Source organism: Kryptolebias marmoratus, linkage group LG10 (genome assembly GCF_001649575.2).
Source record: "Kryptolebias marmoratus isolate JLee-2015 linkage group LG10, ASM164957v2, whole genome shotgun sequence".
Lineage (NCBI taxonomy): Eukaryota > Metazoa > Chordata > Actinopteri > Cyprinodontiformes > Rivulidae > Kryptolebias > Kryptolebias marmoratus.
This window is the reverse complement of record NC_051439.1, coordinates 16,244,455-16,316,543: the sequence shown is the minus strand read 5'-3', so window position 1 is coordinate 16,316,543 and position 72,089 is coordinate 16,244,455. Positions and strand designations below refer to the sequence as shown.

Sequence of the window (72,089 nt, the reverse complement as noted above, 5' to 3'; positions counted from 1 at the left end):
CATTTAAAAGAATAAGGAAATGTCTGTTGTGATAATCCCAGGTGTGTGTCATAACACACACTCTTCATGTATGAGTGTCTTTGTGTTAAAGTGAACTAGCAGGTTCCGCTTCAGTGTTCTGAATCACATCTGAGGGAGAGAAAAGACGAGAGGTCTTTGAAGTTTGGCTTTTGCCATCCATCTCCAGCTTTCTTTTCATGCCAACCTCTGCAGGGCCTGTTTCAGAGGCTCCTCCATGCCTCGTCGCCCGGGTAAAAATGACTGCAGCCTGCAAACATATGTCTTATACTGACAGTGGAGCTCCTTTTTGTCTTGATGCGCAGGACAAGCTGCTAAACAACTGAGCAGGAAGTCTGGAGTGAGAGCTAATTAATTTGCAGCCATTGTTAAAAGGGGAAATTTGATCTGCAGGTGTCTTCTTCTGTCTCCTTTACTCTGCTGCAGCCATTGAGGATTCTGTGACGACCAGTTTTAACGCTGGAGGTAAAAAGTTGGAGCAGGAAGAGGAAGATGAAGGAAGATGTATTGATTGCCCTTAGCTGCTCTTTTCATAGCCTGTGTGCCTGGTTTGTGTTGGCTAAGCCCTCTAGCCTAATGGCTTTTAGCCTTCCATTAGGTCGTTGTGACCAGTGTGGTTTAAGTAAGTAACAAAATGCTCTGTCAGAATGCTTTAAGCATTAATAGGATAGTCTGTGATACTTCTGCACTTTGCCTGCTCATCAGTAACGCACAAGTTAAGATCATGAAGCCAAGAAAACTGGTTTGCTGCTGTTATCTTTAGACTTTTTTTGTATTTTGTTGCTCTTAAACCCTGGGGTTGAGAAATGAAAACCGGATCTTACTTATTCTAAAATGCATATATCCTACTGAAAACTGTGACGGATTGTCAGGATATCTAAACATTTATGTTTGAAAGTTTTATACTTTTCAAAATATTTAATCATATTTAATTTTTTTTCTGTAGGAATACATTAACATCTCTTAATTTCCTTCAAAATCATTGTTCTCTTTGGAATCTGCTTCAACACTTACCTTATTTATGCTACTTTTAGCTAGCGTCCTGATGCTCAGAAATTTTAGCTAGCCTTTAGCTATTGTTCTGCTACTTTCAGTTACCATTTTGCTATTTTTAGCTAAAATTCTGCTACCATAAGCTTTTCACTAGCCTTCTGGTACCTTCAGCTTTCAACTAGTATTCTGCTTTTTTTTAGCATTTAGTTAGTGTTTTGCTTCTTTTAATTTTGACAGCTCAGTTTCAGCCCCTTAGCAAATATCAGCAAAGTCACTCAGCACTCTACATTCACTGTGCATTTTCACAGAAAATGCTGTTTTTCTTGCCTTTAAAAAATAATGTTTTTCTTTCTTTTTAAAGAGATTTTTTTCCAGAGAAAGGGGCTGCAGCTTCAACTGTTCGCAGTCAGTTTAATTACTGGGGAGTTTTGGGTCTGATGCTACACACACTGGGTTTGTGACATTCCCAGATACAAAAATAATAGTAATAATAAAATATATGCAGATCCCATATTATTTTGTTTCTTTTTCCACAGTTAGGAACATGTGCAGCTTCTCTGACCCAACAAACTTCTTTTCCTTCTCTGGATATTACATGGTGTGTTCTCCTTGGTCTGTGTGTCTTTAATGCCACTGCATCCCTGCAATCCCTCAAAGTCCTGCGCTTTAATGCATCCATTACCGTCTTTTTCCACAAAGATGACTGTCGCTTGCCGGGAAAGCTGCTCGTTGTGTCTACGTGTGTGCTTCCACTTGTGCCATTTTTGGACCAGGCCCTGTGTTCTCTCCGCACTGGTGCTCAGGCTACGGAAGCCTCCTGGGTCCATTTCTTCTGCGGCTGCACCACATATCCCAGAATCCTGCTTTGGTTGGACGTGTGTCTGTTATTTTTTCCAGCCATCATAAAGAAGACAAACTCAGCCACTGTCTCCCCAAACTCTATTAACAGACTGTGTTTGGCGCTGAATTCGCCATCACAGGTCCTCCTGTCGGCGTTGCTACTGGTTACAGTAAAAATCAGCACCTCCATTAACGCAGACTGAGACTTTTCAACATGCAGATCTAGTTTCACCTCTGTGCACTTCATCAGAAGGTGTTGGAGAGTGTATCATACCGATAAGAGCCTTTAACTGGGGCCTGCAGTGGTTGTGGGGCAGCTTGAAATTTTTAGGTTTCAGTCCCAGTCTGTAGTTGGTTTAATGAGGGGTAAGCTGATATCCCACTCCTAATGTGAATGTCATCATGCTGTGCTACTTGCTAAGTTTCCCCACATTCTCCACTTATCATACGGCACTGTGCAGAAGTTTTAAATTACTCCTAATTTCTTTATTTTTTTCCCTTCAAGAAGCTAGACTTTCTTGTAAGTTTAAAAGAACTGGTCCTGATCAGTAGTTCTCCGTGTTTTCTGAGGGTCTTTCAAAGTTTTTTCTTTAAGAACCTCAGTATTACTCAACACCACCCTAAAAGATTACTAGGAAGTCTGGCTTCTAGGAAGCAAAGTATGAATACATGAAGTATGACTCAAGACTGTTGCACAGTCCTGTATATATTTCCATTTGATACTGACAGATGTTAATGAAACACTCAGAAAGTAATCACTGAAGGTCCATGCATTTATCACATCTAGGTTGGACTATTGTAATTCTTTATTATGCGGGTGTCCAAAAAAACTTTTTTAAAAGTCTTCAGTTCATCCCAAATGCTGCTGTCAGAGTTCTGATGAGAGCTGGGAGGAGAGATCATATTTCTCCGGTTTTGGCTTCTCTCCATTGGCTTCTTGTCAAATTCAGAATAGAATTTAAAATCTTACTTCTAACATACAAAGCTCTTAACAACCAAGCTCCATCTTGTATTAAAGATGGATTAAAATCTTATTGTTCCATATTTTCCTAACAGAGCACTTCGCTCTCAGACTGCAGGTTTACATGTGGTTCCTAGAGTTTCTAAAATGGGAGGCAGAGCTTTCAGTTCTCAGGCTCCTCTTGTATGGAATCAACTTCCAGTTTCTGTCCATGAGGCTGACACTTGTATACTTTTAAGACTGGGCCTAACTTTACTTTTTGATAAATCCTATAGCTACGTTTGGCTTTGGTTTCCTGAGCTATCCCTTAGTTATGTTGCTATAGGCTTAGACTGCTGGAGGACAAATTGACCACATTTCATCACTCTGCTGGTGTCTTTACTTGCTCTCCTGTAATTATTTCTATCATTCGATCATCACCATGTGTTTTTCTTTGTCTTTCTTCCAATAGAAGCTTCATCTAGACCAATCATTCTGTTTGTCCGAGACTCTTTCCTGTCCTCTAACCCCTGCCTGTCAAAGCAGATTGCCACTTGTCCTGAGCTTGGTCAACCCCATTTAAGTTGGCCTTGTCAAATACAAAAATGGCTTTAGCTCAGATAGTTTTACAGGTTTTGAGCTGAAATTTGGTGTGTTAGTAGCTAAGAGTTACTTCCACCACATACTCTGAGCATGACATCTCACAATATTGCATGAGTCTGCGCATGACCTCTTTCAAAAGGTTTGTCCAAAATGGCTACAGCACGAAATGTTCTCAATTGAAAACTCTGGCATAAAAAGGAACGGGTGATATGCATTCCTTCAAGGAATGCTATGCCTTTAGTATTGGGGTTACAATATATGTATATCTGCCTGCTCTCTGCTCTGTCAACCAAGCAAGGAATCAATAAAAGGTTGGAACAATGAGCTGGCTGCAGATCAGTAGGGTCCCACTTGGCTTCATCCAGACACGACGTCCTATTTCCTCTTTGATTACTCACGCCTACATGATGAGTGCCACACTCCTCTGTCTGCCTGCCCAGGAAAGAGAGGCTTTTTGTGAGACTGGTTTTAATTTGGGGGCTGGAATGCTTTTGTGATATTTCTGCTCGAGTTGTGGGCAAAGCCGTGATGGATGTGTGAGACTAAAAGGTAGACACCTTCAGGTATTGGACATTTCTGTGTGTTTTGATGACAGTTTCCCCTAATGCTCTTCCAGGATCTGCTCATAAACACCCATTAAGAGAGGGAAAAGCAATGTTGGTTAACCTAGAGCCACCCAGGCATTCAAATTGCCTGCTGGGTCCCCTTTATTTTGGCTGCCGCCACTCCTTGTTCCCCTCCCCTCTCACAACCAGGCCGGAGGTAGGAAATCAAACCAATTATGTCCGTATTTAAAGAAAATTGGAGCAGGGCCGGAAAAGTGGGGGCATTTTCACAAACCACAAAAAGAAAACTGCAGGACCACTCTTTGGCTAAACCCATTTGACTGGAGCTAAAGTAAAAATCAAGAACTAGATTGTTTTAAGATTTATTATCGTCCACCATTGAGGGAAAAGATGAAGCAACAGTGTTTTTGCTTGTGTCTGTCTTTGTGTGCACATGTTTGTCTGCCTGTACCGTGAGCAAAATATCACATAAATTACTGAACAGATTTTATTTAGATGTTCACAAAGTAATCCTTGGATTGACATCTACAACAATTATCTTTTGGAGTTAACCCAATTCAATATGGCTGTCATAGAAAAGCAAACTTAGCCAACACAAAAATGGCCATAACTCAGTTTTACAGATATTAATCTAAAATTTGGTGTGGTAGTAGCTGAACATTGTTGAGTAGCTGAGCAACTAATTTCTTCAAGGAATGGCCTTTTTTGATTAAGATCTGATCTTAATAAAACACATAGACTAAGTCATCTACTTTACCAGCCAAACATGTGTTTAAATTATCTCCATATTCTGGTCTTTGTCTGTAATAATCTGTTTTTGTGTCCATCTCAGTGAGAGAGATTGATGGAGTTTGCTCTCTGGCGCACTGGTTTGATGGATGGTTTTTTAAGGGCCGATTATGCTTATGTTCAGATCTGCCGTGCCCTGCTGCGAGTTGCCTGCCAGAAGGCCTCAAGTCGTAATGTGGATGAATCTGCCAAGACGTCCCAAAGCCCCAAACCTCCTTGGCTCACTCTCCTCCTGGAGCTCCTGCCGAGGTGAAGCACAGAGTCTCTCATAAAGCACAAACACCTGTAGGCTTCAATCTCTTCAGCTGTTCTGGAGGCATCTTTACAGCCAAAACCACTTGTCTAGGATCAGTTGTGTAATTGCCACCTCCTGATCTGACGTACTCTCACCCATTTTACCTCGCCCTCCCTCACTGTCTCCCTCTAATCCTCCTCCTTGCTGTCATCTCTCAGGAAACCCCCCTCATTACCAGCTCTCAAATGTAAATTCTTCATTTTTCCATCACCCTACAATCCTTCTTTGTTCCTCAGCCCATTTGGCTGTTATTTCTCCGCAATTATTCCTGAATCTGAACTTTCTATCAGACTTGTCCAGATACATGAAAGATATTTTCCTCCTTCATCTTCCTCTCTGCCTCCGGGGCAACAAAAAAATGGAGCAGAAGTCTTGGTGTCTCATTTCTGCAGCCTACTGCACCGGCATCAATTTGTTGCATCATTTTGTGTAAACGCAAACACACCCTCACAACAAACAATAAGCTTTATATCGCAGGTGCACATGTAGAAAACAAGGGGAAAAAATACATGTAAAGTGTTTACTTCACATGCACGCACTGTGAAGAAGTAAGTAAGATGATCCCACCATTAAAGATGAAAACAAACCAGCATGTGGGAGGTGTCCCCTGGGGAAGTCTAAAGTCGCTAAAGTGGAACTGTGGAACCATGGGAACTGAGTAGCAAAAGGCCTACAGGGCAGCCGGGGACAGACATGGGGGTGTCTAACGCTGCCACACACACACTCCAAAGCACTGGTTTCAAGTCATTGTGTCTTGGAGTAACAATAGCTCAAACCGCACTCCTCCGATTTATTCGAACCTGAATACGATGGTGTCTATGAGGACAGCTGGAGTCTTAATATAGCAACAGTAATAACACTGATTCTTGGGGCGAAATTATATATATACAAGAAATCTGAGTTGTTTTTGGTAAGCAGAGGGAAAAGATGAGGGAAAAAAAAGAGTTTTAATGTTGTCACTTTGACTGATCACTTAAAAAAAGCTGCTGGATTGTGGCGCTTTTAGTGGTTTCTACTGTTCTCCTCACATCCACATGAGCCTTTACTGAAGAGAGAATATTAGCCACATGTTTCAGCAGCCAGTCCCACATATACCATACATTTGTAACCCCAAATCTGAAAAAAATTAGATGTTATATAAAATATTGTATATTAAAAAACAGAATGTATTGATTTGCAAATCTAATAAATCCATATTTTATTCATAATGGAACACAGTACATGTCAAATGTTGAAACTAAGAAACTGTATCTTTAAAAGAAAAGAAAGGAGGAGACCAGCTGCTGGAGGTTTTAGAGTTGAATATACCATTTTTATCTGATGAAGGATTCTAGATGAATTCTTTGCTTGATGGGAACATATGTTGTTCTAAAACCTGTAGGCATTGTTGGTGCCTTTTCATGCCAGAGGCAAAAATGTACCCCCATACCATCAGAAAGGCAGGTCTACTTCATACTCAAACTAGTTACTGCACCGCTGACAACTTACTGACACAAACAGGCCCACCAACACCCTTCACTATCTGATCTTTTCTTGTAGCGCATTTATCTCTTCGGTTTTAGGTTTTGGATTTTAAAATTCAGGCAGCTGAACACTTCCAAACCTGCCGGTGAGGGATGTTGTCAGGCTGAAAGAGTTCTATCAGGTCTTTTTGGCCTGTGGGACCCCAGAAGCAGATTTGCATTACTATCTTAGCTAATATCAATATTATCCTAATCAAGTATATCCATCTATTGCTTATGTCCCTCGTGTAATCTGGGGCTATCATGGATCTGCAGGATAATCAAGAATAAATCCTTAGGGGATATATTAGGTCACTTATTGGCCACTTACTACTCATACTACTTGTAATAGTAGTACTACTCGTACTACTGACATTGAGTATTTTAAAGCAGACAGTGGGGAGAAATAAAGGAACTGTATTGTTTTTAAAGACCATCCACATTCCCACGTGATCCAAACCAGAGTAGACCAATCATCCTCATTTAACTCTGCTTGGATGAAAAAAGTGAGGGAGATGGAAAGATAGAAAGTGTGTGTGTGTGTGCGTGAACAGTTCCCCTGTTAACAGAGACCTAGTCCACAGGGATCCCCGTTTCCCCTTCTAGCCTTTTTGCTTCCCCCTCCACCCACCCAGTACCCCACCATGATGGGGGGAGTGTGTGGTAGAGAGCTACAGTGTGTGTGTGTGTGTATGTTAATTTCCTGTTTTATTGAGGAAACTAAGTTTGTGTGTGCAGATTGCAGTTCTGATTTTCTCTGTGAGAAAATAGGATTTAAAAAAAAGAGATTTGTCAATTCTCATGAATCTTTATGGGAAACAACTAAACTTTTATTTTTTGTAATCTGGGAAGCTGCTCTGGTTCTTAGTGAAAACATACTGGATTTTGATGCAAACTCACTGCCTAAATCAGGCTTTTAAAAGCATGATATTTCATTATTTCTGTCAAAGAAAACCTCTTCAGTGCTACAAGCTATTAGCCCTTTCATATGAAACTTTTTCCTCCTAACAAACTAATCAAATTAGGGTCAGATTGGTTACACACAGATAACTGTGGTCTTCATGCAATGGGAGGAATCTAAATAGAAGTCATTAGCACATTTAAATGAAAAGTTAGCAGCTGTGGTCCCAGCCAGAATACCCTCCAACCATGGTCTGGGCCACAGGTCTACCATGCAGTGGTCTGCTGGCTTTCTACAAAGCCTAAAGGTTTGCAATAATGTAATGTCCTGTATCTATTCTTGTGTGTGTGCCTGTTTGTCTGTTAACAAAATATCTCTTGAACCAGTGGATGGATGTTACTTAAGTTCTCATAAGTAATAAATCAATGTAACTATTTGAGTTGACCCTGTTTGTCTGTTTGCAAAAAAAATGTCACGAGTCATTTAACCGATTTTGATGAAACTCTCAGAAAGTAATCATTGCATGTATATCTACAACTGATTTAACTTTTTGAGTCAATCTAATTTAAGCTGGCCACGGCAGCAAATTGATTTTAACAAACACAAAATTGGTTTCGACTCAGTCAGTTTTATAGATATTGAGGTACTCCTTATATATGGTAGTAGCTAAAAGTCATCCTAAACCCATCTTCTGAACACTAACTAAACCCATCTTCTGAACACTAACATGTGGGACTTTCTAATGCTTTAGGTATGACTGAGAGTGGGAAGTAAACTCAGCTAGAGCTTAGTCATGAGATCACTTAGAGAATTGTTCTCTAAATAATCAGGACATTTTTGTTGTGTGAGCGTTAACTTGTAAAGGACATTTCATAAGACTTCTGCATCAACAAGAGAGAGAGAGAGAAACACACATTATTGGTTTATTAAATTAAAAAATTCGAAGTGGGTATAAATCACTTCATGTCAAAGTATTTAGGCATAAAAAATAATCAAATACTAAATGATCCTGCATGTGAAAAAATAAATGTGTATATATAAAAACTGTCCAGATCTGAGAGATTTAGCTCCTGCTTTATAAAAGAAACATTTAATACTCATATCTGTGGTGATTGGATATTAATAACTGAAGCCTGTAACTTTTGACACACATACACGGCTTATTTTGTGTTGCTAAACCACACAAGCCATATATACATGAACTTTATCATCTGTTCAGGTATTTACAGTAGAGTGGGAGTTTTGGTTTCCTTCCAAAACAGACTGTCTGGTCTACTTTGATTCATATAATCACATGAAAAATTTACTTTTTAGTTGAAATGTATTCAGTCATGTTAAATTTTATGGCTTGCATAATCGTGGAAGAGTCATTAAATCCTAAATATGCAGACAAATATGAAAACCTCTTATCTGACAGCCAGACATCACCTTATCCAACTCAGAATATCTGTAAAATGATTTATTCCAGACAACTTACAAGTCCAAACCTGTTGTTTGTTAAAATGTAAACTCAGTATTTGGTAAAGCTGTTCTTTCGCATTTGGGGACATGTCGGGTAAAGCCTGAGACACCTCTGCAACAGATGGGACAAAACAAGAAAATTTGAAAAAAACAAAGCTGTGAACAGTTTTTTGACCAGATCCATTAAGATTCCAGTTTAATTTCTGTAATTAAAAATGATGTGGCTTGACAGTTGTCCTGATAACGTCGCCATTTGGCATTCCAGAGACATTTAGAGAGCTAAAAAACAAATGTCTTCCTTCACACCTTCATTCCTCCTGCTGGTGTGGCTGCATCTGTACGTCAGGCGTAGTTTTTGGTCGTAAATAATGATACAATCTGCAGAACTGTGCTAGTGCCACAAAGGTTAGTATGTGAAGTAAAACAATAGATCTGTTGAATACTTGACTAATTAAGTTGAAAAAATGACCATCTTAGTCAAAACTTGAAAAATAACATTATGTGCAATCTTATACTCCAAGCATATCACAATATTGCATGTGTTGAGGATGAATGTCAGCTACTACCACACCAAATTTTAGCTCAGTATCTGTAAAACTGACTGCGTTATAGCCTTTCTTATGTTGGCTAAGGGTTTTAGCTGTAGAGGCCATCTTGAATTTTGTTTTCCTCAAATGAGTTGAAGATGAAATATTCAGTGATTACCTTCTGAGAGTTGCACAGATACGCACAAATGCTCTCACACATGAAGGCCCTGGCAAAGGCATTATCGCCACTTTGCCTACAGAGGCAGGCGATAATAAGTTCTTGTGCAAGATGAGCCATGGTATAATATCCGTGTGTGCACAACCTTCTGGTGCTCAGCTAGTGCTGTAATTGGATAATAAATACACAGTTTGGCAAATGTATACAATGCTGCCTCTTAGATTATAAAGCTGTCTTTTTTTATTTTATTGTCAGTTGTTTTGTTATATCTAAGGGTCAATAGATCACAGCACAGCTGATCAACAACAAATCCCACACGAGTGACCTTTATTTTGGCTGCTCTTTGGATCTTCATAACTGATCCAGCTCCTCTGGCCGATTGAGCCCCAAGGAGAGGTGCACCACTGTGGGAACACTGCAGTCTCTGTAGACCCAGTATGGATGAGAAACTACCTTCACTGGGATCCCTCTAAACTGGGAGAGTCCACTTTTTTTTTCCTACAGCTCTCCCTCCAAAACAACACTGGTCATCTTGTGTGAAAACGGTTGCATCACAGCTCTCGTGGTTTCTTAGCCCCTGGCCCCTGTGTTTCTCGGTCCATCTGTGGGAACAATGGTTTTTGGCGGTAGCCTCAGTTCCCACCACCAGTCTGGTTAGAAAATAGACTTCTGTCCGTGGACCAGTTGCCGGTTCTGGCCTGCTCCTTCTCACGGGGTCCGAGGGAGGAGAGGTCAGTGGATGCAGAGAAGAGCCCTAATGGGTTTCTCATGCAGGTACCACAACAGTGACACAGGATCATGTGTTCATGAGAAATGAGAGGGTTTTAATGAAGCTCTGCCTTTTCCAAAACACTCCCCCATTTTCTCTTCTTTCTGTTTCTTTTTCTGCTTTGGTCTCCAAAAACTGATTTATTTTTTCCTGTACTTCTTTTTCTTGCTTGCTGTCGAAGGCAAAGGCAGAGCGATTATATTTTTGCTTGTGTTTGTTTGTCTGCACCATTAGTAAAATATCTCAGGAAACACCAAATGGATTTTAAAGAACCTTTCAGAAAGTATTCAGTGGATATACCTTTACAATTGATTAACTTTTAGTGTTAACCTCAGTTCAAGGTGGCTGTGACAACTAAGCAAGTTTAGCACAATAACAGCTAAAACTGAGTTGATTTTACAAATGCTGAGCTAAAACCTGCCGTGGTAGCTGACAGTCATTGACTCAGCATTCCTTCACCTAATGCTTGGCGTTAATTAACTAAAGTATTGTTAAAGACAAAGGGTACTTTTCCAACTAGTTCAAACATTTGATGACATCCAGTCAATTAACCTCATGCAGGTCAACATTTCTCTCTTTTCTGGAGAGGTACAATTTTCAGCAGAAGAATGAGATAAGAGAGGATGACAAAAGCAGCTCTGCTTTTGTAAATCAAAGACAAAAAAAAAAAAAAAACAAGCGAGAGAGTTCCTCTGCTCCCCACATGTTGAGTCTCAAAGAGTGTGTGAAGACAGCTGGAAAATTCCCCTGAGCCTGGCCTAATTGAAAGCTTATCATCTTCTCTTTATGCTTCGTGAGCGGAGGGGTTGATGCAGAGCGACGCCGTGATCAGACCTGGAGGGAATGCTGTCATATGCTCACCGTGTAAAGAGGAGCTCAGACTGTCTGTGCGGAGGGTGGTGTGAGATCTGTCAGCATGGGATTTTCTATGTGTGTGTGTGTGTGTGTCTGTGTGTGGAAGTGCTTTGAGTTTACAGTTAGTTGAATACCGTGTGTATCAGGACTGCGTGTGTGTGCGTCCTGAAGCTTTGTTGTTGTGCCAATGCTGCCCCCATAGAAGCCCTGTTGCAGACACACACACCCAGCAGAGAAAGAACAGAAAAAGCCGAGTGAGAAGAAAGGATAAAAAGACAAAACAGATACAAGAGAGTATAAACAGGCAATGAAAGAGTGAAAATCTGATGACAATCAAAGCACCCAGAGGGCTTTTTATGGCACGCCAACAGGTGGCATTAGACTTTTGGAGTGAGGAACTGTGGGTATTGTGTTTCAGATTAACCACATCTGAAATCAGACCACCCCACAAGGTAGCATCTCAAGTGTTTAATCTTGTGGCTTCAAATGGTCCAAACAGATGCCATAATCTTGGCATGATTTGACAACCACATCTCTGGTTTAAAAAAGCCAGCCGACATTCCAAACTTCTCCATCATTGTTTTTAACGAGTGACAACTTGCCAACGTGTGCGAACACGGACACTGCCAGGGCGGTGTTGGATTCCTGAGCTGCGTTTTATGTATGTTGTGGGTGCCATCTTGTTGACAGCTGAGGCCTTTTCGATCTTCTGAGGAGTGTGGGTAATTGCCAGTGAGGTTCTCGCTAATAGCAGAGAAGAGGGTCATTATTAGGAACAATAAACTGCTTAAGTTATGAGTTAGAGACATAGCATTTGTGGTATTTTCTCTGTGAGGTGAAGACAGAAAAAGCTACATAAGAATATCCTAAAATACAGTTAGGACCTATTGATGTTTTTTTCCCCCTCTTGTTCATTTCTTTGTTGCGATTAGCGGCTCCATTCTTTCACTCTCATTGAACTAAAAAAGACGTACAAGACAGGGTTTTGATAATAAGAAAACATCCAAATTCCATTTTATTAGTAATGCTAAAGCACATCATATTTTTTTAAGTGTGAGTATAAATATTCAATTAAATTTAACTCAGAATCAAATCAGTTTAACTTTATTTATAAGGCACCTTTCATAAATATTTTTAAAATAAGCAGAAAAAAACCCTTTTATATATCCACCAAAAATAATTTAATATTTAATACAAACAATTACCAGCGGGGGCACCTTCTGTGATGGATTAAATTCTGATTATTGTAATAAATATTTTTTCTATTTGTAATTGATTGTTAAAAGTTTAATGTTGTGTACTGGTGGGGGAGAGATCCGAATAAAAAGCAGGCATGAGACAGAGGTCAGACACATTTTTTTTTTAATTAAAATGATTAAAAACTACAATATCTGCAAACTTTACAAGCACTCTTATTGAAGCAGTTACGGTATCATCACATAGATAGATGAGATTTTTAAATTAACATATCAGTATCAGATGTACATGCTTTGAGCATAAAGAGAGCTGAAGAGAGAAACAAACCACTTTGGAATACAAAAAAATGAAAAAGAGCTTCTTTTGAAAAGAAACAAAATAATTGTAACATTGTGCTTTTTAATGAAATACACAAAGTACAATTTACTTGTACATTTTGGCTTCCTAGTTTTGCATAAAAAAAGGCATTAAAGAACATTCAAGACATGACTAATTTGCCACACACCTCATTATTAACATTTAAACAGGCAGTTGGGTACATCTTTGGTTTTTTTGGAAGTAACCACAGAAATATCATGTGGTTTCTCTAGCTGCATGATTCTTACCCATAATAAAGTCAGGTCATCAGCCGTTTACAGGCTTCGGAGGACGGAGCAGGGAAATTAAACATGCTTTTCCTCTAAAAGAAAGAGCAGGAATGAGACACTGACGGCTTTTCTTTAAAGACAGGAATAAGGCAGACAACATCTTGCATAATCTTTTATCTGAGCTGGAAACGCTAGCTTCTTTGGATCACTCTTCACTTTGAAATAAAACCTAAACTGTGTAGCAACTAAAACATCCATCTTTCAGGGATATTAATGCAATCTTCCTTCTTAAGAGAGACTTTTCAAGACAGCTGATATCTTTTGTAAAAACCATAGCACAACACGGAGCGTGATCATTAAATTAGACCAAGAACGAGACAGAATTGTGGCCACAAAAGCTTCAAAGCACTCGGTGATTACTCAGGACAAAGAGCTCTGAGCAGAACAAGACTTTTTTTTTTCTTCTTTTTTTTTTTGCACAGCTGCCCTCAGTGTTGGTATAAAGATACCACTCTGGACCCCGCCTCTTCTTTTTGTCACTTCATCCTTACAGCTGCAGGGGAAAGGCCCCGAGGACAGCGGGAATGTGCAGACACACCTGTGGTGCAGGAATATGTGTGTAATCATTCATTTTCTTTGCAAAAAAAAAACCTTGTTAGGTTTGAAAGTATGCGCAGAAATATTTCATATTTTGTTCTGCACACTTTCAGACATTAACAACTGAGCAGTGAAGTGAAATAAAAGTCAAAAAATAGTGCAAAAAAAATTAGCTAATGCGTTTTTTCTTTTTTCTTGGAGAAGGACGGCAATTTGAAAATTGCTTTAAAGATTTTGGCTCTACATATCCCACCAACAGAATCGTTTGGGCTTGTGGAATAAAGGTTTTAGTGCATTGAAGCTACATTAGAAGGCAAAATAATTACATTAAAAGGTTTTGTTTTTCATAATTTATCGCAATATATTACACAAATTCCAAATTCATACTTAACAACAAAACATGGCGTATATACTGATTATATATTTATGTAAAAAAAAAGTAAAGAGAAATGCTTAAGGATTTGGGGTATATGTATACATTTTCCCCAAAAATTTGGCTCAAATAAATATCAAAAGTAAACCATTTTATCCAGTTGAAAATATTAGATCAGGACGTTTTTTTTTTTTGAAGAAAGAAGCTTTACTAAAAAGGGAAAAAATAGGAAGTTGAGACAAAAGAAGTTAAAGATTTCTGCAGAAAATAAAACAATAAACCCTCCTCTGTTTTTGTTTTAAACATTCCTAAGATATTGGCTATTGTCCTGTTGATACACTGAAACAGCAGAGTTAATTTGGTGAACCAGCAAAAATGCTTTTCTTTCTGTAATGCAGCAACTTTACTGAGACATCCACTGCAGAACCAAATACTAATGTCTCTGTTTGGATAATAAATAGACAGTTAGGTCCTGTATAGGTACTTTAAGCACACGAAACAGCCCTGGATGCAGCTGATGGATCTTTGCAATATTCAAATTTGACAAAAGTGAAAGCTTAAAGGGGCCGAGTTGCTACAGCAGTGCAGCCATGCCTTTGCGAGGAATAACGCATGGCGCAAACAACCAGTTTGGCTTCTCCACCTGCCAAGTTCAGCTGGATCAGTCTAAACAGTCTGTTTGTTTAATGTCTGCTGTGGTTTCTCAGTTCATCAGCTGTACTGATTGTTTGGGCCTCCTCTCTGTTGTTCGTTTGTCTTTTGATGAGTATCTGTCGACACCAGGCAGATCCTGAAACGCTGCGATGGCCTTTTGCCCCTATTTACAGTCTCCGCTGAACATTGCCTTAACTCTTTTCGTGGCTTTCAAAGAACAGGTTCCAGCGCAGTGCAGGAGTTCACTCAAAAACGAGAAAATACAGAAAACTCTTGAGAGAGTTCCTAAAAGCAAAAGTCTTTAAAACGATTGTCGGAGGGGGAAAAAAGACAGACATGCAACATCTTTTTTTCTTTTTCTATTTTTTTCAGTGTTCAGCTTCTTTGTTCATCATTCTCTTCACGTTTCCACCCTCTCCTCTCCCACTCTTTTAATTGTCTAGCCGAGTTAGTCAGTATGGCCTCCAGACAGACTCATCCAAGCGACCCGAGGCACTCATGGCTGTGGGGGAGTTGCTGTGGCTGCCGTCGGCATCCACGCCCTCGCTCTGGGCATTCAGGCCGTGGTTCATCAGGCTGTTGGTCCCGCCGGTCCCCGTGGCCCCCGAGCAGGACAGCAGGCGGGTCGGGGAACGTTCACCCCCGGCGTTCCCCGGCGCCACCATGGAGAACTGGTAGGATCCAGAGCCTGTGCCGTAATACAGGTAGGAGTTGGACTGGAAGTTTTGAGACTGGTTGTTTGAGTAGGGTGGGGGCAGGTAGGTGTGGTATCTAGAAGAGGCTGACATGCTAAGGCCGCTAATGCCAGTGCTGGAGGTGTTGGTAGGGTAAGGGAAGGCCCCCGGGTAGTGCATGCGGGGGTCTGAGAAGCGAGGGTCGGTCAGCGGTGACAGAGACGGGAAGGAGGTCCTCTGTTGAAAGAGATCTGTAGTTCCTGTTGGAGACACACACACACAAAAATGGTTAGAAATGATTGAAAACTGCTGTTCCAGCTATGAAAAACTGAGCTCCCATTTTATAAAATGAGAAATCTATTATTCTGAAAAATGTACCCAAATTTTCTCAAGCGGCAGATCTTCCCAAACGCCCCCAATTCTGTTCTCAGATTTCTCGCGATATGCCGCTCTATGGAAACACTTGCTCCAAAGTAATGAACTGAGACATTTTTTTGGCTCGGTAACAGTCATCAAGCACTGACAGCACATCATCCCACAGCCCCATGCACAAGACTGAAGTTATGAAAAGGCCCCACTGCCACAGCCCTCCTGCCAGTCCTTCAAAAGGAGATCAACATGCAGCTTTTCTGTTTTCCTCAGTTCAATGAAAAGAGGCATTGTCAGCTCTGAGGGGTGCTTTGTATAAACAGTGACGGCGTGTTGCACTGTTGTGCAACATGTCATACATCATACTTAGGTGACATAAGCAGACGGCCACAATTAGAGACAGTCAGAGAGACAGGGATGAAAAAAGAAGGGGGGGCTAAAAGATAACATGCTTCTAAATAAATCCAGGATTTGTTAGAGTTAATGTTGAAGTTTAAGCTAAAGTTAGCTGGGACTTTATAATTTATCTTGCTGCTGTCAGCTACTGTCACCAAGCTTCTTAACTCAAACACCAGATGTTCCTTCTCATTTACCAGAGGAATATTAATAGCTAATCTTATGAACTGAACCTTTATGCCAGAAAACGTAAAATTCAAAGTTTTATAACAACTTAAAGGTTTGCCTTAAAAAAAAAATCAATTCTCCCTTTTTGATTTAGCTTGTGCAATAGCTCATCTAATGTGTGAAAATTTGAGCCATACTTGACAAATCATGCTTATTAACTCTTTGAGTTTGTGACTTTTAAAAGACTTTAGAGGAAATTCAGATGACCAAGTGCCAGACCAAGACAGTCAGTAAAAGCCCTGAAAAAGTTCCTCATACCTGATGACATTAGTATAGTATTCACCTGCCACTTGTACACTCATTCATACCCTCACACACCTCCGTCTATGCTTATTTGTTTGTCTACACGCAGCTTTTTTGGGTCCAATGTACCCGCATGACTGCAAGTGTAAAATAGGAATTTAGATGGCAGAGAAAAGAGTGCTTGTATTTGTGAAATAGCAAGCCTCGAGGGAGGGAGAATGCCAAACTTGCGTGCCACAATGTAGTTGAAATCTCTTTTCCCTATGTCTGGAAGAACTGGCAACAAAAAAAAGAGAAACTGTTCCTTTGCAATTTCCATGGCCCCTGCTATGCTTTTTTTTTCCTTTTCTTTCTTTCTTTCTTTCTTTCTTCACAGCACATTTCTGCAGTTGGATTTCCTCCCTTTTTTTGAGAGGAGGGAGTTTGTTGGTGGCGGGGGGGCTTGTTTCTTTTTCCAGAGTCTACCAGGAACGGCAGTCGGCTCCATATCTGATTTCATGCAAGGAAAATCCAAGCCATCAGCTGCTGTTGATTCGGGTGAAGTGGAGTCAGCCTACTATTTCCTACTGGACTCCTAAAAGATCTTTGCTCCCTCTGTTTGTGTTTGTCCCCTCATCTCTCCCTGCCTGTTCTAAATTCAGGCTTCAGGGTGGGGGGACATGTGGCCTGGGGGACATGATGGCTCTGACTGCTGCAGCCCACCCTGCTCACGGTCTCCTGTTGATTGGAGTTGGTGGAAACGTGTTGGCTAAACTGTGGTGGGGATTGACTCCTGCGCTCTGTCAGGGGAAACTGGACTGGACACTTATCACAACACCTTAATGGGCTTGTTCAGGCTCAGGCTCTTGGCCGTGAGCCAGAAGGTGTCTGCTCCCACCTTTTAACCCTCCACAGTACAGTAGCTCCCTCTGGAGGAGAAAGCTGAACAAACTGTAGTGTAATTGAGAAGAGGTCTGCTTTTTCTCCCCCCTTAACTATGTTGCATACCTTACTGCATCCCCACCCACTGTAAGTACAGACTTTACTGTTGTGGCTGTGGTAACAGCGGTGTATCTTTGGCCGAGAGGGTCTTCCTAACTGAGCCTAGCAGTAGTTGGCTGTAACAGCGGCACAAAACCACACATGATCTCCATTAGACTCATCTGAAACGTGTTGACTAAATTGCAGGGACAGGAGAAGAGATGAAACCCAGAGGGCTCGCTGGCACAGTCTGCCGTCTGTGATGTTCCCAGTCTATGAAGTGGGTAGGTGGGAACCGGGGCTTTTATTGAGAACATTGTGTTTGAGCGCTCCTTCTTTCCTCTTCTGGCACAGAAGCATATAACGCCATGCACTTAAAAAAAAAAAGAAAGCTTTTCAGGGTTGAGTCTTTGTCCTTTTTGTTGAGCTTAAAGAGTCCACTAGTCCACAGTCAAGCGTGTAACCCAGATATGGAAGGAGGTTTGTCTCATTTGCTTATGGAAGAAACTGATTTTGGTTGTTAACATAAGGGCAGGTTTGAGGCGATCCTGTCTGTGTGTGTAATTGTGCACTGGGGTATGTATGTGTATGTGTCTATGTACATGTGTGTCCAAATGTGGTGGCTGGCAATGGGAAGATGCAAATCCAGGCGTTCACCTGTGAAATGTTTACTCAAGCTTGATGCAAACTGTGACGGCCTGGACCTGGGGAATGGTGTCTCAGGCAAATAAGTGGAGGGAAGGAAGAGGGGAAAGAGAAAACCCCAGCTACGTGGAAAGACTCACTGTGTATGGTTTCACCGCTGTAAAGATTATAAAAAAAATACTACGTTTTGAAGAAGAGACAAACAGCAATTCTCAAAGAGAAAGTAGGACTTTCTGTTTTAAATTGCCGACTGGTTTGGGTGGTTTGAACGGTGGATGCCAAAGTGATGAGCAGTCACTCCTGATAACAGAGCAACAACATGAAGCCAACACAACACTAAGGCAAAGCTGCCGCTGTACATGGCGAAGAATAGGAGACCCAAATGAACACAAACGATTTCCAGGTGTTTATTTAAGCACCGAGCCTTTGGAGCCAGAGCATCAAGTCCAATGCAAATAATAATCACCTCCACACTGTGGAAGCTTGGACAACAGCCCAAAAGCCCCATCCATGTTTGTGCTCAATCAGAAGATTTTTGCATGTTCTCAACTTGTGACATGCAATACAAGCAATGGTAGAGGAAATTTGTGATTATAGAAAAAACACAAAATTTTCCTAATGCATCAACAAGCAAGGTGACAAGATTACTTAGTTTATTTGTTAAGTAAATCTTTTTCCCTGAGAGACATGATGCGTCGCCGTAAATCCATTGCTGTGATGTGTTTACTGACCCGTCTGCTGTAATGGAAATTATAAAGCTCTGTTCATTTGTTGCTTGTATTTTTGGGTCAGGTTTTCCAACTGTCAACATTTTCACACCTTTATGCTTAGCAGTGAATGCTATTTTTTAATAGTTAAATTGTTTTTTTTTCCTGTCTTATTCAATTTGCACTGATAAATTACAGAAAAAGGAATAAGGTCAATAAGCCAAAAAAAAAAAAAAAAATTCTTTGTGTCTGAATATGGCTCCTCTTTATACCATAAGTGGATGACTCAGCACGTCTGGTGTGGTGGGATGAATTAAACACAGAGGGGGGCTGTAGAGACAGCAACAAAGATCCAAATCGCCAAGAGACAAACGAAAGAAAGATGGAGTGGGAGGAAAGAATGAAGAAAAGGGCAGCCAGGCAGGGTGGTGGTGTTATAAGTATGTAATAGGATGTAGTAGAGGCCTTGTGGAGAAAATTAAAACAGACTGTCACAACGGATGGCACACCCTACGCTGTGCTGGCCTTTCCATCCTTTTCACTTCAAGATCACCTGTTTTAACTTAAGAGTCTGTCAGAGTTTTGTGTGAATACAAATAAACAAGACCCTAGCTTTATATGTTATTAAAGAGCCTTTCTGAAAGATTCACTCAGTCAATCAAAGGTTCAAGACACTAACAGAAGAGTCACAGAGATGAGTTTTGTGCTGATGTTACAACACAAAAAGCAAGAAAGCGGCTCTTCACCTGTCCATGGTCTCAGATCTTCCTCCACCTTGCATGTCTTCAGAGCAGGGGTTTCCATCTGTTCCTGCCACAGAGCTGGAGAAACACACAACAGAAACAGTAGATCAATAACAAGATAATATTAATTAACGTCTCTTTGCAGAAATATACATGTGTGGGTGGTAGAATTTTGCTGTACATTCTCCTTGGGAATCTAAAACACAATCCAAATAAGTTCTTTATGACAGACTGTTTAGAACTGTCTTGACATCTGGTGGTTTTGAAATGTTTGTTCCTGTCACAGGTTGGCCTCTGCTGACTGAGCAGTGAAGACTGGGAAGAGAAGGGGTGGGTTTCTCACCACAGTGAGACCAGGCTTGGAAAAACATGCTTGACGGGTGCATATGAGGTATTTTTGGGTCTTTCAGGCGAGACTCCAGAGTAGGCGAGATCTGTGAAGCGTATAGGGACACTCGGTAGCCTGTCCAGCAGAGCTGTCAGGAAGTGAAGGAAGGTCAAGGACCTGCTGGCCCAACGCGTGGGACCCTGCTTCACACTCTACGGTCACACCGCAGCAAGCTTGACACAAACAGTTGGATGTTTGTTCAAGGTCTGAGACGGTGCATTTGCTACAAGACAACCAGCACGGAGCTCTGTGGACATGGGCAGTTTAAGCACATGTGTTCGACAGTAACCTTTTGTCAAATGTATGAGAATATTTTATCCTCAAAACAAAAACTTGTTTTTTACTAAAGAGATTTATTTTGGGGCTGTATCACTTCTACCTCTTTCGTATCTTCCTTTGTTGGGATACCACAATATACAGTACAATAAACCCCAAACCACTCACTGTGGCTATTAGAAAGATGCCAAAGACAGTGAAGAGGGAGGTGTTGAGTTTTTCATGTATAGCCACACTGGGTTCAGCTTGTGTAAGATCTTTGCTTCCCCTAGAGCTCCTCCACTTCCTTTGCAAATGTCCAAATCAGCACTCAGTCACCGAGAGGTCCTGCACTACACCTCACAATGGCAAATTCTTACACATAAATGGCCTTATTCAGAAAAGCTTGCAAGCAGCTGGTGCGATTCGCTCAAAAAAATAAACATTTCCTTCAAATATTTTGATTGGCAAGCTGACAACATCAATACCAGAGGCACAGATTACCCCTGTTAATAAGAGGACCAGCCTCCTGGGCGGAGCTGAGGAGCCTGCAAGGCATGGACTGGAAATGGGAAGAAGTGGCGACTGCGTCACCATTAGTTTGGGTCCAGCGTAGTTTTTTTGGGGGGAGGGAAGACACAAACAAAACACATGCTCTGCTTTTGAAGTGCACATGTAGATGAAAGGGAAGGTTGAGATGATGTCTAAGCCAAAATGGCATCCATCCTTGTGACTCCAGATCTAGCAACGCCTCTGAGACATGTAATGCGCCTGCCGTAATGAAGCGTGTCATTGAGACACAGTGAATGCCGGTCCTTGTGCTGGCTTCCTGTTTCGCTTAGGCCTTAGGCGTCACAAAGGGGAGAGAATGTGAGAGAAGGCGAGAAAGACAAGAAAGAAAGACGCCAGAGAGGAAAGGAGAGAGAAGAAGGAGCGTGTTAGAGAGGGGAGGAACACGGCCTTGGCTCAGCTATGTGGGACATTTGATATGTCTTTTGAGCCCTCACTTATAACGTGAGCAAAAACAAACACGTGGGCTGAAAAATCCTATGTTCTCTTTAAGAGCTCGCCGTCCACCCGCCCTTCCTCTCTCCCCAGACTCAAAAGAGACCGTTCATGGCACACATGTAGTTTCTATAATTGCTGAAATGTAAAACTCAGCCTTACTCTGATGTGAAATTATAACTTACACAAACAGTTGAGTCTGTTTAAAAAAAAAAAAAAAAAAAGATCTTGCTCTCACTTCTCTTTTTTTGCTTTCCACCAAGGAGGGGGGTTTCAAAAGATTAAAAATTTTTTTTTTTAGTTAAAGATCAGAAACATGTTCAGATTAAATGATTCATCTCAACATCACAAAAAGAGACTAACCACAAGTGAAGCTTTCAGGAACCATGACAAATAAACTTTGTGGTGGCCGCTGGCATATTATGTAAATTGTACAGTGCAGAAGTAAAACAGAGTGTCTTAAAAACTGCTCCAGATTCCTCCTCCTTTTGGATGAAATGCTTCAGAGCTTCATTCTTGAGTTTGGCAGAAATCAACATAAAATTTCACTCGCATGACAGCATCACTCAAATGTCCACATCGCTGCTACCTGACGGTGCTAATTTCCTGTCTCGCTCTTGCTTCTAATTGGCTGATCATGTCACTCTAGATGTGCGAATTAGTCCACTCCTCTCAGCCGAGGCACCAGCCGAGTGCCGCCTCGGAGCTGGGGGTCCGGCCAGCTTGTTTATGTGGAGTAAACAGTGTGGTCACTGTGAACAAGGCGGGAGGGGCACAGCTGCGTTAAGACCTTCTCAAGTCAAGTCCAGGCCAAGAAGCCACGACGTGAAGATACTGAACAAGATTGCCAAGGCACAGCTGCAGCAGATGTGTGCCAGCTGAGTAAGATGAAGCCAGAGGTAACAACATTTGTATTAAGTGTCATACGTAGAAAAGATTTTCTCCTTTCATGTGGAATTTGCAGGATAAACAATGAACACAATTTGAAAAATGAAAAGCAGAATATATCAATTTTGTGAGATTTTACAATCACTGCATTTGTCACACAGATATTCAAAGGAACAGCCCTCATCAAAGCACCAATGGTGGAACATTACACTATAGTGTCTGATATTCATCTTCAGAGGGGGAACACACACAGGTGTTGGAACAAATAACATGTTAAATGAGACCACCTCAAAAGTGCCAGGACTCTCTATTCAGATGATTAAATTGGTGCTGCATTTCCTTTTTTGTTCCCCCTCCTTAACGCTTAAAACACATTAAAGTTGAAAGAGCGTCTTTCTTCTCGGCTGTCTCTTAGAGGTTCTGCCAGGAGCTTGTTGAGTTTTGTTTGCGTTCAGATGGATTAAGGCAAAAAACTGAAACCTGTTTTCCACTTTTCCCCTTTGAGGCAATTCAAATCTTCAGTCGCTCTTTTGCTTGCCTTTCGACTGAAAAACCTGTGCATACACAACTAAAACGCTGTCAGAGTCAGATGTTCAAGGATGAACTAACACTGTATCAGAGGAAGAAAAATGATGCCACCCACAGCTACACGCAGTATACACATGTATCTCGCTTGAGGTTTTGAAAACCAGAATAACAATTTAATGCTTGATTGTCTGAGTGTCAGATTTGCTTGACTGAACTAGGTGAACCACACATTTTCAAACACACACACACTCACACACTCCGCCCTGGCTGAGAATCATTCCACATGTCTAGCAGGCTTACCTGTGGCCACCGACGAACAAAAACAAGCAGCGAATGTAGCGTCTGCCAGCGTGCAGGAATCTTGTCACTGCATGCACTGTAATGAGCTCTTAATTACCCCGTCTGTCTCGCAGAAAACTTGCAACACTAGTGTGTAGGTGTCTGTGTGAGAAAGAGTGTGTTTTCTCTTTTATTTTCAGCGTGTCTATGGTGCAATTTTGTGTGTGTACGTGTTAGGATTTCAGTGTTGTTGAGCAGATGTCTGAAGACATGTTCTGTTGACAACAAAACACACACTATTTCATGGCTCAGACAACAAAATGAAGCAATAAGGCATTAGGAAGAGGTGACATGGCTTTTTTCCTCAATCTCAGGGGGGAAAATGTGGGATAATGGAAAACATCTTTTGATCCATTTAATTATAACGTGTTGATGGGGCGATCTATCACCAAGCAAAGCTCAAACAAACAGGCCTCACGATTTAAAGTATCTGCAAAAGTACAACGGTCTCTGGCAAGGCTTTAAAAAGCAGAGACGTGTGTGCTCTTGATATGTAAACACCTCCCTGTGTCTCTGAATGGGATTTATTACAACAAGTCTATTTTCGTTTTAGCTTTGCTTCTAATTCTGCCGTCTTGTCGCCTGCACAGACTGGATACTGCTCAGCCACAGCAGCACACAGACAAACTGCTTAGTTATTTAATTATTTTACCACTCCTGCCCTGCGGTATGCCGTCACAATGCTAATACCACAGATTAAGGTGTGCGGTTTTCATAGTCCTTCCCCTCCTCTGCCTCAAACACACACACTTCTTATAGACAGCCTGCAGTCACTAGCAGCTGTAACATGAAGCTCAAGGCCCCTAACGTCTCTGACACTTCCAGCTGATGTTAACATGTTATGTCGTCTCTCCTTTGTGCACGGTGCATGTGTGTGTTGCAGCACTGCTGCCCTTTGAAGCCTCAAAAGCCTATGATGCTCTAATTCCTGCCCTAATCCTGTGCAAGGCAGACAAGAGCAGAGCTCCTCGTCTGCTGTCTGGACGGTGACTGTACACCTCTCCCTGACGATCGGAGTGCGCCCCACACATTCGAGGCTGGCCTCAGACACTCAAAGCTTCCAGTTAAAGCTTAGCTGCAGGGGGCTTTTTTTTTATTGGCAGACAACCTATGGGGCTGATGCCAAACTCTGAGCCATCAGAAAATTATCATCATAGTGGTGGCATTGTGTTGAATCTCGGCACTGTTTATTTTCAGTTTATCGGGCGCTGGTGTTTTTAAAATGGCGGACGTGTTTTTAGTTTGGTACGAGCTGTGCAAAGGAACAAAATCAGTATCAACAGAAAGTAAGGACATGGGGGAGCAGACTAAAAGACCCTGTGTTCCCAGCAGTCAGCTGTTAGATAGGCCTATAGTGGTGACTCAGCGCTGGCTACGCGAAGCACAAGGCCAAACAGTGTAAGGCTGTGACAGAACTGCACCCACGCATGGTTCAGCGCTCCCAAACAAGCCCTCCTGTACGTAGCAACATGCTCTTACAAAGCTAATGAGATTTATTAGCAAGCATGAGAACTAAAAAATGGCTGAGTAGGGAGTGGATGTGTACATGTTTCCAGATATTCTGTTAAATCTGCTCTGACACATGATGATGGGGAGTGAAGACTCATCCTCACCCCGGCCATCACCCATGCAGCTGTTCACAGCATGAACACATGAGAAAATAAGGCCTTTCCCTTCTATCACACCACCTCTGTCTAAGTCACAGCCTTCCCGGCCCTCTTCAACCGCCCGCCCCCGCACATTCGGCCAGTCTGAGAGTGACGTGATTGCCAAGGTAGCAGGCGGCTGTGACATTCCTGAGGCTCTAATGTGAGGTGTGCAAAAGCCAAACTCAGCTGGCAGTGCTCGCCGTGCCACCTGGCAGGGGATTCTGCCCCTCACTCTGTGGGGCCCAGAGCCGCCAACGCAAGGTATCCAGGGGCAAAGCTGACATGAGTTTCCCCTCGTATGGCTTAGAACAGCTCTCAGATTAGTGGAGCAAAACTCATCATAAAGAAAACATAAATGAGAGACATCTGGTTTAACTGAAAGTATTACATAGAAATATGTGTTACAGATTACTTTCCTCTGGTCAACCCCCCCCCCCAATACGTTAATTTTAATCAAAGCCAATCACCTTTAAAGTAAGGCTGATGATTTTAAAGTGTTGCTGTGGATTGATTTTAAAGAGGTAAGCTGTGATCCTCACCTTGTGTGGTGCTGAGGTGTGTTTGGTGAAGTGGGCGAGGATTATTGTTTACTGGGCCTATCCGCATTGTTCGCTGGTGGTAGCGCTCAATTTCTGACAGCCTGTCGGAGAACTGCATCTTCTGGGGGTCTTCTAGCTTCACTCTGTGCCCTGAAAGATCAAAACATGAAGTTGAGAAGTAAAGGACATGCTAATATAACTTTTAAGACAATAAAACTCACAATAAATATGAGATTTCTATGTCTTAACTGCAAGTTATTTTTTTCAGTATCTCTAATCTTAGCTCACACACTGACAACAGCACACGAGTAAAGAGGAAGCCATCATCACCATGTTTTCAGCTTCCAAACACAAAAATATTATTAGAACGTCAGCAGACCTTGAAATACATTGGCTAGACACTAAATGTTGCTCAAGCTGCACCTGCTGCCACGTCACCCGCAGATAACGATAGCATAAGTGGCTGAAAATAATTGCTTGAGGAATGTTGTTTTCCCTGAAACTGAAGTTTAATAAAGTGTGAATTACTGCATTAGGCATATCTGTGAAGTGATGAGGTTAGGTGATCTTTATCTTGTCGTTTTGCCTTTCAGTGACTATATCTGCCCCCAACTACAACCTCTCTCCCTCTCATGCACGCAGACCCACACAAACACAAACTCAGGCCCGACTGACACAGCACTTAGTCAAAAAGGAAACACCCAGACAACAAGGCTACCAGACCTTTATAGTCATCAGTTTTAAACATAACAGGGAGAAAATAGAGAAAGAGAGTTGTCTGTGTGTGAAAACTAACTCTGAGAAAGCAACACACTTAGTGCCCTTATCACTCTGCGGTCCCATTCAGGGAAATGGTCAGAAAAAAAAAACAAAACTGATTGTGCCTTTCATGTAGACAGACACACGTGTAATAGTACATGCACATACTTTACATGTGAACACACCTTAAACGTCAGACGTGAGTCCGGATGCCTCTAATGGGAGGAAGAGATTTTAATGTAACTATCAATGCACCAAAACCGTGTGTCAACCAACATGTATACATTCTGTGGTTTTCTCCCTGGCATCTCTACAGAGTAGCCTAATGTGAAGTAATGGCTGGATTTGAATATTTTATCACTATATAAAGGGGGCAAGGCAGACGGACCAATATGGATTTTGCCCGTCCTTTCTCTCCACTGACCCATGGGCAATATATCTTCCCTCGGAGGCTGACCCATGGGTAAAGTTTCCTCCCGTTTACCGCTCTGTCCATTTGTTTGTGCCCACCACCCCTCTTCCATCTTCCCCTTATAAACCATATAGAAATATTACGCTTTGACCCCCCCAATCCCCCCAGCACATCAGACACACTCTTAAATCAGAACGTTTTCTGCTGAGAGGCACAAAAAAACCTTCTGTCCATTCACAGTTACTGATCAGTTACCTTGAACTATACATGTGTGAAAGAGACTCCATTATGACTAATCTGCTTCAGCAGAAACAGCACTTCTGTTACCGCTCTCGGGCTGTTTGTTTTCCTGAACATTATGACACCAAAAGAAGAGACAGTGAGTGTTTTTGTGCGTTTCGGTTAGTGCAATTACTCAGGAATATGTCCTGGACAGTTTTAACGCCCTCTCTGCACGCCCTGTGATATATCTTTATTCGTCTTCTCTTTAAACTGCGATGGAAGGAATGGAGGCCAGCGTTTTTCTGCTTCTCACACACACACTCAAACAGCGCCCACGCAGACACTGCGGCTACTGTCTGTTCCAGGCCAGGAGCAGGGCTGGCCAAGGGTAGCAGCCCTCCAAATATAGCCCCTATATGTGTCCTTGTGTAGTTATTAAGAGATTTACACCACCTCAAAAGGCTGAGGTCAGGGAAACGATACATCCCACTGCTCACTGGTTGGGGGGGAAAAAAAAGCAGACACCACAGAGAGGAAAAAAATGATAATTGGTCAGTTTTTCTGTAACCAGTGGTGGTCTAAGATGAATTGGCTCTTTAGAGATGAAAGTGATCATTCAGCTGCCCACAAACACACTCGAGCTGCAGATCCTGTGGCCCAGTTCCAGCTGGCAGGGGCACACACACACACACACACAAACACACACACTGCAAGTAGCGACACACTGTTCACAGCTTCCAGCAGGGGGTTTAGTGGGATGTGAGAGGTTGATGGTTTTGTTGTTTTTTTTTTTTTTTTTTAGGAGTGAGGTATTGTAGAACCATCGAACAAGACCTGGAGCTTATTAACCCGGGACCCACAGTTGCTGTTAACACCACTAATCAGCTGGGAGGAAACTTTTCCTCTTCTCTTTTTCTGTTTTTCCTCATCGTTCTTTCATTCATTGTTATTTAAAATTTGCATTTAAAAACACCCTACTTCAAATCTTTATAAATATAGTTATTTGAACATGCTTTTTTTATTACTATAACTTTTATTGGCTTTTTGATTTTGCTCTTTAAAATAAGTGATTTTTTTTTTCTTGTACCAGCTGTTTATTTTTCTTACAAAAGAGTGTTCATATTAACATAGTTAAACTCTGTCTTTTATATGAACACTCTTTATCCACTTGACCCTGGCTGCAGCCGCGGTACGTCGGGTCCGACCACCATTATTTGGCTTTGACTCCTCAGAGCTGAGGGCCAGAGGGGTGCCGGAGCTCCACACCAGCCCCATTTCAGAGGGGTTTTCGTGGTCAGATGAATATTTAATGTGTCAGGGTGCACTTAGAAGAGAATGTCCTTGTTTTTTTTTCTCTCTATGATATCATAACCACAAAATAGAGCTGGGAGATGGGAGCCAATGCACATATGAGGTCTAAACAGCAGTGCTCAATATGCATTCAGAGTTGAAAATGGATGATAAAGGGTTGTAGATTTACTAGCCTCCTCTCAGGGTAGTGGTCGCATCAACTGAAAGCATTATGGAAGTGTATGAAGAATAAATAAAATGCTTGATATAAAATGTCTGGTAATAACGATGTACTGAGAGGCGATGGCTGTGTTTTCAAGAAATGGGTGTGCCGTTCCCAGCCCTGCTTTGTTTTCTGTGTGTAAATGTGTTTTAATTTCCTCATAGCGTCTTATGATTGTTGCAGAGTAACTTGCCAAGTTGCTTTGCTCTTTTTCTCCTGCGCTTTGAAGCAGCAGAGAGGAGGCAGGTAAAATGAAAGTGAAGTTGTTTTTCACGTGCTCGTACTCTGAGGGAAGGCCTGACCACATGAACAGCAAAAATCCACCCAGCCTTTCCTCCACAAAGCCCATATCAGCTCAACACAGAGACAGTGTTTGCTTAATGAGGTGACTGCCAGGACTTCAACACGATGCCACATCTGATCACCCATGAAGACCCATTTCCTTTTCTTCATCTCCAACCTTTTCAGCTTCTTCTCTTTGTTTCTCTGACTCAGTTTAAAAAAAAAGAAGAAATGTAAGTTCTTCTCTATCAGAAGACACAATAAACACAAGCTCTTGTTGTGCGACACTATCTGAACAGCAAAGAGCAAGACGTGCTTTGGCTCCAAACTAAACCTGTGCTGAATGTATTTGAAGTGTAAATATTTGTATTCACCATATAAATGGACTTGATAGGGCCTCTGATAAAACTAAAATTCATGTGGATTGCACTTAGCACTGAAAACTATGTCTGGATTGTGAAGTCTAGCTATGTGTGGTATAGGATTACATACAATAATGTTCAGGCTGTGTAGAGAACATGCCAAGTTTAATATGAAAGCTAACAAATGGCAGCTGACTGTGATCTTTTTTCTCCATAAATCAGTTTAAAAAAATAGTTGTATGAGCTTTTATTTTGTATTAATAAGTCATTTCAATTACACTGCAACTTTAAAAAAAGGGTGTTACTGTACTGAAAGTTAAGTGTTGAAATCTTGAGAAAACAAGAGCTCTGCATCCTTATCTAGCTTTTCAAACCCGACAGAGCGATGTGGGGCGACAGTTGAACACATGCTGCTTTGGGGCCTACTTGCCTGCGTGCAAACTTCCGTTTGCCCTCAACAGACAGTGAAGACGTTTCAACATCTGTTGAGCAAAGTAGTGTACACCTGTCTTCCTCTTCCTCCTCTCTAGCGGACCTGAACCCCCCCCCATCCCCACCCCCTCCCTTTACGTTTTAGTTCCTACCTCGCTTCTTTTCGCCACCCTTTCACATACTTCCCTTTTTGTTCTATTACAGGCACGAGCTTGAAAAACATCTCTGCAGCAGCAGTCTGTTTGGGACAATGCTTTCCAAGGCCACCAATCACACCATTGAGTATTTACAGCGGGGCAAATCAAAGTTCTTGTTTTGAGGCTGACCCTGAGGGATGTGGGTTTTACCCTTGGTTGGTGATTGTGGCTGTCTCGTCTGGGCCTAAATGAGTCGATGCTAGCCACACACAGACATCACACTGCTGTAAATTCATTTACATAACTTTCTTGTAACACTTTCAGTGTGAATCCATAAAGTCCTGCCAACATATAATTATCATAGATGGAATGTACATAGTATTTATGTGAGTGGAAGTCTCTATCATAAACACAGCAGCCTGAAAGTGCCGGCAAGGAGGGGTTTTGAGGGAACTTTATTTGGTCTTTCCGAAAGAGGTCAACAAAAGTTTTGGTATGCTTTTATCTGGAGGTCACCCTCTATGGCCAGCCACAGCTGGGGGATCGTCTGGTCCCTCAGGCAGATGCATCAGCCTGTCTCTGGGGACATCAGCAGTGTGAAAATTCCCCTCGCAGGCCTGAAAACAAGCTGCTGACAGCGGAAGTTGCTTCATGAGACTGTTTAAGCAAAGAGCGCAGCCTTCCTTTTCTGATAAGAGGGATAAAGTGCTTTGTGTATGTGTGCACGTGTGTGTGACAGAAGCAGCGCCACACAAGGACAGGCCTACAACGTGGCAGGTTTAGGCAGGCTGGTGTTGGAGGGGGGGAAATGTTTTGCAGGGGAGCTAAAATAGGGCCCAATGCACCCGTATTCTTCAACAACACAGAAAGGCCCGTAGCAAGTTGAGAGCAATCATCCCTCCTTTATGTAGCAAATCTCTAATGTCTGCATGTGTGTGTGTGTGTAACTGTCTTCTACTAGAACCGATGCATGTTGGGGGGTGATATAAGCGAAGCTGTTTTTCAGGCCTTTTGGCTGCTTGCCTGCAGACTTTGTAGATTTCCCAGTGCTGCTGCTGCTGCCGCTGTTTTGGCCTCGTCGAGCACAGAAGGCCCATTTGGCTCCGGTGACAGCTCAAATTAAAGCAATAAGCTGCTGTTACTGTGTTATTTTGGCTCTAATGGTGAATAGGCTTGTTGTACGTGTCTATATGTGTGTGCGTGTGTGTTTGAGTTTGCATGTTTTCAGGTTGCTCTAAGCAGCAGCGAGGTGCTGGGGGAAAGGTGGGGGCCTTGCAGAGCTGTGAGAAAGGAAAGCAAGCTGTTGCTGTCACATACATCAATGCGACGCCAGCAGATGTGTCAAACGGCTCCGCGTTCACACCTCTTTGCACTCTAGATCACACACAATAATGTGCAAAACAAGTGCGTTTGCCCCTAAACACTCACTCGCTCTCATAGGGCGCCACAGAATGACAATTGACATCCCAGGTGAGTCAAAGGAAATGTGAGAAATGCAAAATGTGTGAATTTTCCATTGAGTTCCACGCATTTCACTTTCTGTACTTTCTCTGAAATTATCATGCTGTTAGTGGGCTACAGCGGCAGTGTTGAGGCTGACCTCTCCTGTTTTTGCGATGACTCCAGTTTGTTTTGAAGAGCCAAGGCTTCACTTTGTGTTTACCATTAGGATTACAACCTTCTCCACGTTTGGACTCAAAAGAAAGACCTTGCTGCACCTATTATTTAAGGCCTGGAGAAATAAATATCCAGACCACAGTGTGGTGGTACACATCGTCTTTTCCAGTAACCAGCAGGTGCCACAAACCGCCCATGTAACCACTGTTCCAACACAGAAAACGATTTATTGTCATAACGCTACAGCGTTGAAAAATATTCCTCCACTCATGGGCCATTTATTTTTCTAAATGCAGATCAGGACTTTTATTGAATTACAGCTGAAAGGTCGTAATGGCTCTCTCCTGTATGGGTCAGTGTAAATAAGGAAGAGTGAGCACACACAGAGTGGGCATTTTACTTCCCTTCATAGGTAGGTAAACAGGAAAGATGCTTGGCTGGTGAGGTGGGGGCGGGGGGAAAGGGCTGAGCGGAGGCTGACTGAGCTTCTCATCCAATTCTCAGAAACTATCCTCTGCTTGCATCACCAGAGTGAAAAAAATAATAAATTGCTGTCTGAGGTTTTTCTGTAAATAATTTGGTAATTTTTAATGTGTCCTGCTAGTCTTACTGGTGTCAGCAGATATAGGGTGGAAATTTTTTTTTATCTGAGTGGAAAAAAAGAGAGCATTTATTTCACCCCCAAAGCTATTGTGCGTGTGTCTCTGACAGTCATCAGCTAGCCTGGAGGCATTGAGCTGCTTTAAAACATTAGACAATGATCTTCTTTTTTCCTGTTTTTAGCAGAAACTTGTGCAGTGACTTTGTGGTAAATGCACTCAGCGACACAGAAAAGAGAAGTCTAACAGCTTTATTTTTTTAACATTTTCTTTTGCATGTAGGTGTTTATACCAATTACATCTGCTTTCATAAAAAAACCTAAGCGCAAAAGCTTAAGTGGGATTAGAAACAGCTGTGTGTGAATATGTGTGTGTCGCCCGCAAAGGGAGTTGGCCTCAAAGCTTCTAGATGTGGTTAAGGTGGCAACAGTGGTCAAAGAGCCTCCATCTCAATGCTTTATTTACCCCTACACACACATCCACACACTCAAAACTGGATCATACTGCTTTGATATGTCTGACAGCAACAATCCTACGGCTGCTCACAAAAAAGATACATCCCAAAATTAATGACAGGAGGGTCCCCAATGACCACCCATCACAAGCCTTAAACCTCAGAAGTGTGGTGAATGTTTCATCTCGACACACAGGCCCAGCTGTGCTCGACACACACCACTGCATTCCAGTGGATTTATCATCTGGCCAATATTTGCTCTATTTCTAATCGCTGAGGATGTATATGATTTGTCAGAAGTGACCCCAGGGAAGAAAGATGCTGCAGCTGACAACTTCCAGTCGTTATCCTGTCATTTTCTTTAGCAGGACATTAAATTTGCCCTTTTTGTTTATTATCATCTGTCAGTAAACGGCATCGGAGCAGACCATCTTCTCAACCAAATCATAAACTAAGTGGTCATGAGTTTGGCTGTTGAGAATATGTGCGATTGTGTGCACGCTCGAGCCACTATTTCTCCAGGTTATGGATGGAGCATTAATAGAGAGCCTTTAGTAGTCAGGAAAGCACCCAGAGTCACACATGCCACTGTGTTTTCCCCTCCCCTGGCACTAATACACCTGTAGGCCTTTCTTTCAAAGACACCCGTCTCCTCTTTCAGACATCAAAGTTGCCTTTGAGAGAGCAATTCGCACCGAGGGGCAGCCTTTCATGTGATTTGTGGAGCATGGGCGTGGCTCGGCTGGGGCCGATTTTTAAAGAGATGCACCTGGCAGGTGCATGAGCTTGGGCACTCACACACGCAAATGCATCCACACGCATGCTATCTTTTTGTTTATTTTGCAGAGAGACTGCAATATCACAGGAAAAATAACACAGCAAATGTCATTGTTTGTCTATTTGCATACTTTGTACAGTCTGTGTGCCAAATGCAAATAAAATCAACCCGCCAGCTCGAATATGCCCCCCTCGTCCGACTCTGTCCCCACGCCCATCATTCTCCTCCTAGAGCTGTGCGAACACACCCAACCGAGCAAATAGAGCAACAAAACATGGCAGTGCTTGTGTGATTTGGGTAAATGTGTAGGCCTTTGGGTGGTGAAGTGTATCCTCTTTATCTTGATGTATGCAGGTATTACATACACTGTATAATGATGTTAGCATGTTAGCGGTTAGGACCCATTCATGAGTGTCATTTTCGAGTATCATGAGACAATCTGCCGTATTAAAGCAAGCGTTTCACTCTTCAAAATAATTGTTTAGGTTTGTTCTTAAACTGATAAAAGAAGCACAAACATGCTTGAACTTCAAGTAATAATTAGAGAACATAACTACAAATGTTATTTTATATTCTTTTGCATGTTTTTAAAATGAAATGTTTACATTCTCTACTTTCCGTGAGAGTATTTTATTCAAAATGGTGACCTTCGCCCATCCCATCAAGCTGCGAAACACTACTTCTAAATATCATTTCACAAGCTCAAAATAATTCTGACTCTTATTTGGTCTCTCTGCCTGACCTACAGTGAGACGTTCTCAGAGACTGACTCATTTAATGTTAGCAGATACAGAAATACAAACGTTCCTTCCTCTATCGGTAAATAGGTGACAGTTGATGTCATGTTAAAGTTTAGGTGTTAGAAGAAAAACAAAAAGGGAAAAGGGTTGTTTCGTGAGAATATTTTCTGTGTGGTGTCTATAATTCCACAAGAAGTGAGTCATCTTTTTAGTCATCTATTTTTTATTTCATTTTATGAATTTCTCTTGTTTTTTTTAAAATTGTGCTTTACAGTTATTACCGGTAAAGCTGCTCCTCAGATAGAGCTGTCATCGGCAGTTATGAGCGTTGAGTTTCCAGTTTGAGCTCAGCAGAAGTTTGATAATAAAATATGACTGATAGATCTGGGGTGGTAGTGTGTGTGTGGCTGCGTGTGTGTGTCTGCATGTGTGGGAGGGGTTATGACGAATGCCGGATGTGCGATGAGGAAATCGGCAGCAGAGAATGCAAAAATACTTAGCAGAACATGTTTTCTACTAAGGGGCAGAACTCCTGTGAATGTGTTTATATCAAGTTTACATGTCTGTGTGAGTCTGGGCATGTGAAGATACATTCGCATACCCAACTATGTGTGTCTAACTTACTGTTCAGGTGTTTTCAGAAGGCATGGCGCTCTTTGTTACACCGCCCCAGGCGAGCCACCGTTGCAGTCCTGTCCATCAGGTTCTCTCAACTGGATCAGCAAACATTAATAAAAACCTCCTCCTCCTCCCACCCCCCCACCAGTGCCAGCTTCACTGCTGTGGCTCAGCTTGCAGCTATGCAAATGCCGAGGCCCCTACACAAACAGGCTGCAAAGCCCCGAGCAGGAGGGCCCTGCAGTCTGTCAGTCTGTGGACAGGTGAGCAGAACACCATCCAAGTGGAGCTTCAGGCTGTTTGCATCCAGATTCACAGTCACACTGTAAACAATCAAAGTCATTTGGGTTTATATATATATATATATATATATATATATATATATATATCCCTATATATCCCTCCCTGAAAGGATGAGATTAATTATGAAAAAATGCTGGTAGTTTTATGTGTTGACAACACCGCATGTCTACTTTAGCTCAACAGCTGATATAATACAGTGCCTTGTGGTTAAGGAAGAATCTGATTATTTTATGGTCTTCATAATGTCTGAATAGTAGCGTGTGTTCCTCTTTTTTTTTTTTTTTTGTGCTGCGCTGGAACATGACTTTTAAAATGTGCCCCTTGTTTTAATATGAGTGCTCTTTTATTCCACCTCAGTGTGATTTCTATTTTGGAGGCTGTGAATTCTTCAACACAACATGAGTGGGTCAAAATGTCATCTCGGCTTCAGATCCGATCACTTGTTTAAACACATACGACAAACAGTATAAATATGCTGCTTTTCAAAATGCCTGTTTGGAATCCTTGGATTAATTTTCCCTGCAGAGTTGGCTGGATGTGTTATTGTTGCACACGTTTTAATGTTTCCACAAATGCAACGCCTCACTTCACGTCTGTTATTAGAGAGTTAAACTAGTCAGGTCGTGCATACAGAAATCATACTCAGATGCATTTTTAAATTAGCTTTTGCAGAAGTTTATTTTCTCCCTTGACTCAGTGCAATAGTTTTTTTTTTTTTGAGGGGGGGCTTAAATTCCTTTTGACCTATATTAAACAGTGTCACTTTATAGCACAAGTGTAAAAGCATCATAGCCACTGTGACGCCTCAGCCGGAGTTGTAACGTGTTGACAGACAGACAGGAGACAACTCTGATATGCACGGTTATTTCAAACTGAGATACACATGTATTCACATACACACGTGTTCTTTCAGGAACCTTTTTTTTTAATGTTAAACAAAAGACTATCAAATTGAAACCATACACACATGCTGTGTTTATTATTAAGTCCTTTCTGCTTTTGCGGTCACTGTTCTCTTTTATACCTCTGCAAATAGCATCCAGCTCTAACGGGGGGACGTGATGCCCCTCCGCTCCCTGTGCCATCCATGTCCCTTCTCATGTGACACTTGCTCCCACTCTCTCTGTTCCTTCTGAGCTCTGTTTTGACTGGGTTAAATCCAGCCTGTCCCAGTATCCACCTCCACACAAGCCGCAGCTTTATCCGCCGTGTTCCGAAGACCTTTTAGTACCTCAATAAACATGGCCCCTTTGTGGGGACGGTCACAAAATGTTACACATCTTTTCTATCTTTGAGCCTTACAATAAATTTGTGCACACACAGTTCTAACCTCGAGCAACTGTCTTGATTCTGAGCCTTGAACCACATAAAAAAAGCAGCGAACAGCTTCAGAGACATGACTAACGCTATTAAATCATCGAGGCACTTATGTGGTCAGGCAGGTGAGACCCCTTTGACCAGCTCTAAGGAAGTTTTTAAGAAGGAACAGGAGGAGGGTTTCACTGAGCCTGAGCCACCTGCGGCTTGGAGACTCTCGCAGGTCCTCTTAGCGGTCTTCAGTTGGGCCTTAATATGCTTCAGTTTGCTCTGACTGAAACATTCAAACCTGTACAGCTGAGGACAATGAGCTGCTTCAGCACACCTCCAATTCAAACAGAACTTCTTTTATCGTCACCTAAAAACCTAAGTAGTAAACCCAAAAGGGATGGATTTTGGCACATCTGATCGTGTGAACTGATGGGTTTGTGATAAATGCAGCACACCCACACATGCACACATTTCCGACCTGCCCTGGCTTTTTCGGTCTCAGATGTGTGTTTTGACTTCACATGTCAGCACAGCGCGCTTTACAGAAATGACGCGCGCGGTGTGCGCGCGGTGTGTGCGCGCCTGCGCGGACTCACTGCGCGGTTCGCGGGGTCCATCCACGGTGACTTTGATGGCGCGGTGGTAGGTGGCCACTTGTGGGGGTCCGGTGAACACAGTGATGGTCAGAGTGAAGCTCTTTCCTGCAGCAAGACACCATGCTTATGTGAGACATTTTATTTTATGACTTAAAATGTTAAACCAAAGTTTCATCTCTTGTTTACAATAATTTCTTGCTTTTGAAATTTTAATTTCCCGGGTTTTATGCCATTACGTTAAAATGAAGAAAAAAAGGACCCGGCTCTTTGACGGTTTGTCCGCGGGTATGATTTAGTATTTTTGAGATAATATCTTCCAGATTAAAAAAAAACTGGCCTACAGCAAATGTTCAACAAGGCAGAATCTTTCTCTCATCTGCAGAAAGAGGAAGGCGGCAGCATGGCGAGGCGCCGATGATTGTGAGCAAAAAGTCATAATAAAAGCATCTCTGCGACCAGCAAACCGTGTAGGAGGACAGAAAAAAACGTGTCAACTGAAGAAATGAAAATTAATATTTTTTTTTTTCAATTTGGTTAAATCCAGAGACCGTTTATAGGCATCAAATGTCATTTCACAGTTGACGATAAGGGTTGAGAATTAGATAATTGTCCTTTCGGTTTGAAGATTTCACAACAACCGGCCTTTAAAATTTTTTTGTTTAGTTTAGAATAATCGGGGTTTCAGCTTTGACATTGAGAGGTTTTGATTTACTTGTTACAGAACCCCCAAAAATCAGTCATCAGGCTCGCGCTTTAACCACATCCTGCAAACAGGCCGGTTGATGTTTTCTACAGAAACTGAACACAACACAGCTTAAAAGTGGCCTTCAGACCTCAACCTGCATCCCTGAACGGATAGTTTGACAAATCGCCTCGAGACATCAATTGCCAGATGGTTTTATTATTTCTTTTTTTCAATCTGAACCACGTGGGTAATTGTTTCTATCCCTCTGGATTAGGAAAATTAAACAGACACGATGCGTGCGCGCACCGTGACGCAGGCCAGATGTGTGGGATGACACCCGTGAGCTGGCAGAGCCAAACCCAAATCATCTGCACATCTTTTAAAGAAAAATCTGACCAAAGCCGGTTTAAAATATGTATTTGTGTAGACCACTGTGGTTCCAAGTTTCCTGTCAGCCTCTGTGGAAAAATATTTAAGATTTTATCCTTTTCACTAATAAATAAAAAACAAAAACAAAAACAAATAAACTGTCAGCTGTCAGTGCTCTCAGGTGTAAGATTTATTATTATACAAACTGCAAACTTTCTCTAATTTAGCCGAGCAGGGCCTACCATCCATATGGCTGTGGGAAAGAGAGTTTTTGTGGTTTCAGCTCACCTCGTCCGCTCCTGCCCACGAAGCGGAGGTCGTTGAAGCGGGCCACCTGGTTCTTCATCACGGCGGAGGCGTTCCTCAGCTCGGCCGAATAATTCTCGTCGTTCCCAGCCATCACGGTGACCAGAGTCCCGTCCGGAACGTCGCCGAGAGCCACGACCTGCGCGGCGGTAAACAATCAGGCCGGTCACTCCGGGTCACCGAACCAAAGGCGCACAGCGCGCGTAAAACCGCGTTTTTGAGATATTTACTAAAAATAACATATCCGAATGTTAGAACAATTTTAACGCCCCCGTTTCAGTTTCTATATTTATTCCCAGTGTTCACGTGGGCTTTAACATTTAGATGTTAGTTGGTTTAAAAATACACAAAACAAAAAAACTACCGTAAAATCATTAAAATGGTACAAAATGCATAAAAAACTAGCCCGAAAATAAAACTCGATTCAGGATGGGTTTTTGTTTCGTCTTCTGCTTTCACATCTTTCATTCGCGGTCTCTGCTTCTAATTAGGATGTTTTTGAAAAAGCTTGAAGTTAAACCCAAACAGGCTCATCTGCAGATGCGTCTTAATATTTAACGTTTCTGCGCAAAAGCAGAAACTAAAATAAGCAGCACAGTCATTTATAAACAGGTGGAATTAAACGACCTGTTTCTGTCTTTAATGCGTTTTCACCATCTTAAATAAGCATCATAAAAAAGAAAAAATAAATGATTAGAAGCCATCAGTCTTGCCTTGAAAGCCACGGGGAGCGTCTTGTTGCAGCGCCAGTGAGACGGCAGGACCGAGCAGAGGAAGTTGGGGCTGTCGGTCCGGACCAGCTCGCCGGCGTGGTCCGCCAGGACGTCCACCACGTTCCTGGTGTCCGGTCTGGACCTGAGAGGGCCCGGGGTGGCCATGGGGCCGTTGGCGTCTCCAATCTTGCTGCAGGGGAAGGACGTCGAGGGCGGCGTGAACCGTCTGGTGGTGGGCGGCTCTACGGGAATATGCATCACAACAGCTTGGGTCAGTGCCACCTGACTGGGCTGTATGGGAAGAGTGGAACTCTTTGGAGGAAAACCAGTTTAAATAGTCTCTCTTTTTTTCTTTCTTTTCCTCCAGACGCAGCTGCTTTCAGGAGCGTAAAAGGATAGAGGCGAAAGCGCACAGAGAGTGAAAAAGTGTCTTGAACAAAACAAAACAAAAAAACCCCACTGAACTCTGGAGACTTTAAATCATCTGTTCATGGTGCGTAAAGTTGAAAAACATCAGCGTTGGTGTCGCTGCATAAAAAGAGAAACAAAGAAAAGCTCTCCAAAGTGTGCGCGGGGCTAGATTTATATCGGCGCTCTCATCTACCGCACACTTAAATACTTTCAGCCGCGTGTAAACAATACACCAACACCACAAACTGCTATAGACCTCACTTCAGATCCCAGTTCAACCAAATCATTTACTGCTAATCAAAAATATACAGGTAATCCAGCCGCGATAAAAAAGAAAAACAAGTTCAATCCAGCCCACTGATTATCTCGGCTGAACTTTTGAAAATGACATCAAAACCAAACTAGTTGTCGCAATTAAACCACGTTCAGACCTGCAAATAAAAAAAAAAGGTCTGAATTTCTCAACTTGTACACAAAGAGTCAAGTTGTCGCTGAAGTTCAGGACTGTCCTTTTCGTGCGTAAAGAAAAAAAAAACAACTTCTCGCAACCCGATCCCGGTTCCCAAAACCAAAAAGTGGAATAAAGAGCTGGATCGATCCAATCCACTCCAGCTGGATTCCCCTTAAAAAAGAAGGTTATCCTTTACGCGCAGAGCCGCGGGGGCGCAACAAGGAGCCGTGAGCCCGAACACACTGCAGAGTGCCGCGAGATTATTTTCCCCAACTCATTTCAGCGTTTAGTGGTTGACCCGAACCAATGAGCGCGCAGGGCTGGGCTTTGGCAGACCAATCACACCCTGCTGCTCCTTTTCTGCAGCTCTGCCCCGTTTGTCACACACACACACAGACACACACACACGAGCTGAATTATCGATGCACATCTCTGATCTGCTGTGTTTTTTGTGCGCGTTGGCGAGACGTTAACGGGCTGCAGAGAGGAATTAGACTGTGAGAGGAGAGGTAATATTTAGGAAAAACAGCCCGAAATAAGCAGCATAAATGTTTATTGTGTTGACTTAAAAATGTTTTTTTAAATTTTAAAGCAATCGGACAATGTGTAAAATTTGAATTTTAAAGTGTTAAAATGAAGCCAAAGGCTGGGAGATAAAATCATCAAATAATCTGACGCTTTCTTATTTTCGCAATGATCCAATTCTCCTCCACGTCTCCTGATGTAATTTTTTATTATTTTTTTTAGCTGTTTGTAGTTTATCTACAAAGAAGGGGTTGTGGTTTTAATTTCATCGATTCATCTTGAAAAGCCATCATGTCTCCATACCTTCTCTCCGAGTGAATAATAATAATCATCATAATAATAATAAAAAAAAAAGAATTCATAAAGTGAAATTAGGGGTTTGAGACAGATCCTTATCACGGTAATTAACTGATCTGGAATTAAAGAGTAAAATTAAAACAAGCGGGAGAATGTTTTTAATTTTCTCCACATCAAACACAAAAAAGAAGCCAGAATAATTGTGTGTGTGTGTGAGAGAGTGTGCGCGCCAGAGGCTGAATTCATTAGAAACAAACAAAAAGAAGTTGCATAAATGACAGCACACACCCCGCAGCCTCGGAGCCATGCGTCTTTCTGACACTAGTAGGCGCGTTTGGCTTTTTAATCAGCCCCAGCAGTCCGGGGCAGACATTTCACACTCAGATACAGAAAGGAAATTTTTTTATCTCTGCGCCGAGAAAGAGTCCGAAATCTTAATGTATTTGAACTCAGTTCGGGGGGGAGGTTAAAAAGAAAATCCTTTTCAGGGATGTTTTGGTTGCAGAAGGCACAAACTGTGTCATATTCAGTCCTTAATTAACCAGCCGAGCCTGATTTATACTCTTAAATCTAATATTGTTGACTAATTCAAATACAATTAAAGGTTTTTATTTACTCATTTAAAAATAAAATGATGCGCGTCGTAACCACGTGATGAGTCCATGGTCAGAATTTTGACTCAAAATGCGACATTTACTCATTTATTTGTATCAGGGTTTAATGCCTATACAAATGAGATTTCACGATGTAAAATACTCCATATAGTTTCACCTGAATCATAAGAAGAGAGAATTTAATCATTTTGATTTAAAAAGTAAAATAAAACATTATTTTGGAGCCGTGGCAGGTGCCAAAAAAATCAACAGCGAAATTTGAGTTTTCTTATAAAAGACTTGGCATAAAATAACCAGTTCTAATCACAATCAAATAGACATTAAAGCGCATTTAAAGTAAAGTTCACTCAATTTATCGCTAATTTCCCCGGCTTTTTATTGTCGAGCTCGCGCGCATTTTTAAACGTGATGGCTTTGAAGTTGTTGCACAGAAATAATTTAAGCGCACTTAAAGAGGAGGCATTAAATGGTTTCAAATGTCCTCCTAATCCCCCGTCTGATGCAGTCTGACAGAGAGATGCACAAGACAGAGGGTTCAAAATGAAAGCAAAAACAAAAAGAAAATTCAGATCCTTTATTTTAGATTTTATGAGCTGTTTATGCTTTTATAGTTCTCTATAAACGATGGCAGATTATAAATATTCTCAGAATAATTTAAAAAATGATAAAAATGTCCCACCTGAGTAAATTTACTTAATATTTTAAGTCTAAAAACATCATTTAGGTTCCTTTTTTGTCTTTTTGCATCATGTAGCCTAAATATAAAATTAAAACCCCTGATATTCTTAATCCGTGAATATTTGTTTTTAATATGATGCTTGACAGTTGTTTAATTTGGAAGAACTTCAGTTTTTTTTTCTTTACAAGAAAAAGCTTTATATTAGCAGAAAACCTTCAGATTACTTGACTGGGAGCGAAAAACAAACATAAATTCTTCCTTCTCAAAGTGTGACATCAAAACACTTCTATTACTCTATTACTTGATTTCAAAACTTTCAAAGTCTGTATATATGTTTGCTTCAGTGATCATGACTGCAACCCTAATTGCAAATTAAATAAGATTAATAATAATAATAATAAAAATATCTAATCAGGTCATCTATCATGCAGCATCTATTTCAAGTGCAGCTCAGCTGGGACGGTGACAATGCTGGTGATATTTTAGTCGTCCTCCTGCCCTGGTTCATTATTAATACGTGACCACATTATGCAGCTCATACCCCACTCAGCCATAATGTGCGCTCCGGGCGCCTGTCACATTTAGACCTCTGCATTTCAACACACAGTTTCTACAATTTCAGCCGCACAGGCATTGAGGACGGAGCCCGCCGTGCCCCTGAACGATTTTTAATGATCCAAGTGGGCTGAGCCTGAAATCAAGACACAACTCCTGGAGGTTATGTGAAACCCACCTCAAAAAGGCCTCTGCGTGCATGTTTCCTACCATTCAAGGAGGAGGGGGAAGCAAATGAATCTTTTAAATCAAAAGAGCAAATCACTGTTTATGAGGGAAAACTGCAGAAAACATGTCAAACTTTTTGAAACTTTGGAGGGATCTAAACAAAAAGGGAACTAATCAGAAGATTCCCTGGAGTCCTCGCAGAAGCACACCTTTATCTGTTTGCTTTGAGCCATTTACTTTAAGCTTTCATGTGTAATGAGTCAGAATGTAAAGACTAATATGACTATGATCACCGTTAGCAGAGAAACCAGAGGAAGCCTCTGGGGTCTGCAATGTATACCTGCCTCTAAATGCCACCCACACGGCTTTCGGTGCCACTTTAAAGTCACTTTGAAGCTGGGAACTGCCTCAGATGCATCAAGCTGCCTTTAAAGATCTTGTTTTTTTTCTGAATTTGATCTATTAGTTTGCGTAAACTCCCAGGCTATTTTCAGACTCAGCACACATAAGCCCTTTTGGATATGGGTAGTTATTCATTTGGAAAAAAGGGGGCCATGGGGGCAATTAGAAATACTTTGAGGTTCGGCGATGACATAAGACAAAGATTTCTATCTTTAGAGAAACTGTGGCGGTCGCACATTTCTGTACATTCACAAATTACAGGGCGAGCATTCGTCCCTCAACCCACCGAATGCATTCCTTCCGAAAAGTGTCTGCTCGAGTTTCAGCCGGGGGTTTCTGTTCAGTGGAAATATGAGTGTTCTGAATGGACGACTCCTATGAAATAGAGTTTTATTCCTCTCGGATTAAATTAGCTCTACTTTGGGGCTTGAGGTATTTTTCTTTTTTGTATGAATGATGAATTCTGTGGTGGCTGTGGAACGTCGAGCTTGTTTACCCTTCCCTCCTCTTTTTTCTCCTTTTTGTTGAAATGTAGCTCGCTATGAAGTGGACTTTTTCTGCTTGATATGACAGGAGTGTCTGTGATTAGACTCCCAAGCATGATGTAAGCCACCAAAGCCATTTGTGCCAGTCCCCTCAAAGCCAAATCATATTCTAGCGTCAGAGTGTTTATATACACAAGTTTATGGAGAAACTTTTAAACAACAGTGAGTGGGTACAGACTGTTTGGGTTTTGGGTCTTTTGCTGCTCTGATGGCTGATTCGTTCTCAAATTTTGATTACACAACGTGTCAGCACATCACAATTGGCGGTCATTTTTGTCCATTTTGATGTTCAGACGAGAAAATAGGAAACACATTGAGCAATTTTGATCATACAAATTTGTATGTTGCTCTTTCTCCACCAAGGTCGTCTGTGTTAGTTTTAATGATGGCAAGAATTCATTTGTGTACTCAAGCTTTGTTTTAGCTTCCAAAAACCCTAAGACTCTCTATTTTTCTATAGTTTTACCCCCTGTAGTTAGCTCCTTGCTTTACCGTACACAGCCAATAAGTCATAAGAGTGTCAGGCCCCAATTTCAAATCCTTGAAGGCATTGAGAGTATATTTTAGAATGAATGGTGACATTACCAAAGCCATCACCTAATTACTACGTGAGCATGATGAGCTGAGATGAGCTGAGATGCAGCAGTCACCAGAGCAGACAATGAGCACATTCATCTCATGCATCTTTAATAGTCCGCTTACATTTTAGAAAAGGTGCAGCGCAGAGCCGAGGGCTTATTAAATTCTCCTGATTCAGCCGAGCAGCATAATGGCTGCTGGGGGACGACTGCAAATAGGTTTTTATTTCTGTCTGCTGAATGTAAATGGGTCTCTTAAAGATATTTTCAGACATACCAAGCATGCCTGACACTTCTCCAATCCTCCAGAGCAAAGGTGGAGAAATTAAACATATTTACTCAAGTGCTAAAGTTAATTGCACTGTTATACAGTTTCATCGTTTATTAAATTTCATATTTTACAGACAAATATTAAATCTGTTTACATATAATTGGGTGTCTTGTAAGTTTTTAAATTCAGTGATTGATTTTGCAATAAATATATTTATTCACCTATCCGTTTTCTGAGGCAACAAGTTTAGAAGAGAAACCCGGACATCCTTCCCCAGCAACACACTCCAAATCTTTCAGGGCATCCCAAGGCGCTACCAGGCCAGGGAGGATACATAATCCCTCAAGTGAGTTTGGGGTCTTTTCTATCACACCTGGTTAACTTTATCTTAAAGTAGTTTTAAAAGCTCTACATCAACATACCACCTACTCTGCACAAATTTATGTAACTTACAGAATCAGTTTCTGTCAAAATTTAAGTCACTATGAAGTATCAAGTGGATACAAAAAGATAAAGCATTTCCTGAAATATTTTAAACTGAATTGACATATTACTCTTGACTCATATCACTTTTTGAGCAAACAGGATGAGTCAAATTCTCAGCTTCATGAGTTCTCACGACTGTGGTTTGTTCAGATATTTTTAGAAAAAGACGCATTTTGCAAATTTTGGCGTTAAAAAAAGAAACTCAGTCGCTTCAGAATTCGTCCCTAATCAGCTTTCTCGGCTCCCCTAACTCGAAGCCCAGCCTCGGACAAAAATATAACGACTAAAGCAGACAAAAGCTATGAGAAGCTAGCAAAGTGTTTCAAGAACCTCTTCACTTATATTTTAAGGCGATGACAACCAAGTAGGAAGAACAGTAAACGTCAAGTGTTTTCAGGATTTAGAAAACTGCAAAAAAACCTTCAGAAAGATGATTCAGACTGTGCAGCAGATGTGTACTGTTCTACTGTGCAGCCAAAGTACATAAATATGCGAAAGATGGTTTGTGCATTCTTGCTACAACAATCAGCATCATAAAATTGCAAAAGGACATTTAAACAAGCCTGATGCATTTTGCAGTCACGTTCTGCAGACTGATGAAGTTCAAACAGACTTTTTTACTGTGATGACCTTTAATTCTTTTAAAGGAACAACTCCTGTAGATTTAGTCAGCAGCGTGAATCAGAACAATTCTTTCTTCATCCCTCAGCCATCCCAATTGGTCATGACTTGGGCTTATGTTGCAATGACAGTGGGAACATTTACGAAGATTGGATTCAGATGAAAGCTACAAAATTCTGGAGGCAAATGTCAACCCGTCCATAAAAAGTTCAAGATTACAAGAAGAGGCTTTCAACAAAAAGACACCCGTTCTAAAGTCCCTCAGTGAAAACTAGAGAAACACAAGCTGATAGTTTTTGGCAGTTAATAGGACATATAATATTAAGAGCTCAGTTACTCCCCTGCAGAGATGCACACAGACAGCTGAGAACACGTGGTTATTGTTAATCAACATGGAGGACGTGCTCCATACATACATTACAGATAAACATTTCAAAGAAGGTGCATTCTTCTCCTAAAGGCTGGACAATGTCTATATCCAAATGTGGTTATAGTTTTAATTGCACTAATGCAAACAGTGATGGACTAATAGTGATTTCATGAAGCTTGTCTTTAAATTCAGCCTTCATTCTAGTTTATTTCAAAAAGTTCCTGAATGACTGGTCAGAGTTTAGTGGCCTAACAAACAAACACTCTTGAAAAAGGTCAGGTACTGGACTGAAAATGGGTGAAAAAGCTGCCTGCATTCAAACAAAACCTTTTGAAAGTCCTTCAGAATAACTTATGGAACTGATTAAGATCAATTTAGAAGATCACAGCAAGTCTGGGTCACTGGAAGCCAAATATAGAACAATGGGAATGGCTCAAGACTTTAGCACAGGACTGCACAGTATTGCATAACCAAGTGAAGTTGAGCGCTTTTTTACAATTACTTTTTTTACTATTATTTACGTGTTGCTAAAGTATTTATTTTAAAGACGTTTTTTTTATCACTTGGAGTTTTTTCTCTCTCTCTTTCTGGTGCATCAACAGAACTTTGTCCCTCATTTCTTTCAACTGCAGATCAAATTTGATGTGTGTGCAAAATGTGATTGCATGACCAAAGAGAAAATTCTTTTTAACACCGAAAGCGCCAACTCTTATTACTTTTCTGTTCACGCAGAGGTCATTAAAAAGGCGCGGTGAAACACTTCGATGATCAGGGTTAGACCCCCTCCCTGAGTGGCAGCTCTATGGCAAACCCACACACAAGGCAGGCAGGGAGTAGTGGTAGTCCTGGTGGTAGGGGGCGACTTGTCGTAAAAGTCAGTGTCACGGTCGCTCCGCCCTCACATCATCAGTCGGGTACACTCACCCAACGATGACAGTGAGCAGCCTGTGATGTGGTTCTCAGGCCTGTTTATTCTTTGGAAACCCACTAAAAGTAGAACTGGATGGTAAGGCTCACCAAGCGGGGCCAGTGCTATTATAGGAGCACTTTGGGTTGAGTTTTGATCTGGTGGGTTTGTAAATAGGGCCCTGCCTTGCTGCGGGGCACCACTTTTTGGCTACATTGTTGAGTGTGACCTGAAGGAAACTTTTTGATATTCGTGCTGATTTGCAACCTGGAACAAAACGTAAATCCAAAATTAATATAACGTGTGGCATACGGGCTTGTATATCCTACGAGGATGTCAGTGTGCAGTTTTCATAATGTTGATGATGATGGACAAAGAACTTCACAATGTACCCCTGTGCTGCTTTTCTTCATGTTGCTGAAGGACAGATTGCATTTCTTCTTCCTTTATTTACCCCTGAAACTCAGTATAACTTTTAAATCTAAATGAGTCCCATAAATACGTCAACTCCCCCATTTTTTTTCAGTTGTGGTTTTTAGTGTGAGCTATAATCATTTCTCATCTTTCTTTGTCTCTGTCTGTTTGTGAGTATCGACACACACACACACAAATGCACAGTGTTTCTTCTTTTCTGGCGAGAGCTTCTGATGCAAGGACGGCAATCTGTAATCTGTAGTAATTGTATGTTGCAGAAAAACATTTTTCCGCTGTGGTAATCGCTGCAATATGTGCAGTTGTGTTGCCAAAGTGACAGCACCACCACCCCCTACTGACACACACACACACACAAGCAATCCTGACTCAGTCTGACTTTGGCAAAAACGTCCTGCGAAAATTTTGCTGAATGCACCTTCAGGATGGCAGAGGGACAGACGGAGACTGTGACAAAAGCATGTAGTAATGTGACTGAAACACCTGTGGTGCTGTTTTACTGCGTTCACTTTCTGCAAAACGTTTTACAGTTCCTGTCAGTGACAGTTTAACTGCCATGCAGCCACTGTGCCAGAGCCCAGCTGCCACTCACAGATCAGCAGTCGAATCTTTCACAGAAGCCACATCAACTTACTTCTCTCTGCCCGTTTTTAACTGCAAGCACAAACTGCAAACAGGTGATGATATTAACCTGATTCTAATCCTCTCAAAATTAAGCTGTCCTGCAGATTTTGGGTCTTACTTCAACTCATTTAAAATTGTAGCCACATTAAATGCGAGGGATGTAGTGGTCTGTGGCTGAACCGTCGATGCATTTCTATCAAACCATCGTCTACCATTTCGTCACTCTCACTCTTCGCTCTGTTGGACTGTGGCGCAGCTTTATGAGGTCATTGCCACTGAGAGAGCAAACTGTTGCGTGTGATAAAGAAGACGGCGTATTTCACATTTCTCCACCTTAGCAAATAACGTCTTCTGCCCTCCGTCACTGGATCTCAGCAAGTGAAATCATGACCTACTGCGTCATCACTCGTTTGCCAAACAGTGCCCCAAAATAATGTCAGCTCAGTTGGGCTGTGTAACCACACACACCTTAGTAAAAGGACAAGTAATGCTCAGAGACATTTATAGATACACAGCACAGACACCAAGATTGCAACCAGACTGTGTGCAAACCTTTTCCTCTCTGGGCTGCTACTCTGACTGCTGAAGTCATCCAACCTCCCTGCAGTTGAACTTCCCTGTGTGTCTAATGGAGCCTCTGTGTCAGATCAAACAGCTCCCTCTGACGTGGAGAGGAGACAGATCGCAGAGCTGGAAGCCGTTCAGTCTGACAGCCCGAACACGTTTGACTGGCAACGCAGCCTGTGTCTACTCTTCCATCGCTTAAGATCCTACACAAATATAGTAGCACCACCAGAGAGAGGGAAGAGGGGGAGAAGTGCAGGGAGAGAGGGGGCTAAAGGAGCTTGTCAGCTCTGAAAATAAGTTGTGAGGCGTCCCCTCTCACACAAAGGCAAAGCCCCACAGCTCAAACTTCTCTCAAAATGAAATCGCATGTGAGCTGAATATTAGGAAGTGTGCATGGCTTCCAGCAACCACCAGGCCATTATAGCCAAGCCTGCAAACCACATTTTCACCAGCAGACAATGGCTCTTTGTGCGTGTTGTGTGGCTGTCCCCGCTTGATGGAAGCCCTACATGTTTAAAACTTGTATTTGATTAAAATTGATGAAGAGGAAGTGTCACTTTTAAAATCTGGTTAATTTGTGGCAGACATTTTAGGCGGGGCGAGCAGGACAGTCTGCCCTCATTTAGCACCACGACGGGGGAGATCTTTGATGTGGCTGCGCATGGAATGCTGTTGTTCATTCCTCTCTGCAACAAAAGCCACATGTTTTTACTTTTTGAGACTAGTTCCTGTTACTTTGAACTGTTGGAGGAGCACGGTGAGGTATGCAATACGTGACGTGAACGGCACTAGTGCTAAACCAGCGAAATACAAGTCGGCTAACGGGGCAGGCGGCCAAATGTATTCTCTCTTGGCTGCACTGTGTATTCAAATGGTTTTAAGAGGGAAATCACCTCAGTTAACACTGTTCTTTGTTCAAATATGACACCACTGCTCACATGCATTCAACCATAACCTCACGAGAACACACCAGTACAAACATGCTTCTAACTCTTTGGCTATTTTCGCTCGTTTTTGGTTTCTTCAGCTCGTCTCATGGGGTCATCTCAGGTTCTGTCAACTGAAAAATGAACTTCAAAGCGGCCTCAAATATTATTTTGCATTTATTTCCCTCTTCGGAGGGTCACCCTCATAAGCTCGCTGCAGAGTTCAAGCAGATTGGAGCCCAGACATGGGTTCCTGACAAGTGTCCATGCCACTTTCCTCTGCAGACGTGAGACAACTCTTGGAAAGCCGTCAACTGGCCCTCTGGGTTTCGCATCATGAGGAAACAAGGGCGTGGCGGCTCTCAGTCTGCAAGCCAAGGAGCTCAGGAAAGCACTTAAACACATAATATTGTCACACCTCATAAACCAAACGTTTTGATCAGTAAGTGACTGTTAATCACTCCAATTGATTACAAAATTACTCAAAAGCAATTAATCATCTTAATACACCAATTTTTATAATTTTTGCAGTTGTACTATGTCACATTGTGTGTTGTGCTTTTGGATTTGAATCCCAGTTTAAGATTAAGCAAACCCAATTGGAGGCAAAGTTGGTTTAATTGTAATCTAGGAAACATTTTGTGCGTCTGCAGTGACCGAATGTTTCCTCTCATCATCTCCGTTGGTAATCAGCTGTGACGTTGCCCGTGTACAGTAAGCTCTGCGGCCACGTGGAGCACACACGGTAATGCAGGATTTTCCTCTCTTTGACTCACAGCCTGAGGCGTCCACCGAGGCTCAGACTTTAATCCTCTGATTGCTGTGTTTAGGCCGGGCAAGTCGCTGCTCCACGTCAAGAAGGCCACAGCTAACGACGAGCTAATGACACAGCGATGACAAGGAGCGTTTGTAAACCCAATCAGTAGCCTAGAGTCTGGCTGCCTGGTGATTAGGTCAATCAAACTCTGTACAGCCTGAATGAGCGGCTCACTGTCTGCCTCTTATGTCACCACGCTGATTAAAGGGGAAAAGTTGTGTTCAAAATCAATCTGACACACACTTTCTGCCAGGTTGGCAACATTAGCAGAACTAGCAGTCTTATTAAAGAGTTAAGACAGATTAAGAGCTCATTATGCCAAAAGGCGAAAGGCGGGCGATAGTGTTTGTGTGTCGTGTCTGCTACCAAAATATCTCATTAACCACTAAAAGAACTTTAATGAAATCTGAAAAAAAGTAATTGTTGGATGTGCAGCTACAACTGATTATCTTTTGGAGTCAACTCAATTCAAGATGGCTGCCAAAGCCAACTGACCTTCAAAAGCGCACAAATGGCTCAAATTTGGTGTGATAGCAGATGAGACTGATCCTTGTTGATATTCAGAGCGCTAACAGATTGCATAAGATCTTTAATAACATTTTGCCATTAAATAATCTAGAGTCTCTTGTCTGTTAGCAAAATATCTCATAAACCACTGGACAGGTTCAATTCACTGCTCAATTCACAATGGCCACCACAGCCAGGTCTCCTTAGAAAACACAAACCTGACTGTAATTCAGTGAGTTCTGCAGGTATTGTGCAAATTTCTGGTATGGTAGTTGCTGAGAGTCATTCACATTCTTTGAGACTGTGAGACAGGTTTTTTCCAAGGTTTGACCAAATGGCTACCCTTTGTTCTCAACATAAGGCATGATGCATTTCTTTAAGGGTTTCTAGGCCTTTAAATTTTGATACGTGCAGCAATCTAATGCTTGAACTTCTATATCCATATTGCAGAAAAAGGTCAAAAATGACTTCTAAAGGTGCATGATCCATTTGAATTTTGTGCACAAGGTTACAACATACAAGGAAATGCTCAGTCCTGTCAGCATTGCTCAGTTGTTTAATAAGCATGGGACACTTTATGAAATCACAAAACCAGTGAAGTCCTCTGCCGTTAAGTCACCATGTGGGTAATTCTCCTGGACTACGGCATCAGAAGACCATATGTTAGTCCTGACCAGCTATTATAATGAGGTCAGATAGCATTTAGAGGGGGGAAACGTCACAGTCGCCATGATGACGTATGCTTCTCCTCTCTTACTCAGCACTGGGAAAAACTCAGACGTGTGTGTGCGCATGTATGTGCATTCAGACATCATAACGTTTCCTGTGCTCGTGATCGTCCATGAGAGCAGCAGACAGAGTGACCTCGCTGCAGACAGACTATGGAGAAGAGGTGGAGGGCCCACTTCTGCTGCACAGCTGAGGGGGAATCCCTGGCTCGGTGTTTCTTACTGAACCAATACAGAAGTGAGCAGCTGCACAAAACGTATGAGCTCTGAAGTTTACTTTAGGGCAAAGCCTGCTACAGATCTTTCTCTAAAACTCTACATGCAGTCGTGGGGCGTAGCATAATTGTGAAACAGACCAATGCAGAATTTGCATTTGAGGAGGAAGTAGATTTGAATTGAATTAGCTAAATAAAAACTGTGTATTCAGGGGAGTGTGTGGGGAGGAGTGTGACTTCCTGTAACCGTGCATTTAAAATGCTGCATCTGGCCGCAAAATATACCATGACACGTAGATTAAAATAAAATGTCATATTTGAATTTGATTAATGTCTTTTTTCCAATTCTCAGCAGCAAATTAAATATTTCTCACAATTTCACACTGAATCTCCGAGTCATAACATAAATGACAATGATAAAATTCGCTACAGAAGAAAGTACAATTAGGTGGCCCATTACCGATACAGTTCCCCCCAATGAGCAGTCGAAGTGAGAACTAAAATCCCATTTTTGAAATGCTGCCTCCACAAAAATCAATTCCCTGTGGTTAAAATTGTGTTTTGAAGGGAGGGGGGGAAAGCAACCCAAAAAACATGTTTTATAGCAGCAACAACAATTAGCTGTTTGTAAACAAGTTGAGAGAAAAAAAAAATCTGGGAATATGGAAAAAAATAGAGAATCAGAAAACATCTCATAGCCTGCAGCATCTCACATCCTATAATTATCTGCATTTTTTCTCCTCCGTAATTAAGTTTTTTTTTTTTATTCTTTATTGCTTATGGGAAGAGGGATAGGCTATAAGGAGGTTTTGAGTGTGATTAAAGTTCTTCATAATGAAGTGAAGAGTCAGTCTGGAGGATGGAGTTTTGTCTGTGAAAAACAAACTTTTGATGGTGACAGCGTGAGTTCTGCTGGGCCTCAGATCTTCGCTAAACTTTCACACATGATAAAGTCAGACCCTCCTGTCTTTAATCTCATTTGAGAGAAAATAAATTTAAAAAATAAAAGCAGCTGCTGTCCGTTGATCTGTTTCTGAACATGTGGGATCCCCATAAGTTAAAGTCATTTTATGTGCTGAGGACCAGGCCCATGCCCGCCCATTAAAGTAATTTGTGGCTAAGGATGCAACTGTAATGTTAAAAACAAAAGTGCATGCAGCAATCGAGGCTGGGCTTTTTGCTTTCTGCTTTTTCTCCTTGCAGCAACAGAAAACGGGCTAATGTTACAGGGAGGGGTCTAAACAAAAAGTTTGTTTTTATTTTGAATCAAGATCCTGAAAAAAACCCCTCAAACATTTAAAAAAAACTTTAAATTATTTGTCTTTTTAATATTATTTACTGGAAATTATAATGTTTAATACGCAACCTTCTTTCTAATAGCTGATTTTAGGTTAATAATCTATTGATTTACTGAAAATAATCATTGTGTTTTTTATTACCAGCTAAAAAGCTGTAAGGCCGGGTTGTGGATTAGGGCATAGGTTCAAAACTAAATTAAAAAATTAAAGAATGAATGAGCTCATGTAGAGTAGATTTGATGACTTGAATGTAAGGGTTTGTATGAAAATTCACCAGCTCACAATAAAAGCAAATTAACTTAAAAAAAATGACTTAAGAGCCTGAACCAGTGTAGGCATTTAAATTTAAAAATCAAACTAATGTTTTATGTTGTGATCATTTCCACCTCGTTATTTAATTACTCTTGTATCAATTTTTTAATTTAATTTTATTTTTTGAAGATAGTTTGTTTCAAGTTCATGGAGCCAATCATGTGTCAGGGTAAAACAAAAAAACTAATAAATAGAGGTCTTAAAAATGTGTTTCTTCAGATTAGTTTATCTGCACACAGACATCATTCTGTTTGAGAAAAAGAATTATTGTTTGGTTTCGGCGAAGTTTAAAAGTCAGGCGGATTTTTACTTCGGGAATCAGTAGTTTCCACACAAGTCATCAAGTCATAGTAAAACCATAAACATCACCTCCCTTAAACAACGATACACTACAGCCTCATTTGAGTAAAAACAAGTCATAATTTAAGAGGGATGAGCTCCTAAGAATCACAAATAAATAAGGATAAACATGTTTCAAAGTTATGCAAGCGTGCTCCATTCTAATTATCACCCATCTCTGAAGGCGAAGCAACTATAATGATTTTGCTCGTGTCTGTGTGCGTTTGTTTGCCTGTAGCGTTAGCAAAATATTTCATGAACTAGAGGGTGACTTTTAATAAAACTCTCAGAAAGAAATCATTGGATGTACATCTGCAAGTTAACCCAATTCAAAATGGCCACCACTTTGTTCTCTCTCAGTTTAAGACGATTTTACTTTAAACTCTTTCAGATGACGTGGATTCCCTTAAAGGAATGCTAGGCCTTTAATTTAACTGTTGGACATTAAATGTCTGATTTATAAACATAGATAATGTTATTGATGGTATAGAATATTATTGCTGGTTGTTGTTATTTGTAGATGATCCCTAAACCCTTGTTTCACTTCTGGTGTTGTGTTTACTTCTGTTCTCTCGTCTACACTGAAAACAAAGCTTAACACAACACCTGCTGCACATAAACACCTATATGACTGCAAATCTATCCACGTGAGTTCCTAAACTGAGGGAACCGATTCTTTCAACTTCTATTTTTAATTCAACCTGTGGCACCTGGCTGACTCTGCACAAGTCAAACTTTTAGCACAACTCTTTATTTGTCACATGCAGCACATATTTGATCCTGATTTTTTTTTTGTTTCCTCCGACTGTGACCTTGGATTCACTGATCTCAGCATGCGTGAGCTCCTGGAACCGACAGGCATGATCAAATCAGGGTTTAACACGCAGCTCTGACTCCGGATGAACTGTTAGGGGTGTTAAGGAACAGAGCCTTCTTTCTGCCAGCTTCCACCAACATCAGCCTCAGATCACATACAGTCCTCCTCAGTAGATGCTGCTCCAGGAGAATTATTCTCCTCCTCGGAAACTGTTTGTTGTAAGAAGCTGCTCAGCCTTTTGGACCACGTTTCAGAGAAACCCTTATAAAACAAATTTATATTATCAGATTGGCTGCAAAGATCCTGAACCGTGTGCTCGCTTGCCGACCACCAGAAAATTGTATTTATAACAACACTTTAACCTTGACCGAAGCAGGGTTGAGGCACGGCGTTTTGAGCCAAAAGTGTGCAGGGGTGGAGGCAGGTTTAGGATCAGACGACCACATAATCAGCGAGCCCCTCTCTCTGCATTACTCTACCTGGAAGCCATGGTGCTGGCAAGCCCTGAAAGTGTTTCCTCGTAAAGTCGTGTTGACAGACGGTGAAAGCGGCGAGACGGCCCAAAAAGTAAATAAGTACCTAGAAATACGTTTAATCAAGTCCAGAAGCTTCTTTATGTCCATGTGCCTTCGGAGTTTTATAAATACATATTATATTTGGCTAAATTGGAGACAGGGTCTTGCTGCTCTGTGGCTGTCATGAGTTTTCTATTATTTGCTTTCACTGTAAGATATTGAAACTCTTTATATCTGGTTACAGAACTCAGTTCTTATATCTGGGCCTCACACTCAGCAGGATTTTGAACGGACTCCAATCATGCATGTTAATTTAAGAGAACAGAGCAAAATCTTCTCCATATGACTTGTTATTAATAAATTTAGCAGAAGCAGAGCATGTGTTCTGTTAAATTTATAGCCCTTTTTTTTCCTTTGTGCTACTGCTGAAGGCCCTTTTATTTGTCAGTGACTGAGTGACGGAAATTCATTTTGATGTTTTATCCTGTGGCAACTCCTGAAGAAGGGAGCAGCCGAAAAAAAGAACAACCTCTGTCAGAGATTTATTTTGATGTCTATAAAATTCCTTCTTCTCACATGTGCGTCTTTGGCTTTTCCCCTCCCCGACACTCGCAGAACAAACCAAACTACCTTTCAGAATCTGCCAAAAGGACCAGCGGTGGTGGGGAATGGTGCGTTTTGACACACACAGAAGTTCTCGCTTTCATTCATGCAGCGCAAGAAGCCAAACGCATAAAACCAATCCCACCCTAATAAACCAAAGGCCCGTTTTCTCTGCCACAAAAGGAAACTGGCTTCTTGGAACTCAACAATAAAACGCTGGGGATGTAAAACAGCCTGCAGGGGGAACACAGAGGCCTCTCCAAGCAGATGACAAGAGGTGACAAAAACCAAACCAAGGATATAACCCACCACACGGGTCCGATCCCAGCTGCTATCCCACCTGAAGCCTAAGCTGCCAACATGCCAGAGCCAGGAAACTGTAAAGCTTCTATAATTCTGCTTCACAGGGGAATGTGTTGCTTTTTTAGGGCCTGCTCCTGTATGTTTTTTTAAATGCGTCTTTCTGATTAAACAGCGTGGGGGTTAGCAGGTGTAGCCTCATTGTGGTTATTATCAGCAAAGTGCAACAGCTTTGTGGGTCTGCATCAGATTAACAGCTCACTGACGCAAAGGTCTGCATGTCTTTTTCTGTTTCTCACATCAGTCTGTCAGACTATTAGCTTTTTCTGTTGCTCTATACTGAATTAAACGGCATGAAAAAAGCACTGTCTGTTCCCTGTGTGACTTGTGTGTCTTATATGTGTGTGTGTGTGTGTTTGTGTGTGTCTCCCTGAGCTTTAGCAGAGGACTGAGGTTTCTGAGGTGAGGCGTTCTCTAGCTTCTCACGCAAAGTGCATCTGATGTTGCACATCACATGCTTAGATGTGTTTCGCTGTGTGCTGCGAGATAAGTCAAAACATTTCAAAATGATCAAAATAACACCGACAGCGTGATGAAATTTGTATTGGGTTGATAAATTTACATTGGCATTGATGCCAGTTTTTCCTCTTCATCTCAGATCAAAATCATTTTCAGTGACTGTACATTGCGCACATTAACACCATGTTGATCTCTGCTGCATTTCCTGACTACTGAAAAGCCGAAACAGTGTTTCCATGAGCTTCATGTTGCGGTGCATTAAAGCGAGAGCGAAGAGAGGCCGATATTTAACTGTCTGCCTAGTTCTCTTTAGCTGTTTCTCTCGATTTCAGTTTAAATTTACCCTAAAAAAATTGTGGCCTTTTTGGATTGCATGTTTTTAAACTAACAGTTGGTCTATTTTGTCCCACTTTAAACTAAATGATTTTTTTGTTTGGTTTCAGTCTCCTTGGTTATGGTTGCTTTAAACGCTCGCCTCTTGTTTCCTACTAACACTGTCTCTTATCCCACCATTCGGCTAATCAGGTGCCTGCAATCGAAGCGTGTGCATGAAACCTGACATTGTTGGGACTCTGATCTGTATATGGCCCTGAGATAAAGACACACAGATCTAACATTTAAAACAAAACAAAAAAAAAAGTCAGGGCTGAGCTCTTGTCACGAGGAAATTAAAAAAGCCCGAGTATCTGTAGAAGATGTGAGAACACTTAAACATCATCTCCTGTCACTGCGGTTCCAGTGAGCATATCAGAGGATTGTTTTCATGTGAGGCGCAGATGTAGAGAGTCTGTATGTGAGGCTCCGGAGATTTTAAGATAAACTCTGCAAACAATTATGAAGTGGTAGGACTTCTCCTGTGGCTGCCTCTAATTAACACTGCTACAAGGCCTTAATTGGGGAAGGGATTTTTTTTTTTTTTTTTTTTCCCTGCTGCCTTTTAGCCGCTTGTGAACTGAAACTCCAAGCTTAAATCAACAACTCGAGTGTCAACTACTTAAACAAAGCCTCATCCAAAGGAATAATTTGAACATTTATTCTTATTAAAATCAAGTACAACTTCTGCACTTCGTCTTGTATGCAGGAGAGTCAAACTGTTTGCAAGTAAATGGCTGTCTGATTGGAATTGCCATGGTAACAAATGGTTTTTTCATTAAGCATAGCCAAGTGCACTCACCTCACCACAAAGACCAAAAGTACCTCCTGGAAGTAAAGCACTAATATGTTTTCTTTCTTCTCATTCCTCCTTGCTCTTTTATTGTATTGCCATGTTCCAGTAAAGCAGCCAGTCACATGGAGCCTCTGAGCTTGTTTTCGCACAAGGAGAGCGCCGAGTTTCACTTGATAATGAATGTCTGTGGTGAGAATCCCATTATGGCGCTACTCTATCAAGCCTACAGAAAACACAAAAGCGGGAGAGGCAGAGGCCTTTATGGGCCATATCAGTCAGCTGGATGAGGGCTACTGTGCAAACCAGATCCTCTTTTTTTTTTTTTTTTGTATCTGCCTCAGCAGATGCAGGAGTGTGCGTGTGTGTGTGTGTGTGTGTGTGTGTGAACAGAATAATTAATGCATTCTCACACTATAAAAAACAAACCCAGATTTAAATGTGGTGCTTTTTTTGTCAACATTTCAAAACAACTGGACAGAAGGTGGGATGAAGAGTGGAGGACCAGTGCTCACCTCTTAGTAGACTGCTGCTGTAGTTAAAGGAGTCAAAGATGCTGTTGGATGCCATGACAGAGAATACAGGACAACACGGAGCCCTTGCTGCAGTCAGTCTATGGGGGGTGAGAGTTTAAAAAAGAAGATTTAAACACAATAAATGAAATAGACCAGCAAAAGAAAAAGGCAAGCCTGAGAGGATAAAAACTCCTGGAGCTCTGAGACTGTTTGCAACCAAGAATCTTGGGTTTGTGACTACCACAGGAATCCCAAGCCACAAGTTTGCAGAGAGAGCAGCTGCATGTGTTAGCAGCAGCACCAGAAGACGTGGAGAGATGAGGGTCAAAGGCAGACAGAAGAGAAGAAGCAGCGTAATCAGATGCAACAACAAGGTCCCATGTCTCCAGGTGCGGAGGTGGACTCACCAGGGCCGGAGATGAAGGGGGGGAGGGCCCACCTAATGGAACCCGGGGGGGTTGGAAGCGGGCTGAATTGGAGGTTTGAGGTGGTCTTGTCTGTCACGCAGCAGGTTGATAGTCCGAGGTTAAGCTGCCAGTCTGACAGCGTGGTCTGCCACTTTTCTCTCTCTTCTTCAGTGGCCCGACTTGAGCTTCAGTGCTAGAAAAAAGGCTAAAAGCCACAGTCTTTCTGCATCCTCCTCGCCATCCTCCACACAGAGAGGCAGACACACTCCCCTCCGTGAGTGGTGGAGCTCACGTCACATGTCACATGAGGTCACCGGGCCTCTCCCTCCCACCCTCCTTCCCCTCCCTCCCTTCTTCTCCTACCGTCTTTGCTTTTTCTTTTTTCTGGCTTCGCTGTTTCGGGGTTGTACTTTCCACACTTCTTCTCTGACTTTCAGTCCTCACTCTTCATTGGTCGTCCAAGTTGTGGAAACATTTGAGTTTCGTTTGAGTTCAAACCAGGCGGCGGCCTACGCTGCTGGGGCTCGCTGAGGTTTACCGAGAGCTTTGAAACCACTGGAGAAACATTAAAATGCATTAAACCTAACACAAACACTGGGCAGAGAAAACGACAGGAACAAATCAGTGAAAGAAAAAGGAAAAAATAAGAGGTTTTGAATATGAAAACACGTCCTAACTACTGAATGACTCTGAGCATACTGCCGTTGACTTTGTGAGCATGTCCTGTGCTCGTTTTCTGTTTGTCTGACTCACTGCACATCTGTGTTTGTAAGAACCAGTGGTTTTGGGCCCGCAAAACCTCCACCCTCACTTACCACTTGATAGTATCATAATCTTAGTCTCATCAGAAGCTGCACTGCCAGTTACTCGTCCTCTCCTCCCCTTTTCCTCTAAATAGTTACCTCCAAACCCCCTTTTTTCAATATTTTCAGCTTTTCTTCAGTTATGCACGAATTTGATTCTCTGACTTTTTAAGCTGAACTTCCACAATGTAAAAACTTAATTTTGAGTGCACTTGGATGTGCTTTACGGTGTTTAAACTTCCTTATGCGTGTATTTAAGTATTTGTGGCCTGCTGTAGTCTGTCACCCTAAATGAAAGTACAAAGCGATTTAACCTGATTGTGGCTTTCACACTTTTTTTTCATTTTCAAGGTAGAATTTAAGAATGGAAAAGTTCTCACTGATGTGGCTACTTGCAGTACTTGTGCAAAATCACCCTGAGATGAGATACCGCCACCATTTTTTCCCCTTTTTTAGCGTGAAAACAAACTTATCTGACTAATTTTTTTGTGTACCAACCGTTGCTAAAGTGACTTGGGTAAATGCTTCACCTTTTGCATAAACAGTACCTAAATGTACTAGTTGTGATGCACTGGAGGAAATTAGTATAACCCCACAAAATATTATTGTGTTACACAACTGACTTACAAAAGTGAGCAACAGTTAAATTTTGATTGCAAGAGAGTTGAATTTGGAGATGGTTGGGAGGCGACGACTGCTGTGTCTCTGGTAATAATTTGAACTGTGCAATTAAAATATTGTGGTGAGCAGGGGCTCACCCCTGATAGAGATCAGGGAAGTTCCTGTGCAGACTTTTGCAGATCATCTCACTGTGTAGTGTTGTCTGCTCGACTCTTTGCAATCATGAATTCGTAAATTTCCAAATGTAACACGAGAGAAAATACAACACAAGCCATTAAACATCATGGAGCATCCATTAATCCATTTTCTTTTACCCGCTTCTCACGAGCTGGTGTCTATCTCCAGAAGTCCCTGTACGGGAGGCAGGGGACATCCTGGACAGGTTGCAAGTCCATCGCAGGGACACACACAGACAAACGAGACAAACAACCATTCACGCTCTCACTCACACCTAGGGACTATTTTGAGTTACCAGTTAACCTAACATGCATGTTTTTGGTCTGTGGGAGGAAACCAGAGAACCCGGAGTAATCCCACATGAGCACAGGGAGAACATGCAAACCTGCATGAAACAGCAAAATAAAACAAAATATAACCAGTTAACCTTACCCCAAAAGCTATTTACCACTGGTCATTGTTAAACAGTATGAATGAACAATACTTTTGAATAAATTGGTAATTTTATGGGCACTGAAAACAATAAGTCATTGCACTATATCCCAAAATATAAAGTAAAATAGTTTGTAAGGTTTTAAATTTCTCCAAAATAGCTTTTACTTAAATTTTGAGAGTTTTAAAGACATTTTTAAGCAGTCATTGAAACAGGAAATGATTCATGTTACTTAAGATTCAGAAAGAAGTTAGGGATGAGCAGAGCGAGAAACGTGCCATCAGAGACACTTTCATTTTGTTGTGTGAAACTGACAATCCCACACTTGTGTGTCTGTCTGCGTGTGTGTGTAAGTGCATAAATCCCTGGCATTTGCAAAGCTGTGATATCCACACTTCCTCTGTCCTTTCTCCTGTCTCTTAGTGACACACTGACCATGTCCGGCCACGGGACAACAGACCCAAACCACCGTCTGGTCACTCATGTGACCCAGTTGCTTTCCCTGAAAAACTGTATGTATGTGTTTAGTTGCATGGATTTTTCTGTTTTGTTTTTGTTTCAGGTTGTTTTGTGTATAGAGGCTGCCCTGTACTAATTGCCGGACAGAAACCCTGTTTGTATGTGTGTTCTATGTGTGTGTGTGTGTGTGTGTTGAATGAGTAGAAAGAGCTTGCCGTTCATCCTGGTAGCCCGCACTGCCCCGTAAATGAGCAGTTGCCGTTGAGTTAGGCGGCAACGCGGGCTAAATGACACGTCGTGTCAGGGAGTGTGGCTGAACGCTGAGGCCACAGCAGCGGCCCCAGGGCTTTTATCAGTTCGTCCACGAGGCCACTGCAGGCCTCTGACCTAACCTCACACACAGCGAGGCTTCCTTTTCTAACACCTCTGCTGCCTCTCGACATGACCTCGGCCTCGGCCTGCCAGCCTGGGGACAGATTACAGCTCATGCATGCCCGGAGGGAAAACCCTGCTCCCTTCAAGGCCAGAATCAGGGTGATTTTAACCTTTGTTTTGAATTATATCTTAAATTTATCAGCATTAAAGACATATTTCTTGTGTTTGAGCCTTTTTCCTAATAGTTAGAAGGGATGCTCACTAGTCTCACCTGTAGTTGTTTTTGTTTACAATAAGTTTAAAGCGGAAGGATTGTCACAAGTATTAAAGCCACGCTGTTTTGTTTCTCAGATTTGATTTGAGTGAGAAATCTACTTCTCCTCTTGTTGTTTTCACAAGCTCAGACTGTTTCAGATTATTGTCAATTTCCTTATTTTTGTCTCCTTGTGGAAACAAAGACATTGCATCTGGATTTTCAACAAAGACCGGAGGAAAGCTAAACAAATATAGGTCCATCCCACAGCATTGTGCAAGAATGGGATTTGGCTTCAGTTGTCATCCAAGCTTGATATTTGCAGAAAACGCTGGAGTCAAGGCCTTTTTCTTCGGTGTGTTTTTTTTTTTGCTCTTTTGTCTAGGTAAACATCTGCTTCATGTTTTGAAATGTATCTCATGGCTTTGCACTGCCCATGACCGAGGGGGGAAAACAGTCTGAAGATCATTGTGGCTGTCTTTCACTAAATTCCTTTTTTCCCCTGCCCAGACCTTGTTTATCAAGCCCCTGTATTTAAGCTTAATATAACTCCTGTTTTGCTGAGAAAACTGTGGTGGTTTAATCACTGTCAGTGGTCCTACGCCTCTCGGGCGTGGCTCGAGAAGCAAAAAGGACCCAGTGCGGTCGTGCGTCCAGCTGCAAAGGGGCTTATTTTGTGGTCTAAAAATTGCAGGCTTCCCCATATGTTCCCCATAAACGTGGAATGCAGCGTGGGACTTGAGGAGGTTTTTATAATGAAGTGGCCGTCATTGCATCAAACACCAGGGTCCTGCCTGCTTCTAGCATAGCACTTTTTTTTTTTCTACATATGCAGCAGCACCAAGGTCCCAACTTCTCACTCACACCTCATCCAACTAATTACAGACCCTCTAAATGAAACTCATGTTTAGCTCCAGGACAGATTTCTCAGATTTGAATAGACCTTCGCGTAAATTTCACACACTTGAAACTTTTTTTTGGGAATTCACGAGCATTTTAAACCAAAAGAGGAAGTCAACACAAAACAGTGTTAAAAAAACAGAAATGAAGAACTGGCAAAGACTTCTCATTTGTCACATTCTGCGTCGTGTTAAAGCACAGCAGCAGCTGAGAAGTTAAAGCCGTAACTCCAAAGAGATGCTTCGAAAAGAAAACTGCAGCTGAACTCAGCGATACCAGCTCAGCATTAATGTGTGCGCTTGTGTGTCTAAGTGTCTACATGTGTGTTTTTGTTTTTATTGTCAGCGAGGCACTCCCAGATGCAGTGGTTTCAGCGTGCAGTATCACCGTTGGAAGTGATCACCGGGCCCATTATTTATTTATTGGCTCCAGCAGACATGGAGACTGTGGTAACCACACTGAGAGGAGGGGGAGTGTGTGGGCCCCTTGTCGCCACACACACAGGCCGTAAAACCAGGGGTTCTGAGCAGCGTGACGTGCATACAGTAACCTGTGGCAGATAAGCAGGAGAAATAGAGAAACAGTAGGCGGATCGAAGGCCAAGCATTCTTTGAATGAATGCATAGTCTTTCAGAGTTTTAGACTAAGGTCATTTTATGATCGAAAATGATGGAGGGATAAGCCATCTCAAGTAATATGTTAGCACTTGTTTAATTGTTGTGAATATTTTAGCTCAATATATGTAAAATTCACAGAGTTATGGTAATTTTTGTGTTGGCTGCGGTGGCCATATTGTCCAAAAGTTAATGAGATGAAGATGTCAACCCAGTGATTACTTTCTGAAGGTTTCATTAAAATCTGTTCAGTGATACATGAGATATTACGCTAACAGACAGTCAAATCCATTAGTTATTGGCTAAGTTTTAAACATCACTATTATGCGATCAGTTGGCACTCAGAGTATAAATTTGGTATCAGTCTAAACTACAAACACACCAGGTTTAGTCTAAGAGTCATAGCTATTTTTGTGTTTTCTCAAATAACTTTCCTGTGGCGGCCATCTTGAATCATGTTGACTCCAAACTTTAATCAGTTGTAGGTGAGCATCCAATAAGTTTTTTTTCCTGAAAAGTTTCAGTAAAAATTTGTTCTGTGTTTTCTGAGATATTTTGCTAACAAACAAAACAAACAAACAAACACACACTGACACGGCCCGAAACATTATTGTTTTGCCTTCGCCTTCGGGCAACAGCTAAGCTATGTGTGGAAATTTGTGGTGACAGCCTAAACTGACCACTGTCAGCTACAATAATCTCTAAAACAGACAGACTCATAAGTGAAAACATCACATCTGAGGTGCAGATATAAAATTCTGGCACCTGCTGTGTCTCTTTCAAGGTAGCAAACTCTTCATCCAATTTCTTTCGGTTGTGTGTTTTGTTCCATTGCAAAGACGAATCACCCATCGGGTTATTTTTAAGCCTCACTCAGCCACCGGCACCAACTGTGCCACCTACCTGAGCCGTAACTAGCTGTCAAACAGCTTCTCTTAGTATTTAATAAAACACAGCTCAAAGTAAACGTTACACTTTGTCTCATTTATTTATTTATTAACCTTTATTTAACCACGGCAAGTCCCATTCAGATCACAGATCTCTTTTTCAAGGGAGGCCTGGGCCTGAAGGCAAAACCATCAATTAAACCATTATTGTAGAAAAGGCTATTTCTACACTTCTGATTTGGTTTTGTTAAGATGGCATTGCAGAAAATCTACTGTACACTGAAGCATTTTTTTCTTCAATATCTGTTTAACTGACTTTTTTTTTTTACTTTTTAACATGCTTTTACTTTGAAAATCAAAGCACCCCATTAATCGTCTTCCAGTTGTGTGTTTTGATCACAGTGCTTATCACTTTGTGCTCGTGTGTTTATGTGACCCACTCGTCTTCACCAGAGTGGTAAATTTACATTCAGCTCTGAGGTGCACAGAAGCACCACATCATTGCAGCAGAAGCAGCTGGAGGCTTTAGTGCAGCAACCTCACATAAAAGCACCCGTAAACCCGAGACCTCAGTTACCCCAAATGCCCCAAACGCTCAACACACTCGTGCATATCAACCCCAGCCGCGCCAAATTAGAGCAGACCCCGTCGCCACAAATCTGACTCGTCCTACTGATCTCAGATCAGGATCTCAGGAACTTCTGCAAGTCTTTTTTGTTTTTTTTTATATACTTTAGTTTGCTTTGTGATGCAGCTCTTTCAATACCGCTAAGATTTTAACTCCGGGTGTAAAATTTCAACATAGTTCAGGGTGTAACACAGAGCTGCTGTTCGCATGTCAGAATACTCTGTTTTGTTTTATTACCTGTGCATGTATAGTATGTATGCATGTTTTTGCATCTATGTTTGTGCTCATACGTATTTCCTGTGGTTCAGACATGGGTTTTGGATGTGACAGACGAGCTTGCAAGCGTGCAAGTCTGCGTTTGGCAGGATGTTCCTCTTGAGCAGATGCACAGTGGTTTGCAGAGAGCCCGTGTGTGTGTTTGCATCGCTGCACAAAATAGTCACTTTATTCATGCAACGTGTTTGTCAGAGTTATATGAAAATAGCTCCGTGCACCTAAAATACCAATAAAAGTCGTACTGCAGAAAGGACTTTCTCTTTTACAAGAGTCAAGCTCATTGTACTTAAAAAATTGCAACGAGAAAATGATAAAGCTCTCTGTTTTAAGTTAAAATTCTAAATTTAGAATAAACAACATTTCACCTTTAGTACTTAAATGATTAAACGCTCACATTTTTACTCATTTAAAGTATTTTTTACTCATTTAAAGTATTTTTGAACTGAAAGCCCTAACTGATTAAACATCTGTAATACACTTGGTGTTTTCACCTCCGCCAAGGAGGTTATGTTTTTAGTAGTCCGTCTGTCTGACTGGCTGCCTGTTCGCAGGAATACTTAAAGATTAATGAACAAACTTTAATGAAATGTTCAGGAAATGTTGGGGTTGTCGCAAAAAAAAAAAATCATTTATTTTTGGTGGCGATTGCGATCCGGATCCTACAATTTTTCATTGAGGTTTGCGCTCTCTGAGTGCTTCAAGTTTATTTCCAAGTTTTTGTGGAAAGAAAATTAAATGTGACATAATTTCATATTAAAATGTTTTTATATATTTTCATATATACTTGGAAGACATTTTAAAGACCTTACTAGGTTAATAATTTATAATCTGAGACTTCAATTACACTACTCTATATTATTTTTTATCATCTATTCCCAAAAGGATAAAGGCGGGTGATAATGTTTTTGCCTGTGTCTGTTTGTATGTTTGACTGTTATCAAAATATCTTGACAGAATTTAATGATATTTTAAGCATGTACTTACTGGATGTACATCGACAACTAATTAGCTGTTAAAGTTAACCCAATTCAAGATGGCCGCCACAACCAACTGAAATTGGAAGACAAAAAAAAAATCACTAACTCAGTCAGTTTTGCAGATATTGAGCTAAATATTGGTGTGGTGAGAGATATGTCCAACATATGCTCTGAGTGTGGCACGTTGTGTGAGATCTTTGCTTTAAACTTTGGCATTAGCTGTTAGACTCAACTCTGTTTGTCTGTTAGCAAAATATCTCATGAACCTTTGGACAAATTTTGATGAAACTCTAAAAAAAGTAGTCATTAGATAGACATCTAGAACTGATTACATTTTTGAGTCAATCCGGTTCAAGATGGCTTCCACAGTTAATCCACCTTAGCATCCACAAATATATCTATAATTCACTTTTACAGATATTGAGCTAAAATCTGATGTGGTAGTAGCTGAGAGTCATTCACAACACATACTCTGAGTACTAACACATAACGCAGCACCTTGTAAAATTGCATGACATGGCACGCAAGATGATCTTAGTTTAAAATCCTGGCGTAAAAAGATGATATCCATTCCTTCAAGGAATTCTAGGCCTTTAATTGATTTTTTTTCTTGGATAGTTTTTACTTTTTTACCCATTCCAGCTCGTTGTCAAAGTTTAATGGTGACAGAGTTGGGACAAAGCAAGCTAAAAATAAAAAAAAAATTAAAAATATAGAAATGGCTCCATTGTTCTTGTAGTTTCCAGCACAGAAAGCAACTGATGGACAAAGCAGGCTGTTACAACATTGTTTGTCAAGTCAACACAAGTACACCAAGAAGGATGGATTCAAATAATGAGAAATGAAAAATCCTAACCAAAGATGTGTTGTTTCTGTGTTGATGAGATGTGCAACAAAACATCTATTTTGCTAAATCTCTGTTAGTGTGTGCATGAGGCCCGGGTCACATTCTCTACTAAAAGCATAAATCTTTGTATGCAAGTGTTTGTACTTGCTTTTATGATCCCTTCAGGGCCTTACCCCATCTTGCTAAAAACCAACACAGAATTTGTGCCGCTTTGTCCCAGTTTCCGATCCAATCTAACACCAGCCATTCTCCACTCCTTGGAAAACCGAGTAGAGAGATTTAAACAATGACGTTCTCCAATCCCAGCTCCCTCATTTTGATTTTATCTGTGTGATTTTATCTTTCTGCCTTCAATTGATAAAAATTTCTGTAGTGTCACTTTTATTGTTTTTTTATAATTATTGTTGCAGCACTTACTGTCTCAAAGTTTTCCAGCAGGTGATAAAAACATACAGCTTTATTTAATCAATCTAAATAAATATTTTGGTTATTTTTAACCACATGTGCACTGAAACTTGAAGCTAACAAATGGTATAGTTGCTAATGAAGCTTCTGCCATTGACCATATGAATAAGAACATATATGATGTAAATTAGAAAACACTCCTAATACCAACAACCTGTTTAGTTACTTTGTTATAAGCAAGATGGAAAATGTTAAAACTTCAAAATGTCACGTTCGGCTTACCAAGAATTTTTTTGACTCAGATCAGTGGACAACATCGAAACTGTGCTGTTTACAACACACTACCACCATTTTTGCTCGTGTGTCTGTGCATGCACTGAGCAGTGACCTCTTTTCAAGCCGCAGCCCACTCGTTTCACAAACTCGGTGGGTTTTACTGACCTAGAACAGGGGAAGGGGGCTCAGGAAATCCATGGCTGTGCTCATGTGTGTTCTCGAATCGGTGCGTGTGTCTGCGTAACTGTAAATACATGCATATGTGCTTAAAGCCTTTTATAGTCACTTGAAAGCCGGTAACACGATAGTGCACACCATTTTTCTCCAAAATGTCATTCTCACTTTCTTTTTCTCCCTTCCCTCATGCTGCCTCTCCTTCATTTGTCTCTTGCTTTGACAAATAGGACCACGTCCATTAGGATGTTGTATGAGGTGATGGCGACACGGGGCACTCTTGATGGCCCCATAACACGGTCTCAACTCTCCAAACACACACTCACACACACGCACACACACAATCAACTCTCCCTGCCTTCCTCTGCCTCCTCATTCATTCTTTGTGCTCTTTAATATCGGAGCTCATTGCCCTTTGTCATTCGTTGCAATGAATCTTTGTGCCGTCTCTTTATGAGGGTGTGTTTGGCTGAATCCTCTACCTATAGCACGACTCACAAGTCAAGAGTGAGGCACAGCACATATCTAATCTATGATCCGGGGCTGGCTTTTATTCTAAAGGAAACATCCTTTGTGAGTTTGTCCTTGCTCCTGGCCTCTAATGTATTCCAGGTCCGGTGGACAAAGCAGCATTGCTCAAACCTGCTTCACTTCCTCCTCTGCTCTTCTCCAGGCTAAAGACCTACAGCATATGTTAGATTTGTGGTGTCAGACTCAATGGATCTCCCACTCAGTGAGCTGTTTTTTTTTTGTGTGTGTGTGTGTTGATCAGACAAATAATGGAAGTTTTACACAGAACCTGTTCCAGTGCTAATTCAGAGGCAGTGCTTTCTTAAGGTAGTATCTCACTAGGCAGCAAAAAGAATTTCACAAGCCCGCAATGAGTCTTTACCTATTTTGAGAGAAAATTTGTCACAGTTATTTTGGAACATGTTTAAAATTCATGCAACGGGATTGTGAACCTCTGCAACCCATGCAAGGAAGCTGAAAACCCCAAACGTTTCAAGACGTTTTGGAGATTCCCTTGTGAATGCCGTTTACCAGCAGACAGTCACAGCCCAGCCGTGAGATACTGGCTTCAGTACTTGATCTTTGTTTCGAGAACTGAAGCTTCAGCTTTAGCACCAAAACACTGATGCCACAGAAGCATCAACTTTTTGTTGCACCAGAGCAAAGAACCCATTTTGTCTATTGCTAGAAGAGGCGTTATAATGATTAACAACTAATGTGTCAAATGTGTCATTTGAAAGGAGGAAAAAAAAACTACTTATTGGAACCTTTAGTCTGAAACTCAGTTTATGAATCTTCTTAAAACATCACACCCGTTAGTAGCTACATATATAAGTACTGATCAGAGGGTTGGAAAGGCTGGTTGGCATTATGAAGAGCATTAACAGGCACCAACTGTTGTCTAAAAGAGGGTTTTTACATCAGACCAGTGGCAATAAAACGCATCTTTACAGAGATAAAGACACAAACACTAAATACAATATAGAAAAATAGGAAGGAAATGATTTTAAATATTCAGTTTTCTTCAATCAACCACTTCAAAACAACATTTCTGGGTTTTTTAGATGATTTACAGACTTGGGTTATGTGTCTTACATATTTTTAGCTGTTTTTTCATTTTCAATATAAGGTAAATCGACTAACCTGCTTGAGGTAAATTCAGTCTAAATTTAGTCAGAAATATCCAGGATGAAATGAAAAGTACAACGAAACTCAACTGAAGTTGGGTTTTTTTGCTCATTGAGTAAGAATGCAGCATGACAGTTGTGGACTGTGACGTTATACATAAGAGGAAATAATGGTGGATCGAATTGTTAATAGGTCATTGACTGCTTGTTAAATCCGAAACCAGCGCTGCAGAGTGGTTTTTGATTTATGTGAACAAAAATCCCACTATGCTCTTTGAATGTCACACACTTCCTCCTAAAAGAAGCGTGAAGAGTGTCTAAACTCCTGAGTTTCAGCTTGGAAAATGTTGATTTATCTGAGGCAAGCTAAAAAAGCAGGTTCTTGCAGAAGCCCTAATTATCAAATATGATGCCCATCAATAGGTAGATAATTTGTTCTGCTTAATTTATGTTACAGGATGCCATTATTGACATTATGTTTCCATATAACGTTTTGTACATTGTTATTTATGCCACATTTTGACTATACACCACTAAAGCTATTTTAGTAGTACTTTTTTAAAGAAAGTACCAGGCTTACATCTTCTTCTACATGAGGATAATTTGACTCTTTGCTATAAGAACCTATCAGCACATCTTGTTCATGCTTCCTCAAATATTAGTTTGTCTCGTATTAAAGGCCAGATGTTATTTTAGTTCATTTAATATTTTGCTGTTTTACAAATTTTCTGTGCAAGGGTTTGCGTTCCGTCCCTTGGTCTTGTAAAATCTTTTATAGATGAAACAATGCCATTAGTATCTTCAACAACACACTTCCATAATGTCATGCCGAGTAAAGTTTGTAATGTTTGTACCAGAATGCAAAATGTGTGATGGTATTAGTTTATGATCTTGTTTGCAGTGGTCTGAGTTTCCGATTCCTGACATGAGGACATCTTGTGTGTTTCTCATGTTCCCACGCTCCTAAAAAAGGGCTGCTTGAGGGTAAAAAGGTGGTTGTAAATCTAAGGTTAGACTGAGGTTTAGGTTCGGATTAGGTAAGGGTTGAGGTTAGACAGTTAGCTTTTGGTTGAGATTAGCACAAGAGGCTGAGAAACGCATTATGTCAATGCACTTCCTCACAAAAAAAAAGCATCCAAAATTATTGTATGATGTTTTCACAACTGTAACTTTATAACAAATGTTTCCACGATGTTTAGCCTCCCATTTTATGTACCAAAACTACCTCATCTGTTTGTCTAGCAGGGTTTATGTGCACATTCAGACTGTATGTCCACCGATATGATGTCTGCATTTTGCTTCTAAGGAGCCAGCATTTCTCACAGTGGTTTAAAGTTTTTTGAGCAATAATTCTCCAGGTCTTTTTCCTTGTTTCCTTTGGTCTTCATCTCATTTACTGAACAGTCATTGTACCTGACCAGAAAAGCACACAAGTAAGGGTCAAAAGATGAAATTTTAGGCCTTCAGTCAAGAAAAAGTAAACATTTCAACAGCGACCTGAGAGGACCTGAGAGATCCATCATCTTCTATCTGATCATCTGAATGTCAAGTTTTCAGCTAACACTGCGTTAGGAATCACCTTATTGCTCATAAAATCTTATTTTCTGTTTTTCAGTTGTGTTATCTTTGTTATTTTTGTAGATCCGTCTAAAATAATGGGAACAAATTGTGTCTTTGTGACAGGCTGCTGGTAATAAAGGACCCAAAGATCCTGTTTAAAATCAAGTTGTCTGTTTGTGTCAACGCAACACTGGTTCTTCCCTTGAATTTAAACGCCTTTCTTATGTCATAATGATTCATAGGTCAGATTTAAGTGGCTTAACAAACAATATTCCTGAAAAAAATCAAACACTGGACTTATAATGAGTGGGGGAAAAAAGCCAACATCCAAAGAAAAGTTTAGAAATATCTTAAAAAGCCAGAAGAACCATCGATCTAGACCACTTTAAAGCATTGCAACAAAGTCTGAGTCCTAAAGGCAAAATATTACAAAATGAGGAACAACTTTTGAGCAGTACCGTATATGTAATACATTTACACATAGGTATATGTATCGTCTCTTTAAAAGACCTATAAATATATGTGTGGTGTGTTGTTAAACGCTCACAAACTGTATACGTAACATGTGGTATCTTCAGTACAATCTTTCAGTTTTGAAGACGAGCTTTCTGATGTTGTTTCCCATGCTCGTCACTTGAAATCCGTCTAGAGGCTGCTGGGTTCATCTATACACACACGCATATAAAAACTTGTAATTCCTACTGTGATCTATGTGAAGCTTAACCTATATGCAGTATGTATGACATGGAACAGCAATGAAAGAACCAGGTGCTGTTTGCGTCGTCTTCCTTAGACGGCATGAGAAAAGCCAAAGTGTGCATGTGTGTGTGTGCTGTCTGTGTCTGGGAGCGAGTGTGTAGCCAGGTGCTTACTGACATACTGGGGCTTTGTGGTTGTGGTTGGTGGCTTGCTTGCTGTGCAGACAACCGAGAAGGAACTGTCTACTTTTTCTATCTGCTTGTCTGTGTGTATGTGTGGGTGCGTGCGTGCGTGTGTTTGTGTGTCTGCGAGCACAACATGAATATAGATTCTATTCTGTATCTTTCACAGACTGTTTCGTGACAAGACTAGGGGGACAGGGTTTCCGCTGCAGTGTCACTTCAGTGCATGTGAATGTGAACACGTTTGTCGCTCTCTGCCTGTCTGTGTAGCCACTTGCAGTTGTGTCACAATTCCAATTTACTCTTCAAATAGTTTTGGTTTGATTTTTAGCAGGGCACACAAATTAGTGACACCCGTCTTGTGCATCTCCATTTTCAGATGCATCTGCATTTTTAAAACACAGAAGCAGACAGTTCTAGAGCCAGGAGGTGACAGATCAGAGTGTATGATTGCATTGGCTGTATCAAAGGCCCTGTCGCAACCCACATGTAGAGTTTATTGCGGGCTCTCTAGAAATAGAAACAATGGTTGGAGTGGGAGTAGATGCGTTCTGCCATTCCCGCAGACTTGGCTCGGGACCTGTGGTGGCACCACAAGTCCCGAACCAGGTAAGCTCTGTGTAAATAAATGTACACACAGACAAAGGTAAAAGCATTATCACCCATTATCGCCCGTTTGCCTTTGGCGTGGGACAATAATTATTTAAGATATGGCAAAAAACATCTTAGAATTTTTTCATGTTTGAGATATTTGTTCTTGATGCAAAACACCTTTGATGCATTTACAAAGCTCGAGCAGCAGCGAGGCTAAAGTTGCCACAGAACAGACCGTGTGTTGCCACATTCTCACGGTGTTGGTTAGCCAAACCTCCTTACTCAGAAGTCTTGGCTAGGTTCTGCTAAGTTGAGTCATCTCAGCACAGCTAAAGGCTTCTCCCACACACAAACCACTGCTTACTATCTGAGTCACAGAGATCAAGTGCTTCAATTTTATACACTTATACATTCAATGCA

The 72,089-nt window shown here is 41.4% G+C and overlaps 1 protein-coding gene across 2 annotated transcripts; it reads right to left on the bottom strand.

The window, feature by feature from the left end:
* Positions 1–12,582: 12,582 nt before the first annotated feature.
* Positions 12,583–58,141, bottom strand: runx3 (RUNX family transcription factor 3). Of its 2 annotated transcripts, none has more exons than XM_017416454.3 (8): positions 57,893–58,141; positions 57,486–57,583; positions 38,407–38,648; positions 37,676–37,832; positions 36,334–36,438; positions 25,202–25,360; positions 19,614–19,688; positions 12,583–15,579 (listed from the first exon to the last, which is right to left on the bottom strand). In XM_017416454.3, the coding sequence occupies exons 2-8, from the start codon at positions 57,538–57,540 to the stop codon at positions 15,098–15,100; spliced, it is 1,275 nt and encodes a 424-aa protein (XP_017271943.1). In that variant the 5' UTR covers positions 57,541–57,583; positions 57,893–58,141; the 3' UTR covers positions 12,583–15,097. The 2 variants fall into 2 exon arrangements, with proteins under 2 accessions (XP_017271943.1, XP_017271951.1); XM_017416462.3 differs by having other exon boundaries at positions 25,202–25,351; positions 57,893–58,139.
* Positions 58,142–72,089: the final 13,948 nt, after the last annotated feature.

Excerpts from the sequence above, each read along its gene's own strand:
- runx3 (XM_017416454.3), bottom strand. The coding sequence starts at position 57,540 with ATGGCATCCAACAGCATCTTTGACTCCTTTAACTACAGCAGCAGTCTA. Across the intron at positions 38,649-57,485 it reads CAGCAGCAGTCTACTAAGAG|AGCCGCCCACCACCAGACGG; the intron begins GTGAGCACTGGT and ends ATATTCCCGTAG. Across the intron at positions 15,580-19,613 it reads AGATCTGAGACCATGGACAG|GAACTACAGATCTCTTTCAA; the intron begins GTGAAGAGCCGC and ends TGTCTCCAACAG.